Raw genomic sequence first — 72,089 nt, forward strand, 5'->3', positions numbered from 1 at the left:
CTGCTAGTTGAAACAGTTGGTATAGTAGAACTGATAGTAGCAGCTGCTGAGGTGGTAGAACTGTGGGCAGCAGTTGCTGTTGTGGGTGAACTGTTGTGAGTGGGTACACCTGTGGAATATGGGGTAGAAGCTGGCAGATGTGTTGTGGAGCTTCCAGTAATGACCATTGGTGTGATGGAGGTGCCACTAGTGGCTGCTGAGGTGATTGAGCCGCTGCTTGTAGTTCTCGGTGTACTTGAGAGTCTACTCATGGCTTCTGTTGTGGTGGAACTCAGAGTAGTAGCTGGCGGTATTGTTGTGATGGTAGTCACTAGGGGTGTTGTGTCTGTTCTTGCGGTAGTGCTTGTTGACGTTGTAGCAATTAATGTGGTGGAGCTCACCATCATAGAAGCTGGTGTACTGAGGCTGCTGCTGGTGGCTGCAGGTGTGATGGTGGCTCTTGATGTGGGTGTAGTGATTGTGGAAGCTGGTGTTGTGATGGAACTGGTCAGGGTTCCCGCAGTTGTGGTGGTAGTGCTCCTGGTTGTAGATACTACAGGAGTAGATTGTGTCGTCACGCCTGGTGATGTTATAGGAATGCTAGTAGTAGCTGGCACTAATGTAGATGTGGTAGTCGTGGCTTCTGGTGTGCTGGATGTGCTAGTGGGGGCTCCTGGAGTTGGGGAGCTGCTAGTTGAAACAGTTGGTATAGTAGAACTGATAGTAGCCGCTGCTGAGGTGGTAGAACTGTGGGCAGCAGTTGCTGTTGTGGGTGAACTGTTGTGAGTGGGTACAGCTGTGGAATATGGGGTAGAAGTTGGTAGATGTGTTGTGGAGTTTCCAGTAATGACCATTGGTGTGATGGAGGTGCCACTAGTGGCTGCTGAGGTGACTGAGCCGCTGCTTGTAGTTCTTGGCATACTTGAGAGGCTACTCGTGGCTGCTGTTGTAGTAGAATGTGATGTAGTAGTCACTGGGATTGTTGCAATGGTAGTCACTAGAGGTGTTGTGTCTGTTCTTGCGGTAGTGCTTGTTGACGTTGTAGCAATTAATGTGGTGGAGCTCACCATCATAGAAGCTGGTGTACTGAGGCTGCTGCTGGTGGCTGTAGGTGTGATGGTGGCTCTTGATGTGGCTGTAGTGATTGTGGAAGCTGGTGTTGTGATGGAACTGGTCAGGGTTCCTGCTGTTGTGGTGGAAGTGCTCCTGGTTGTAGATACTACAGGAGTGGATTGTGTCGTCAAGCCTGGTGATGTTATAGGAATGCTAGTCGTAGGTTGCACTAATGTAGATGTGGTAGTCGTGGCTTCTGGTGTGCTGGAGGTGTTAGTGGGAGCTCCTGGAGTTGAGGAGATGCGAGTCGAAATAGTTGGTATAGTAGTGCTGATAGTAGCGGCTCCTGAGGTGGTGGAACTATTGGCAGCAGTTGCTGTTGTGGGTAAACTGTTGTGAGTGGGTACGGCTGTGGAATATGGGGTAGAAGTTGGCAGATGTGTTGTGGAGCTTCCAGTAATGACCATTGGTGTGATGGAGGTGCCACTAGTGGCTGCTGAGGTGATTGAGCCGCTGCTTGTAGTTCTTGGCATACTTGAGAGGCTACTCGTGGCTGCTGTTGTAGTAGAATGTGGTGTAGTAGTCACTGGGATGGTTGCAATGGTAGTCACTAGAGGTGTTGTGCCTGTTCTTGCGGTAGTGCTTGTTGACATTGTAGCAATTAATGTGGTGGAGCTCGCCATCATAGAAGCTGGTGTACTGAGGCTGCTGCTGGTGGCTGCAGGTGTGATGGTGGCTCTTGATGTGGGTGTAGTGATTGTGGAAGCTGGTGTTGTGATGGAACTGGTCAGGGTTCCTGCAGTTGTGGTGGAAGTGCTCCTGGTTGTAGATACTGCAGGAGTGGATTGTGTCGTCGCGCCTGGTGATGTTATAGGAATGCTAGTAGTAGGTGGCACTAATGTAGATGTGGTAGTCGTGGCTTCTGGTGTGCTGGATGTGCTAGTGGGGGCTCCTGGAGTTGGGGAGCTGCAAGTTGAAACAGTTGGTACAGTAGAACTGATAGTAGCAGCTGCTGAGGTGGTGGAACTACGGGCAGTGGTTGTTGTTGTGGGTGAACTACTGTGAGTGGGTGCAGATGTGGAATAAGGGGTGGAAATTGGTAGATGTGTTGTGGAATTTCCAGTTATGACCATTGTTGTGGTTGAGGTGTCACTAGTAGTTGCTGAGGTGACTGAGCTGCTAGTGGTGGCTGATGTCTCATTGAAATTCCCAGATGAGAAACCTGGTGTGGTGGAGTTTGCAGTATTATCAGGTGGTTCGGTGTAATTGGTAGTGGTGGTTGGTGTTGCATTGGAATTGTTAGTTTTTGATTCTGTTTCTGTTTCATTGCTTTTGATTGCCGTTATTGTTTCTTTTGTTTCTTGTGACTCTTTAGTTGACAGGATCGATGTGCTTGAGGTTGTGGGATAAGAGTTAGTGAAGGCTGACTTTTGACCATCAGCAATTTCTGCTCTTTTCATATTTTGTGCTATTGCAGTCATCTCAGTGCTCATTTCTGAAAGTGCCATTATGCTTGCCCTCTTAGTCCTTTCTCTGACTTTCTTATCAATTGCACTAGTTTGAGGGTCCCTTTCCTCTGGGTTTCCCTTCCCTTTATTGATGCTGAGGAGGATATTGCTTCCTTTGCTGACTTCTTGACTTGGAAGCTGCCTGGTGTTTGACCTCTGAGCTGTATCCATTTTTCCTCTTTCTCTCCAGGTCCCCATTGCCTTTACCCTCCATCTGACATCTATGGAAAGAAGAGAGGGAGATTCATATTTTCACATATTTTCAATGAGTCTGGAGATTATAAGAGATAAGATTATAAGAGTGGCTGTATACTATAGCCACCGTGGATTTTTCACATTCCGCAATGTTAAATTGAAAATACCCCCTATGCCATTCTGATGCTTCCCATAAGCTCATTTCAAAACATAACCTTACAAAACTTATAGTCCTGAACTCAGAAACACTTGTTTAACAACCCTCTAAATTTTCATGGCGATACACAAAACCGTCAGAGAGAATAGAGAGTTCAAAGTCAAAAAAAGGGGGGGGAAAGACCCCTTTTGGACTTTTTACAGTTGGAGTTCTCATAATCTGTTCAAATTCATTAAAAATCAGCAATGTTCACAGAGTATCTGGAATGCTATTATTGACCTTGCCCCATACTCTGACCTTCATCTTCTGCAGTTTAAAAGTTTAAAAAATGCTGGCTGATTTTCAATTAAAGAAATTTTGCAATAAACTGAATGATAGTGTCAGGCATGCTCAGTAAGAACCAACTGTCAGTGTTCTAAAAGCCAGACTCACAGCTGCTGGGCTTGGCTAATCAGAGGGCCACACCCACACCAGACTTTGATTTCACTTTAGACAGTCATGGCTGAGAGGAGATTCCTATTCCACTGACAGAGCTGCAGTGGCCAGACTGGTTTAACAGTCAGCCACTCTGATTGAAGGTCTGTGAGGGGAACAGGGCATCTAACAACTCACAGTACAGTACCCTTCACTAACTACACTTCCCAGGATTCTTTCGGAGAAGCCACGACTAAAGTGAAATAAAGGCCTGGTGTGGATGTGGCCAGGGAGAGCTTTGGTTTAAATTTAGGTGGGAGACTACATGTACCTGCTGTAGAATAAAAAGGTGAGGGAAACACTGAAAAGCAATGATAGTGTTCACAATGTTTTCCTTTTGGAAAGGAAAGGGGCTACCCCTCTGCCCAGTGCCCACCTACCCAGTCTTTTAGAGATGACCTACTGTCCAACAGAAGAGATGACAGCTGATGCTTTGACCAAACCATTGGGCAAAGTCTGACACCAGAAACTACGAGGCAAGATGCACCTTGTAGAATGAACCAAGTTCTCGTTGAGAAGGGGTGTTGGAATGTATGAGGTTCAACTCCAACTTGGTGGGTTGAGGCTGCATGGGGTTAATAAGGGTAGCTAGAGAGATAGACCTCTTGCTGGTTGAGGCTATACCTATCCCTTTGATCCTGCCGCCTCTTCCCTTCCTGCTAGGCTGATAAGCAAAGGAATGTTAATCTCCATTCCTTCCGCCTTTTATCTGTTCTTCTCTTTCTCTCGAGAGGGGAGCAGACATCTTGTCTTTGTCTCTCCTCTCAACCAGGATGAGGGTGAGTACTGGGACCAGTGCTCACTTCTCCAGCATAGCTAGTTAAGCTAGATATAGAACTCTTTCCTATCAAGCATGTACTTCCAGAATAAAGTAGTTGTTTCTTATTTTAAAACTTAAAGTCTCTGTCTGACTAATTTGCAGGGAAGGTATAATCTTAGCAAAGATTCATACACACACAGTTCGCTCAATACTCTCCATTCCGCAGCGCTACACAACTTTGCTACGCATCTCAATAGAGAGAAATTCCGTCAGGAGTAACAAGCGACGGTCGACTGTGGTGGTCTCAAGTTTATGCCAGAGTTTATTTCTGGAGATAGAATAGGGTTGCCATATTCCAGTTCCACAAATCCGGGCAGGCTAATTTGCATAATATGCAAATCATTTGCATGTTATTTGCATATTATGCAAATATTTGCATATTAATATTTAGATTGTCCAGTTGTTTTGTTTTTGTGCCTAGGAATTACCACCAAAAATGGGGGAAAGATGTGAGAAATCTTTTTTTTAAAAGCAACATTTTCAGCCTTAAATGCCTAGACTCTAGTTTCCAACACTATGGAGTATTTATTGATTGACTAAGAGGATTTATATCCTGCCCTTCTGCTGTTAAAAACAGAGCTCAGCACAGCTTACAAATATAATAAAAAATAAAAATACACAATCAATATAAAAACATAATAAAAACACAAAATAGCAACAAACAAAGTAAGTCAGGGCAGCAGTACGGTTAACCATATACAATATATTTCAAAGATGTGGTGGGTGGAGAAAAACAAGAAGCCAAAATGTTAGGAAAAGGAGTCTTTCACACCACATGCTCAGTTCTAAATACTGTTGCAGCAAGTTTTACAAGCTCCTCCAGTATTCTACTGGTGCAGGCACTCAGACATTCAAAGTATCTGTATGTTTCTTAGGTTTTATAAAAGCAGAGCTTGCTTAACTCAAAATTTCTTCTCCCTTTGATCAACCACATCTACACAGGTTCCACCTCCATACTCAAAATGAAACTGGGCCTGGAAGTGTGCAACAACCCCACACATACCTTGCTAATTAGATTACCAATGCCAGGATGTCTGTCTTATTGACTACTCTCCTGCTCCCCCCCCCCCCCCGGGCATCATGAAAGACCCAGTCCTGAGCTCAGAAAGAAAATAAATATCTGGTCCTCTTCAAAGTATAGATAAGCCTCTTGTTTTAATTGAAATAATAATTATAAATTCTTGCTCTTATCACTAATGGGAGTTAATTATCTTGCATATGCTGCTGTCGCTTCTATGGCTGTAACGGAGTGAGATAAGTGAAATGCAAATAGGGTAAAACAATACAAATGGCAGTATCACTTTCCTAAATGTAATACCATACCAACCACAACAAGATTCCTATGAGTAAGGCAGAAAACTCAGCATCCCACAACCAGTCAGGATTCATAAGCAAAAACCCAAACTAAAAAAATCCTAGCAGCCAGTCAGCCAAGGTCACAGAAATCCCCATGCAGCACAACCTGACCTGGGGACTGCAGTTAATGCAGAATGCTGCAGCACAATTGCTGACATGAGTGAGATCCTATCAGCGCATAATACCTCCGCTCTGAAATCAGCATTGGTTGCTGATTTGCTACCAGGCCAAGTTCAAGCTGTGCTTTCCATGTTATGGGTGCCACATAGTACTTGTTCTGCTCTTGTAAGAAATCAGTCCTGTTAAGTGGCAGCACCTATGCTTTGGAACTCCTTGCCTATTGACATTAGGCAGACGCCTCTTTTCAGCACCTGCTAAAATCAGTTTTCTTGAGGCAAGCCTCTCCAGGCATGTAGAAGCTATTGTTTTTAAATCTGTTTTTAACTCATTGTTCATTTTATTATTTTGAATGTTTTTCAGTATTTGTCCTTAACGCTTTTGCCAATAATTTTATTGTTTTAAATCTTTCTGTAAACCGCTTTGAGATTTTTTACAATAAAGAGGTATATAAATGTTGTAAATAAAAATAAATAAATGTTGGAGTCACTGTGGCCCTTGAGTCTCTTCCCACTTTTAGGAACCAAGGAATCTGCCTTATACTGATTCAGGCCATTTCGCACCATGATTTCTTAAATGCAACACCATACCAACCACAACAAGATTCCTATGAGTAAGGCAGAAAACTAAGCATCTCACAACCAGTCAGGATTCCTAACCAAAAACCAAAAATATGATAAATGAAGAAATATTTATATAAGCATGACTATCAAAAATATTTATTATTTACACAAACTGTAAATATATTTTTAGTGCAATCCTAGGTTTATTTATTCAGAAGCAAGTCCCAGTGTATTCAGTGGGGCTTACTCAAACAGGGACAGAAATGCAACCTCAAGTGATAAGCAACTTCATTCGCACAACCCAAAATTCCGAATCATGCCACTTTACGCTGTTTTGCAACTGTTTATGCTTGTTTTTATGGTTATTGGATTTTAAATGGCTTTATTTCTTGTTGTGAGCTGCCTTGGTTTCTAACCCTACCTCACAGGGTTGTTGGAAACACTCCATACACGCACGCGCACACACACACACTGCAAATGTATAAATACATACAGCCCATATAATAGTTTATTGTCAGACCAGTTGGTCATTGCAGAAAAATCAGTATTAGTTTTAAAAAAATCAGTATTAGTTTCCTACAGAATAAAAACTGCAATACCTAAGTAAGCGCTGCCTACTTGCTTTAAAATAGGACTGGAGGGGAGGGGGACAGAAAGAGTTAGAACACAAACACAATTCTTTTTTGCATTCACTTGAAAGTCCCATTGATGTTCAGCACATTCATACCCATGTCTACTCAAAAGTAAGTCCTATTGAATTCAATGGGATTTACTCTGGACATATGGGATTAGCAATAGGGTTGCCAGATCTCCGATTTTCAGCCGGAGTCTTCGGCATAAGGAGGCCAGTCTCCGGCCATATTTACCATAAATTGGTAGATCTCTGGTTTTCAAGCGCCCCCCCCAGCCACGCATGCGTGATTCACGCATGCATATGCTGAAGGCTCTGGCTGCCCGCCTGCCCTTTCCCAGTCAGCCAGGTGCAGGCGCAGGAGGAGGAAGCAGCGTCTGACTGCAGTTGCCTCAAGAGCCGCCGCACTGCCGCCGCCGCCGTTCCTGCACCTGAGCGAGGCCGCCCTCGTGGCCCGTCTCTGCCGCCTGGGCGCCTTCTACATCCGGACTGCTTCAGCGACAACTTGGAGCAGTTCGCCGCCGAGCACGTCCAGCTGCCGCCCCCGCAGGGACCCCCCCAGCAGCAGCCCCCGCCCGCTGCCAAGCAGACAGCCGCAGCCACAGCAGCAGCCCCGCCGACCACGCAGCCGCAGGTGGGGATCCTGGAGCGGAGCCCGCAGCAACCTGGCCTGGGGGGGGCTCTGGGCAGTGGCATCACTGGGGCGGTGCGGTCCATCAGACCTGGCCCTGCTGGAAGGCACCACGTTGGGGAAGGCGGATGGAACTGTATCCCCCCCTGCAGCAACCTGGGGTTGCAAACAGCCCTCTGAGCTGAGGCCTGGCTCTGCTGTGCAAGCCTGCCGGGTGGTGGATCAGCTGGATTTTCTGTTCCTCTTTGGGTGGAGAAGCAGGGAAACATTTTGCACTTCCCAATTGCTATGGGAACTCCCTGGCTTTCTCTCGCCCTCCGAGAGACACAGAAGCAGAAGAAAAAGAAACGAGTTGCTAGGGGAGGGGAAAAAAACATGCATCCTCTTTTCGTATTCCCCGCCCTTGGAATCTGGAAAAGGCCCAGAAAGCCATTGCCCTGAGTGTTTAAAGAGACAGTGGCCCTTTAGAGGCCTGGCTGACACCATGGATGAAGGGTGCTTTGCACTCTCCCTGCAAGGGCTGCCTGTACCCCAGCGGGAGAGCATCGCTTGGCATGCAAAAGGGCCCAGATTCAATCCCTGGCCTGGGGGATGTAGGAAGCTGCATTATAGTGAACCAGCCTGTTGGTCCATCTAGTTCAGTATTGCCTACACTGACTGGCAGCGGCTCGCCAGGGTTTCAGCCAGGAGTCTCTCCCGGCCATACCTGGAGATTCCATTTGGGAACTGAACCAGGGACCCAAAGTGAACTTTTTGATTAAATCAGCATCAACTTGATGAAACTGCAGCTTTATGTTGCAGCCTCCCTTGAAATCCATTTGTTCTAGGATTTGTTCACCTCAAGACCACACAGAGGAGGGCCAAGATCTCTTCTCGGTTATCCCAGAGTGAAGGACATGGAATAATGGGCTAAAGTTACAGGAACGTAGGAAACCCCTGTTCTCACAGAGCTACAGTTTGCCATAGTGATTCAACAGACAGCCTCTCTTCCCAGAGATTTCTGTGGTTGTAGCTCTGTTAGGGCAACAGGAGTCCTCTAACAGCTTTCAGCACCCTTTGCAAACTATACTTCCCAGGATTTGTTGAGGGAAGCCATGACTGTTTAAAGTGGAATAATAGTGGATTAAATGTCTGGTGTGAATGTGGCCTGAGTCTCAGCAAGTGGAGGAAAGCTGAATGATGCAGAGGAAGCCAAGGTTGGTTGATTCAGTCCCTACTTCCAGATACCATCTTTCACCTTCCTCTTAAAATTTCCTCTTCCTCTGCGGTGCCCAAGATGGCAAGAACCCTCCGTGGGCCAGGAAAGACTGAGACACTTCTTTTCTGAAGGCATCAGAACTGCACCTCCCAAGAAATGTCCCTAATGTCCTAGTAAGAGTTTTACCCACACGTTGAAGGGTTATGCTGGCCCTTTGGTCTGTGTTGCTCTGGTTGAATTCGGGGAACAAATGTTACGCTGTAGTACTGCTGTGGCACCCATAACATGGAAAGCACACTTTGAACTTGGCCTGGTAGCAAATCAGCAACCAATGCAGATTTCAATGCAATACCATACCAATCACAACAAGATTCCTATGAGTAAGGCAGACAACTCAGCATCCCACAACTAGTTAGGATTCATAACCAAAAAACAAAACTAAAAAAATCCTGGCAACCTGTCAGTTAATGTAGAATGCTGCAGCACGATTTCTGACATGAGTGAGATCCTATCAGCGCATGATACCTCTGCTCTGAAATCTTGTTGTGGTTGGTATGGTATTGCATTTAGGAAAGCATCACTGTCTTTTGTTTTTTCATTTTCTGTTTGCATTTCATGTACCTTTGACCCTCCTCCCTTACATCCATAGAAGTAACAGCAGTGGTTGTATGTGCTCAGCTCAACCCCCTCAAACCCACTGCTGATGCGCCTTGTTGGTTGCATGGCAGTTTGTTTCTTGCCCAATAGTGGTAAAAGAGAATTCACTTATTTGGAAGTGTGGCTGCAGTTGTTGTTCCCAAGCTGCTGCCTGTGAAGATAGACCAAACCATGGGTGTTTTCTCTCTGTCAATTATTACTCACTGGAAATGGGTTGTCTTTCAAAGTGAGTTTATAGCTGCCCACAACAGGGTAGCCAAGAAATTGTAGAGAAACTTCTTAACCATTACTCATTCCTGTCTCTGCAGCAAAGGATAGTCTGTGAAGAAGTTTGGAGGATCATTTGATTGACTTGTGAAGCACAGTCAACAGCACTGTGGTGAGTTTTTAAAACTATTATTACTATGATGTTGGAACTCTCACCAGGTAGCCTGATCCTATGCATGCTGCCTTCAGCATATTCTTACTACATTTAGTAACACAACCTGAAAACCACATAGCATCCAATTAATCCAACTACCCAGCTTCAATCCTAAACACATTTACTATGTTACATTAAATGCAATGAGATTTGCAAAGTAATCAAAAGTAACTGTGTAATCCTCTATATGTCTGGTCAGAAGTAAGTCTCATTGACTTGAATGGGGCTTTTTGGCAAGTAAGTGAGAGGGCAGCCTAAGAATGCAAGCCTAACTCCACTTATTTAGGGGTAAGCCCAATTGAATTCAGCAGGACTTACTTCTGAGTTTAGGATTGTGCTGCCAGTCTGTTATCTCCGTCCTGGGCTCCTACTGGGAGAAAGGGCTGGATATAAACCTAATAAATAAAATAAAGAAATAAAATCTCCTCTTCCTACACTCCATCCAGACTGCGACCAGATGTAGACACTGTGGCAACAACAGCAAGCCAGCTTTGCCATACAGCTTGGTAAAGCATTCTGGAGAACTTGAAAGTTTGCTTCCTAGTTTGTGACATTTTGGTTGGTCTTAACAAAGGTATTGCTTGGCTGTGGATTTAGGCATTTTTCTTATGAACACTCTCTTCTTCCTGTACAGGTGCTGTTGTGCTGCACATCTGTTGTTTCAATGCAGCCACAAGGAGAGAAGCCGAAGAAGAAATATGCAGCATCATTTCAGACTAAATGGTTACAGAATGATAATTTCAAAGACTGGATCGTAAAAGTAGATGACTCTCTTGCCAGATGTAAGTGCTGTAATTCTACTTTCACTGTGAAATACGATGGTGTCAAGGCCATTCGGAGACACAAGGAAAATGCTGCACACATTAGAGCCTCAAGAATGGTGAAGCAGACATGCCATGACATCCTTCTTTGCAAAGAAAAGTACACCAGAAATGCTCCGTGTTGCTGCTATAGAGGTTAGCAGCGTGTATCATGCAGTTATGCACCAGCACAGTTACATGAGCACGGATTGTGGAATAAAACTGATTTCTACAACGATCGAGGACTCTGCTCTTGTTAAAAAACTGCACTGTGGAAGAACCAAGGCAGAGTGCATTGTTGAAAACGCACTTGGACCAAAATCAATAGAAAATGTGGTGTGGGCACTGGGTGGACGTTCCACTAAAAAAGTTCCTTTTTCAATTGCCACGGATGCCTCTAATAAAGGCAACCGTAAAATGTTTCCTGTGGCTGTGTGTTATTTTGATGCTGACCTTGGAGTCCAAGAGAAACTGCTGGACTTCTATGAGTTACCAGCAGAGACTGCTGTTGCCATCAGCAATAGCCTTCTGAAGACTGTGACTGATCTGGGATTATCTGCTGAAAATATAGTGGCTTACACAGCAGACAATGCTGCTGTCAGTTACGGTGTAAGGTACTCAGTATTCAAGTTCCTAAAGAAACAGAAAAGTTCCATTGTGAAGGCAAACTGTTTTTGCCATGTTCTACACAATGCTGCCAGGCATGGCTGGTTTAACAAGAAGTACGACGTTGAGTATCTGGTTCATAAGGTATGCACAGAGTTCTCCAGGAGCACCCTTAAAAATGAGAAACTCAGGGAGTGCTTTGATGAGCTAGGCATGCAGTACCATGCACTAATTAGACATGGAAACACACAGTGGCTCTCTCTTTTCCCAGCTGTTGAGCGGCTACTCCAGTTGTGGCCTGCTATAAAATCCTATTTCCTGGAGCTTGGGGAAGAGCTGACAGTGAGATGATATGGAACTTTATTGGAGACCAGGCAGATGAGGCAACTAGTGACACAACTGAAAAGATTTCTGTCCCAGAATGTTACCTCTACTTTGTGCATCACTACATGCAACTGTTTCATGAGACTATTAGTGTTTTGGAAAGAAAGCACTCAGTAAGTCCACACCTCCACACCTGCATGTGCAGCTTGAGGGAGAAGCTGGTAAATTGTGTGGACAACAGATTGCTTTCTGGTCTAAAACACCTCCCTGAATCTCAACGTGCATCTTTCACTACAGATGCTCTCCAGATGTACAATCGGGCAATAGCATACCTTGATAAATGGTATGATTTTGAGAACTCACAATTAAAAGACTTCACAGCCTTTGATCTGGACAGAGAGTCAGAGGAGCTAACAGTGGACCATAGTGGCTTCAAATCTGGGCATTGAAGTCGATGTTGATGAACTTTGCCTGGTTAAAAAGTTTGTGCCTGAGGTCAGAACATCTGATCTTCCTCTGGATGAGAAATGGGTGCAGTTGCTAAAGAGCACCAGATCAAGAATTCTGGTGAAGGTTGTCAGTGCAGTGTTTGCCATCCCCGTAAGCAATGCTTTTGTGGAGAGAGTGTTTTCACTCATGGGCAACGTATGGACTGACAACAGGAACCGTATGTTATCTTCCCTTGTCAAAGCAGACCTTTCTGTCAAATTAAACTTTGGCATGAACTGTGCTGATTTTTTCAAATATGTGAAGGAAGAGCAAAGGTTGCTTAAAGCTTGTGTTTCAAAGGAGAAGGACAAATTCTAAACTCAGCCTTTTTTGTTCTTTAAAACCAGTTCCTACAGTGAAAGCACCTTGTTCATTCTTTCTGTTTTTCTTTTATAAAGAGTAATACTGTTTATAATGTTTGTAATGTTTGAGAACATCCCATGGATATCATCCACTTCTCTTTTGTAAGAGAGATAAATGTCTAAATCCAGCTGCTAGTCCCAACTGGAGTAGACCCATTGAATCGATGGGAACTTGGTTAATTGACACCATGTAAATTCCATTGCTTCAGTGGGTCTACTCTAGTTGGGACTAGCAATTGGATTATGATTAGCAGTTTGATTGGTGATGTAACCTGCCTTTGTTCTCTAAAAGACAGTGTTTGTTAATAAAAAAAATTGTTTGTAACCTGGTGCTATTGGTTTTATTTCTCTCTCACGTTTTTACCTTTACCTTAATACTAGAGGTAATTGTATAATTGTGATTGTCCGATTTCTTTGAATAGAGACTGACACAGTAGCCAACACATGAAGTTGCAGTGCCTTATGGATAACTTTGTGGACGATCCCCAGTCAAGTCTTAGCAACAGCACAATGCTGACAGGCAGTTGCCAACTGCTTGCCTAGAATGCCCTCCCTTGTCCTTAACATGGCTGCAACCATATCTACTCAGAAGTAAGTCCTATTGAGTTCTATGGGGCTTAGTTCCTTAATAAGCATGTTTACAGTTGCTGCCTTCAGGGGCATCCATCTGTGCTCCCATCTAACATCTCTGCAACACTAAGCTCTTTTCTTCCAATAATGGCCTGGCCTGAGGGCACGTAAACCCTTCTTGCCAGAAGCAAGTAAGCTATATTAAATGTTCCCTAAAGGTGTTGAACTGTGACCTGGGAGACCAGGGTTTGAATCCCCACACAGCCATGAAGCTCACTGGGTGACCTTGGGCCAGTCACTGCCTCTCAGAGGAAGGCAATAGTAAACCACCTCTGTCTGAATACTGCTTACCATGAAGACCCTATCTGGGATCAACTTGAAGGCAGTCCATTTCCATCTTGCATCACCCTAAGCTTGTGAGAAAGAATGACCTTGTCACTTCAGATGGACCTAGGAACACCCTATTTTAGGTAAGATTTCTATTTTAATCTCCAAAGAATTTTTTTTGAATGGTATGCTCCAAGCAACTGTGGTTGACACAATGTATCATGTTTAGTGATGTCACTAGGACCCACCCCGTGATGTTACTAGGGCCCGCCCTGTGACATCACTAGGGCCCGCCCCCATTTCCTCAGGTTTTTGAATGGTTCTGACCTGGCAACCCTATTGTGCACCCTTGCCCGCCATTACAACTACGTGTGATTTCCAGCTGCAACCACAGGAATAAGTGCACTACTCAGGCCGTTGTCCTGGGAATCTCTTTCCATGTTTTCCTTTCCTCGTTGCACTAAATCAGTAGTGGCTAGTGAGGCAGCGCAGGCAGGGTGACATTGCTGGCCTGGCTTGCCAATGCTGCCGAGACAAATTCATGGGAGAGCTGGGAAGATGGCGTCAGACGTAGGTTTGTTCGCTCCTTGTTTTCTCCTGACCAAACATTAAGAGCCGCTTTCTTACGGCTGTAATTCATTTTAATTAGTTTTGTTTTATCTATTTTTCTTTTCTTCTCCTATTGTGCCATTTGGTGAGCAAAGCAGGCTCCCCTCCTTAGTGTCTGGGCACATTATCTCCTCGGTGTCCTTGAAGCAACGAACAGGGAGTGTTCACCGACAAGGCCTCGGTTAGTGAGACAGCAGCTTATCTCCCCTATATAAGGGTGTCTAATTACCAACAATAACAGTAGCTGCAGAGCCTGCTTATCTTTACAACAGAGACCAAATTAAAGCACAACGTTTATAATGGTCCTGACAAGAAAGGCTAGAAACGAACAGGGAGAGTCCTTAACCCTTGAGAGCCTCCCTAGCTGGGGAAGAACAGCTAAAAGGAAAGGGAGACCAGCTCAAATCTCCCCCCTTAATTCAAAGCTGGAGGAGCATTCAAAGCTTGACGGGGGCCAATTAAAAATTACACACTTTCCCCCTAACAGCTCGCCAAAGCAGGCAAAAGTGGCCCCCATACAGACCTGCCCCACTCCCACTGACTGGTCCTTTTCTGCCAAGGACAATATACAATGGATTGTGGAGGAAACCCCGGCTTTAAGCCTGGCTGCTGAGATAGCACGGGCCATTAAGCAAGAAGTAAATGAGACAATGCAAGTGCCTGCTGACTTTTATAAATCAGCTTCACCAGGAGTCCAGCAGTCTGTTATTAAGGCATGGTTGGAGGCCACCCCAACCCCTATGGGATCCCCCAGCCTACCACTTCAACCAGGCCCCGATGAAGAGGTGCCACTACTGACAGGCTGGCTGCCTATGATGGCAATGGAGCTGGAGCACATAAAAAACTTTCTGACCGAAAGCAATAATCTACTAACAATTCTTGTGAAACTTCAGCAGAAGCCTGCCGACCCAGCCCCCCCAGCGGCCACACCTCAGGCGTTAAAACAACTTACTCCATCCTTAGCTACAGAAACCAAGCCGGCCACTTTGCAACCTAAGCCTGGCTGAGTAAGGAAGAGACTGTCAGCTCTTCACTAAGACAGCAGTGTCGGTGGGGGTGCAGGCAGCGCTGGAGATTCCTTGGTAATTGCCAGGCTGTAAGTCCTCAGCCGGCAGCTTGGCTATAAATCTGCCAGGCTAGCAAGGAGGAAGCAAGATAAGGGCAGAGGCTGGTCAAAGCTTACGTGCCAAGCCAGCAATCCAGAAGAGACGTCAGTGAAGGTCCGGGTCTAGTCTGCCGAGAGATCAGTCCAAGTCAAGGTTCAGGGGATAGGAAGACACACAGTGGTCACACCTGATGTTGTAGTCAGCAACAAGCTGAACCCAAGGTTTGACTTTTAAGGAGCAGGTTTGTCAGCAGGTGTGAGCCATCAGCGTTTTGGCCTTAAGTGGACAGGCCTGCCCCTCTTCTGCCTGACCTTCTGTTGTCTACGTTCTGCAGGTGAGGGGGGAGTATCCTGTTCACTGCCTGCGTCTGGCTAAAGGGCTTCAGCTGTGTCTGGGGTGCTCTGCAGCTGAGGGGGAGAAGGAGCTGGGTTCTCAGGAGTTTCCTCCATTTCTCCTTCTGGGTCTGCTGCTTCTGGGTCTGCTGCTGTTACTCCCGAGTCATCCTCGTCTGATGAGTCCTCTGACGGGGCCATGACAGAGGCCACTCGTCGTCAAAAAGAAGAGCAAAAATCTCAAAAACCAGAAGCCGACACAGGGGAACAAAATGAATTTCCAGAAATTATTTGATTTGCTGGGTAAGGATCCGCCAGGGGACAGGGAGAAAAGCAAGCCATTGCCCTGCCGTGCTTTGAGAAAGAATGATGCACACATGCAACGGAAACCACATTTAGATCATTGCCCCATGGATCCCATTCTAATACCAACACCTGCTCCCCCATTAAGGGTGACGGACCCACAACCTCTTAAGCAAGATCCGTGGCAGGCGGTCTTATGAAAGGAAAATGCTATACAGAAGCCAGAGGCCAGCAATATAAATCTAAGCTGGAATCTAGTCCTGAATCATTGTAAACTTGCTTTTGTCAATTACCCCAAACCCAAGGGGATAGTAGAGCAATTAGCTAGAAAACAACATCTAGTGGAGGCATTAAAGGACATCCTGTCGCCACGACTAAAGATCCAGGATATAGGCTCAGTAGAGTACCTATACTATAATGGCATTAGAGCAAGAGCGGTGGCTACATTTTATTCACCCCAAGGAGTGACCCAAATATTGTCCCAAAAGGAAAAACTGGCTAAATTGGACATTGTTCCTGGGAGGTTCTTTGAAAATAAGGCAGCGCCAGAGTCTTTACTTCCTAATCCCCGGCCTTGCCCAAAGTTCCATCAAGATTATAAATATGGATGGCTCATTGACCTGGAGGCCACAGAGGAAAGTCCTAAGAAGGAAAAGTCAGCACCCCAAAAAGAGAACATGATCTCTACATCGCAAACTACTCCCCAATCGGTTGGTGGATCCAGTATTCCATACGTGCAGGAAGAGCAGGCACTCTTACAATCGTTTGGAGCTCTTGCCCTAGAAGATCGCGTTGAAATATTACGCAGACTTGAGCAGCTATCAGCGCAGCTGACAAAGATCCACAGCCGCTGCCCGGATTTCCAGGGTGGCGAGATAGATACTGTGGAGGAGTGGGATGCAAAATGCGAGCCCACCCGATAATATGAGCAACGAGGGAGATTGCCATTAACTATTTCATCTACCCTGCGGTCTACCACGAAGTCCCCGGCAGCGCCGCACTGGGACGCCCCAGTTGGCTTTACATGCAATATAGAAGCTTCCTCTGCTTCCCTACTGGTACAGGTGAAGGTAAAGATCTCCAGGTCACGGAATTTGTTCCCTGAAGAGGTGGAGGAGCAGTTAAATCTCCCTACTCGCGCACATAATCCATCGATAGCCGCACTTTGGCCCCTTCCTTAAAGCATCCCCCTCCAAATGGTTGCATATGTTACGCTGAGGAACTGGATGAAATTACTGCTGATTGACAACTACCGCTTTTATCCTGGAACATCATGGGCTGGTCCAATAAGATTCTTTTCTCCGCAAATTCAAGATTGTCTGTTTATAAGAGACGTGGCAAACCCAAGCAAACACTCAGCATATTAATGGGTTTAGATCCTTCTCCTCCCCAGCTATCAAGATAAACACCAAAGGTCGTGGCAGTGGGGGCCTTACTATTTTCATCTCCGTAGACCTCCCAGTTGAGATCCACCCCATTGACTTAACCAATGCCCAACACTTCCAGGCGCTGAGATTAGAGGGGCCCTATACAGGGACCTTATTATCATCAACGTTTATTTACCTCCTAACCTTGCCAAATCGGTGTGCCCTGGCAGTGTATGGGACCTTCTCACTGACATCTTGTTGCAGTTAGAATGTCGATCCCCTCATGCCAGGTTTATTTTGTGTGGCGATTTCAACGCCAGACTGGGGAGTGTTGGGTTGGACATCGGGGCCTCTACAAATCATGGCCCCAGCCCTCTTGGCGATTGGAGTGATAGAGTGACTGCTGATCTAACAACATACAAGCAAGGCGCTAGACTACTAGAACTTCTCCAATTGTTTCACTTAGAATGTCTGCATGGTTCCCCTTTAGATGCATCCAAAGGGGAGTTCACATATCTAACCTCTAGGGGCGCCAGTGTTACTGATTACTTCTTTGTATCTAATGCGTTATACCCAGAAATTACCAACTTTGATCTGATAAATAGAGTTGACAGTGACCACTTTCCCCTGCTAATGGTGTTAAAGTCTCAACATTCCATTCCCAAAGTAGCCCACTCCAGTTTAGAGGGAATTTTGGTAACAGAACGGAGAATTCGTTGGTCTACCTCTGTTCAGTCTGTTGTCTCCCGTTTCCTTACTATTGAATTGCCCCTCTTTATGAGTCGTGTGGCGGCAGACTCAGAGTCAGACGCACTGAAAGAGTACCAATTAATAGCATCCCTCTTTAAACCTATGGTGACTCAAAGTGGACAATTCGTGGCCTCGTGTCGCTCGAGAAACACCTGGTTTGATTGGGAATGCAAAAGCGCCAAAAAGCAGCTGTCAGACTATGCACGGCGCACAATTAGAGACCCCAAAAACTTCAAGCGCACCCACTTGGTGGCCTTACATTCTTCTTATAAGCTTTTGTTAAAAAGGCCCAATATGTCAGACATCAATGGCAGCAATTGGCGCACGCGGCCGCAGAGAAAAATGAGTGCTTATTTTGGGAAACAGTGGCTAAGGGGCTGTGTACGATAAGACCCCTCAGCAACAGCCAGATTGATGCAGATCTTTGGCTTACCTATTTTAGTAAACTTTATGCGTCCTCAAATGCACCTACCAAGGCCCTCTCTCACTCTCTGGAGCTCTCCCTACCTGAGTGGGCCCCAGTTACAGCCAATCAGATTAAAATACTCATATCCACTTTGAAGGCTGGCAAAGCCCCCGGAGAGGACATGCTGCCACCAGCACTCTTTAAAAGCTTCCCTTACTGGTGGGCCTCCATCTTAGCCAGGCTGTTCACGCAACTGAACAAAACTGGCATCTTTCCAGAGGGCTGGAAGCAAAGCATTGTGGTCCCTATATATAAGAAAGGAGACAGACAGGACCCAAACAATTACCGCCCTATTAGCCTCCTGGATATTGCTGCCAAATTATATTCTAAATATCTCCTAATGAAATTGGAAGACTGGGAAACTGCCAACAATGTCATCTTTCCACAGCAAGCAGGTTTCCGTAAAGGGCAAAGTACGGTAGATCATTGCTTAATCCTTTACTTCATTGCAAGGCAATGTATATCAGGCCCTACAAAACACCTATATGCCGCATTTATAGACCTGGCAGCGGCATTTGATTCTATTGATAGGCCCAAGCTATGGGCCAAGCTAGCAAATACTAACATCGATAGACGTCTGCTATTTCTCATTAGGCAATTATATACTGATAACAGCGTAAGAGTGAGGGTGGGCTCTACGGGCTCACTGACAGACCCTATTGTCTCTAACAAGGGAGTAAAGCAAGGATGCCTGCTAGCTCCCTTCCTTTTCAACTTTTACTTAAATGACATAGTCACCACATTGGAGGGCTCAGAATTTCCACCCCCCCAACAGTCAGGAATAGGAAAGTCTCGCTACTTCTGTATGCAGACAATATGCTCTTACTTTCCATCACACGCAATGGACTAAAGAGATTGCTTGCAAGATGCAGTGCCTTCTGCCAAAAAGAAAGCTTGCAGATCAATTACTCTAAAACAAAAGTTGTGGTTTTTGGCAGAAGGCACCGTAACTTTCTCTGGACAATGGATGGCCATCAAATCGAACAATGCCGCTCCTTCAAATACTTGGGCCTATTTTTTCAGGACACCCTCTCATGGAAAAAACATATTGACTACACTAAAGCAGTTGCCATGAGAACTTGTGGCACCGTTTTGAGCTTTCATAGGTCAACAGGAGGCAATCTTATCCCCCCGGCACTGAAAATTTATAACAACAAAGTTGTATTGCAGATCCTCTATGGTGCGCCGGTTTGGGGATGGGAGGGCCCTTTTCTCCATAATCTAGAGGTTGTCCAGAACAGTTTTCTCAAAAAAAACCTATTGTGTCTGCCGACAAATATGCCAGCGGCATTACTTCATGCTGAGCTATGTATCCTCCCCGTCAGTGCTCATATCCATTGTGCATTGTTAAACTTTTGGGAGCAAACTAAAAACTCCCAATCCAAGATCATTTTAAAATCATGCGAAGAGCTGGCCCGCAGAGATAGGCTCTGGGGAGACAAGATCTCTGGCATATATTGTTTATATTTATTTATTTATTTATTTAGTTTAATTTATATACTGCCCTAAGCCCGAAGGCTCTCTGGGCGGTGTACAAAAAGATAAAAACAAGCACAATATATAAATACAATAAATACAATAAATAATAATAATAATAAAAAAACAATAACGAACCAAACAACATCCAAAATACGGAAATGCTGTTTAAAATACACTTTAAAATGCCTGGGAGTATAAAAAGGTTTTCACCTGGCACCGAAAAGATAGTAGCGTCGGCGCCAGGTGTACCTCATCAGGAAGACTGTTCCACAGTTCGGGGACCACCACTGAAAAGGCCCTGGTTCTAGTCATCACCCTCCGAGCCTCTCGATGGGATGGTACTCGGAGGAGGGCCTTAGATGTTGAGCGTAGTGTACGGGTAGGTTCATATTGGGAGAGGCGTTCCACCAGGTATTGCGGTCCCATGCCGTGTAGGGCTTTATAGGTCAAAACCAGCACTTTGAATCTAGCCCGGAAACAAATAGGAAGCCAGTGCAGACGGGCCAGAACAGGTGTTATATGAGCGGACCTTCTGGTCCGCGTCAACAATCTGGCCACTGCATTCTGGACTAGCTGTAGTTTCCAAACAGTCTTCAAGGGCAGCCCCACGTAGAGCGCGTTGCAGTAGTCCAATCTAGAAGTTACCAGAGCATGAACAACTGAAGCGAGGTCGTCACTGTCCAGATAGGGACGTAGCTGGGCTACCAATCGAAGATGGTAAAAAGCATTCCGTGCCATGTTACCACCTGCTTCAGCTCCGTATGATAGATCAGCCCTCAAAGATTCAATTTTCCTCCACTGTCATTGGTTAGACAGGCTGACGATCATCAACTCCAAACCTTTTAGATGTATTGGAGCAGAGCTTGGAAAAGTTACTTTTTTGAACTACAACTCCCATCAGCCCCATCCAGCATGGCCACTGGATTGGGCTGATGGGAGTTGTAGTTCAAAAAAGTAACTTTTCCAAGCTCTGGTTTGGAGCTATAAAACAGGACCATGAAAGGGCATACTATCTGGCCCACCCCATGGCACCCAAGCTTAGGCAAGCACTCACTGCACTCTGGTTCCAGTCAATGCCAAATGCGATTTTGGCGGACCGGTACAACCAGACCCCGTGGAGCCAGCGTTTATGTATTTGCGGGACAGAGGCAGTGGAGGATCTCACGCATTATCTACTAGACTGTCCTCTATACCCTGATCCACGCGCCAAATTTCTGAGCGAACTGATAGGTTCGGGGAGGTCCGGAAGGTCTCGGCAGGAGCTGGTTGTTTCTCTTTTGGAGGATAAAGATCCGGCAATTTCATATAGGGTAGTGCTCTTTGCCTGCGCAGCGCAAAAGATAAGGGCGGCACACGTAGCTCAACTCCCGAGTGTAGTATAGCGGGTTTTAAATTTTAAATTATTTATCTGTTTATTTTATTAAATCTTTTGCCATATGTTTGAATTTGTGTATACATGACCAATTATTGTACGTGTTGCAATGGCCTATGGCTAGGCAAAAAGGATTGATTGATTGATAGAACCTGCCAATGCTGCCTGTTACCGAGAGGGTTGGGGCAAAGCAGCAGGGAGCTTGGCATGGGCACAGCAGTATAGCCAATCCAGCACTCACACCATTCCCCACTGCCCCCTCTTGGTACCTTGCAGTGACCTGTAGCATTGACGTTGGGAAGCTAGGTAAGCCACGTCACCCTGCCCACGCTGCCCTACTGCTGGGATAAACGTGCTGCTCAAGCACTTGTCATGGGAATCCTTCCTTCCCCTCCTACCTCCTTCTATTGAACCACAGCATGGCAGCAAGGGTTAAATACAGAGCCCTTTTTGTGTTGACAGAGAGAAAGCCTTAAGAAGGAGGAACAAATCAAAGGCTTCTTCCGGCAGAGGAGATGGACAGAACGTTTTTCAAAGTCTCAAAGTTGCTGCTTATAAATGTTGCCGCTCTGGCTGACTCTCCCTTTCTTGCTCTCCCTATTATTCAACTTCCTTCTTCCACCCTTTAAAAAAACACACAAAGATTTTACTGCAAGGGTTCCACCGAACTTTTGTTTAAAGTGAAAGTTTCTGCCATTGCAAAAAGTTTGAGAACCACTGGGTTAAGTGGTTAGTGAAGGCTCCCCAAGGGCTCCTTACTACCATCTTGAGCCAAACGTGACCCCTCACCACTCAGAATAGCTCCACTGACCATTTCTTAAAGAATTAGTGCCAGCAAGAAAAGAATATCAAGTTATGATTATGATTATTTCACATGCTGTCAGGCACTGGATGCAGATCCAGAGCTAAATCCTTCTGCCGCTGTCAAAATCAATCCTTCCTTTGTGACTCTTCACCTTCTAAAGCCACGTCAAACATCAGAAGACTCAGCCACCTTTCCAGTTCTTCATGCAGTGAGTGTCCAGCCTTTACTTTAGGCCAACTCAGAAGACTTGGAGGTGGCTCAGTCACAGTAGAGATGGCTCTCCCAGCAGCAGCATTGTCCTCTGAGATCAAAGCAACAGCTATGTTTACTCTCTCAAATAGGGACGGGAGACTTGTAGCCCTCCAGATATTGTTGGACTCCCAGTTCCATCTGCCTCAGCCAGGATGGTGAATGCTCAGAGACTTTGGGAGTTGTAGTCCAACAACATCTGGCAGTCCACATGTTTTCCATACCTGCTGGAAATCAAGAGGTGTTGGAAACCTTCCCCATCAAATCCTAGCTAATGACTGGGGCCAGCTGTGATGATACAGTGACAAAGGAAAGACATTCTGCACATACTCAAAGGCACACTCTTCTTTGTTATTACTTCATACTTGTATCTCTCAAACTCCTGGGGATGCTCGCTTTTTCCACAATACAACTTTCTGCCTTCTCAGCTGAAGACCCTACCACTCACCTGTTACAGCAACAAAGTTAGCAAAACAAGTGACCAACAGTAACACCAGTGCTCCTTTCATCCTTCTCAGCAGCTTGTGATGAGGCAGAGTTCCCCAGATATACAGATCAGAGTGTGAAGAGGCTGCCAGGCTCCGGAGCCAAGCCGGCAGCTTTGGGGCTACAATCCACCAAACGGTGTTGTCACTTTTTCTGTGTGAAAGCTATCTAGTAAACCCAGTGGAGCTCTCATCTCCCAGGACAAAGGGCAAGCACCATTAGTACTCAAATCTTTTTGGAAATGAGCCAGAATTTTATTTGAACAAAACTTGAAGTAGGGAATTAAATAATAATTCTGTTACATAATTTCCTCAGAGTGGTCAAAGGACAACAGGGGCAATGGATTCTTCTTGCATAATAAAATACTTGATTAGCACAGAAAGTATAGCTTTAAGTTTCAACACCCTATATCATCAAGGGGTGGGGAACCTTTTTTGCTACATGGGCCAGATCCTCATCTGCCTCATGGGCCAAATTTGACAGATGATAGGGCTGCCCACCTGTCAATCTCATGCCATAATCATGACATCACATGATTGGCAGACAAGCAGGGGCACCCATCTGTCAAAATCCCATGCACTTCCCTTACGTCTCCGTGATTGGGGACTTAAAGGAGAAGGGGGGAGGCTTGGCAAGACTCTTCCAAATCTCCCCACTCTTCCCTTTTTAACTCTCTGGGATCAAGGGATTAATCCTTTAAGTCCCCGATCATGGAGAATGAAAAGGGAACCATGCACAGATTTGGAAAAGGCTTTAAGACAGTCCCCACTCTCCTGTTTGAGAAAACTAGAGCATAGGAGCTGTTTCAAAGCCTTAACAAAACCCTCTTTGAAGTAGGGATGGGGGAGAAATTCAACTCAGTTCTCATTTAAAGTTGAATATATCAAATTCACATTTTCTGACAAAATAGGATCACTGAAACTCAGTCATCCTTTGAAATTCACACTTATCAGAATTTTGCAATGGAGTTCTCCAACCAAGCAATATTTGTTGTTGTTATGTGCCTTCGTCGATTACGACTTATGGCGACCCTATGAATCAGCGACCTCCAAGAGCATCTGTCATGAACCACTCTGTCCAGATCTTGTAAATTCAGTTCTGTGGCTTCCTTTATGGAATCAATCCATCTCTTGTTTGGCCTTCCTCTTTTTCTACTCCCTTCTGTTTTTCCCAGCATTATTATCTTTTCTAGTGAATCATGTCTTCTCATGATGTGTCCAAAGTATGATAACCTCAGTTTCATCATTTTAGCTTCTAGTGACAGTTCTGGTTTAATCTAACACCCAATTATTTGTCTTTATCGCAGTCCATGGTATGCACAAAGCTCACCTCCATCATCACATTTCAAATGAGTTGATTTTTATCTTATCCGCTCTTTTCACTGTCCAACTTTCACATCCATGCATAGAGATTGGGAATACCATGGTCTGAATGATCCTGACTTTAGTGTTCAGGGATACATCTTTGCATTTGAGAACCTTTGCTAGGTCTCTCATAGCTACCCTCCCCTGTCCTAGCCTTCTTCTGATTTCTTGACTATTGTCTCCATTTTGGTTAATGATTGTGCCCAGGTATTGATAATCCTTGACAAATTCAATGTCCTCACTGTCAACTTTAAAGTTACATAAATCTTCAGTTGTCATTACTTTAGTCTTCTTGACATTCAGCTGTAGTCCTGCTCTTGTGCTTTCCTCTTTAACTTTCATCAGCATTCGTTTCAAATCATTACTCGTTGCTGCTAGTAGTATGGTATCGTCTGCATATCTTAAATCATTGATATTTCTCCCTCTAATTTTCACACCTCCTTCATCTTGGTCCAGTCCCGCTTTCCATATGATATGTTCTGCATATAGATTAAATAAATAGGGTGATAAAATACACCCGTCTCACACCCGTTCCAATGGGGAACCAATCAGTTTCTCCATATTCTGTCCTTACATTAGCCTCTTGTCCAGAGTATAGGTTGCGCATCAAGACAATCAGATGCTGTGGCACCCCCATTTCTTTTAAAGCATTCCATAGTTTTTCATGATCTACACAATCAAAGGCTTTGCTGTAATCTCTAAAGCACAGGGTGATTTCCTTCTGAAATTCTTTGGTCCGTTCCATTATCCAACATATGTTTGTGATATGATCTCTGGTGCCTTAAATCCAGCTTGGACATCTGGCATTTCTCACTCTATATATGGTAAGAGCCTTTGTTGTAGAATCTTAAGCATTACTTTACTGGCATTGGATATTAAGGCAATAGTTTGATAATTACTGCATTCCCTAGGATCCCCTTTCTTTGGAATTGGGATGTATATTGAATGCTTCCAGTCTGTGGGCCATTGTTTAGTTTTCCACATTTGTTGACAAATTTTTGTCAAAATTTGGACAGATTCAGTCAGCTTGTAGCAACTCTATTGGTATGCCATCTGTTCCTGGTGATTTGTTTCTTCCAAGTATTTTAAGAGCAGCTTTCACCTCACATTCTAAAATTTCTGGTTCTTCATCATACGGTTCCTCCATGAACGAATCTGTTATCCTATGTTGCCCTTATGGTCAACAGATTCAGAGCACACAGCGAGACAATGCATTGATTGAAGTGAAACTTTCAATACTGTGTGTGTGTGTATACTGTATTAGGCTATACTTTTGGAAGGAGGCTGTGTTTCTGTTCATGTGTGTGGGGAGGCTGTGTATGTTTGTGTGTGAGAGAGAGATAGCCAGGAGAAGACCATTTGTATATTTGTGTGTGTGTGTGTCAGTAAGTAAAAGAGAGGTAGAGCCCAGGCCCCTTCCATGGCCACCACCAGTCATTGGCTCTGCCCCACAATCCACTGCTTGCCATTGTATGTGGCCCTCAGGGGCAAAAGGTTGGTAACTCCTGATTTATTTATTTATGCTATTTATTTGTCGCCCATCTGGCTGGAGAACCAGCCACTCTGAGTGATGTACAAAGTAAAGGTATATAAACATCACAACATCAAAAAAACAAGCAATAAAACTAAAACAACCAGGTAAAAGCTACTACAGTAAGGTTCAATAAGGCTTCTAGCCTGTATAGTCCAAAAGGTGCGTCATTTGCGAAACCGAAAGTGGCACCTCCTCTCACTCTCAGCATCCAGCGTCCAGTGTAGTAAACAGTGAGGGGGCGGCATAAACAGGCCCCATGAAGACGCGACCAACAGGAAAGTTTTCCTTAAGAAGCCAAAGGCAAAGGTGCTGAGAGGCAAACGCGGCCGATACAAGGTGGAACGAACAAAAGTCAACATGGCAGGACAGCGGGGGCTGCAGGGGCATGCCCCAATCCCAGCAGCCATTGGAAAATTGCCGCAGCCAGCAACGTTGTCTCCCAAAGATAGGCCGCGGTGTCAGGCCTGCCGAAGGGCCGCAGCCCACCCCCAGCTCCGACCCGGCAAACAAGAAATGGCGGCGGCGGTGGCCTAGCGTAGGTGGGAGTCTCACATCGCATTTCTGATAGCTGGCATCCAGGTCGGGTCCGAGGGTGACGGCATAAGAAGGGGGGAGGCTGCCCCGTATTTTCCAATGCATTGTAACCTCCAACAAGGGAGAAATTACCGTATAAAAGCCGTTCGTTGTGCAGCTCCCTCGCCCATAGCTGTTGCTCCTACCACCATGTTTGCTGCTCACTGGATTTACAGTTCATTAAGTTCTGTTGTTGTTGTTCATTAGATTTATAACCCACCCTTCACCAAAAGATCCCAGGCAGGGTACATCCACTTCAAAATAACTATTAAAACAGTTAAATAAAATATCAAATAAAACTTCAAAACCCGTTCAGGAAGAATTTCCCACAAAAATGGCAGTGATGCAGAGAGGAACTAGATGCATTCGGTCCAGAGCCTGGAAAAGTTACTTTTTGGAACTACAACTCCCATCAGCCCCAGACAGCATGGCCACTGGATAGGGCTGATGGGAGTTGTAGTTCAAAAAAGTAACTTTTCCAAGATCTGATTCAGTCATCCTCAAAAGGCCTGAGCAAAGAGGTGTGTCTCAAACTATTGCCAAAATGCATATGGAGATAGCATGTGATGCACCTCAAAAGGAAGAGAGATCCTGGAGGTTTTTATATTTGTTTCAAGGCCTCCCCATCCTCCTTCTTTCAAACCGTATATGGAAATGGCAAAATATTTTTAATTCATAAATTATTGAATTTAAAAGACCAAGGTTGGCCATAAATCTCTATTATGCTTGGTTAGTTATGAAAGCAAATAAAAATTGGATTTGGTTGGGGGAACGGATGCTGAACGCTGGTCAGCTTTGGTTGCTACCTTTTATACCTAGAACTAATTTGTTCCTTCAGTCAATTAAAAATCCCTTTACCAAAACCACTCTCACAATTTGGCAGGCCAAGGTTTCTCCATTTTATTCACCACTAACTCCAATGCAAGCTTACAGAAGGAAAGGCGATGGTATGCTTAAAAAGAGCATTGCCAGATGAAAAGAATATGGTCATTTTTGTATGAGGGATTTTTATCTTCAGGGCTATCCTGTTTTGTTGACATAACTCAGGGTTGCAATCACTAATTTGGGTCTGTGGTGGTTACATGCCCACCAATTGGAACATCTTAAGGATCCCCGTGTTAAGTCTCATGCAAACAGGTTACTCACTGGTTTTGAGAAAATAATGCTTACATGGGCCAAGAGGGCAAGGGTATTGTTTCAGATTTTTATAAGATCTTACACTAGAAAAGACAATAATGCTGGGAAAAACAGAAGGAAGTAGAAAAAGAGGAAGACCAAACAAGAGATGAACAGGGTGGTTTATAACAGATGTTATTGGAGGTTGCTGATTCATAGGGTTGCCATAAGTCATAATCAACTTGAAGGCACATAACAACAACTACATATTCTAACCGAGACGCCTGTTGGACTTAAAAAGCAGTGGGAACAGGACTTTAATTGTGAACTAGATATACCAGATTGGCTGTCAATTTGGTCATTGAAATGTGATAATACAATTTCTGCAACTCAGAAGAAAATGAATCTAAAAATATTACATAGATGGTATTTAAGATGTTTGCTTATTGTATGTCTTCAGTGTCATCTTCGCTCTGTAGGCATGTGGATGCACTAATAGGGGCACGTATTTTCACCTTTGGTGGACTTGCCTTAATGTTGTGCCCTTTTGGGAAATGGTTCATAGAGAATTTAGTAACGTCACAAGAAAAAATATAGAAAACATAGACTTGACTCCTGAACTGTTTATATTGTCTTTATTTAAAGATAACAATGTTGATTTAAAATCTATATACCTGCTTTCCAAATTGTTACTGGCAGCACGCCAAACAATTATGCAGCATTGGAAGTCCCTCAACAGACTGGATTTACATGCTTGGTGTAAAAGTGTATGGAATACTGCTGTATCAGATAGACTTACATGTAACCTCCACTTTTTGCAAGGTAAAGTGAAACTGGAGGCGTTTGCTGCTGTCTGGTGGCCTTTTATTGAACGTGCACCCAAACATGGGCTCTACAAACAACTTCCAGCTGTGGCCAAATCCATATGGTTATCTTCATGACTTTCTTTTTTCCTCTCCAACTTACCTTGTTTGTACTCATTCTTCATATACATCTATGCGTTCTTGGGAGATGTGATCCTAATTTTTTTGAAATTCTGACTTTTATATTGCTATCATTTTCCATGGTTCCTAGAGTGGTTTCCAATTGTGCCTTTTTGTTATATTTCCCTTTTTCTTTTCTACACAATAAAAAATTAATATAAAAAATGTAATGGAGAAGAAAGGATAGCTATGTAGGTAGGAGCCAGATAAGAAACACAACAATTAATTATAATGGCTACCATTAGTACCGAAATAAAACAGAGTTCAAGGGAATACACATTTCAGCAGAAAGAGCTTCCATTTGGTTCATGGTTGCTTTTTGTCTGATGCAAAAATATCTGCACGGCAAATATCGCTATCTCTAACAGACACTTAAATTCTTATCAGGCTCACCTTCAATGGTCTGTTGACTGTACTAAAATCTGATTTGATTTGATCAGGCTCACAAATGTTCAATTCCATCCTTATTCTTAACCTGTCTTCCTCTTGTATCTTTTCAACTCACACAGTAGCAGCACAGCCGTCATTTATACAGTCACAGTGTGTCTATCAGAGATGTCTGCTCAAAAGATGCTTCAAGTATTAGCACAAATTATTTTGTCTCTGTCTCTTTAAATAATATATTCATAGCATCTTTCAGGTGAGCATTTTAATATTCCTCAGAGTCCATCAAGATTACAGTGTTTTTTTTAAAAACTGTGTGTGCATTACTCTGTTAATAAAACAAAATGAGCAGTGATCCAGGTGAGACGTGGGAGAGGGCATGGGGAAGAAGGAAGAAAAATATTTTTTAAAAATGGTCACCATTGCTGTTTGTTAACTGTGATCCAGCAGAATCAGTTTTTGGTTGGTTAGCTTCAAATAGGCTAAATGTAAGGATAAGAACTCAGCAGTGGTTCAGTTTTCAACTTTCAAAATTACATCACATAGCTGAAAATAAATTCAACTGCATAATCCTCATCTGATTGAGGGGGTGGTGGTGGAGGTTAGTTGACTGTCCTCCAGCAGACAGTTAGCCTGATGGGCAATTACCTGCCTCATTTATATTCAAATACAAAAACAAACATTGGTAGAAAGAACAAAACCATTGGTGGAAAGAATGTTTTTCAAAACCGTAAAAGCTGAAGATAATGGAAAGTGAACGAACATGAACCGTAACCGCCTGCCAGTTCTCCAAAAAGAGATTCGAACCAACACCAACAAGGGAACTATATCCCTACCTCCCCGCTTCCTTAAGCACATTCCACCCCACCCCCACTTTGTATGGTTTTAATCCTCAGCAGAGAAAATGAGAAAAACATTCCAAACAGTGGTGGGTGGGCAAGTATAGTACTGGCACTTCTGAATGTGTGTGGGTGGCAAGCTTAGCACCCATGCATGGTAGTGTCCATTTGTGCTCATGCTTGCTCTATGATGATATTAGCCAGCAAGCAATGCCCAGTTGGGGCATTGCAGTTTGGGTGATTTGGTGGTGGTAAGCCACCATGCATGGGAGGTGAGCAGTTCCATTCAAAAGCATAGTTATCACTCTGCCTGCTATCTGTGTCTGATCCATGGGCCTGATGCATGGAGCAGGGCAGCTCGGTGAGTGACTGGCAGCATGTGGTGGCTAGTATAGCAGGGTCAGGCTGGTGAGGGATCTGTCCCGTCCAGAGCCGGAAGGACGAGGCTGAGACGAGGGTGCAAGTAGACCTCATTTTATTAGAGTAATGGATACATCAAAGGCATTGGGCTTCATAGAAAACCCTGTGCTAACTCACTAGAATCCCTAACTACACTCTAGACATGCTCTGCGGCGTATGAAGGAAGTTGACTCAGCAACTCCCCACTGTGAGTGGCAAGCTTAAGTAGGAAACGTTGTTGATTGTAGTCTCTGACTCCTTCGCAAGTCCTGTCTCTGCCCCGTCCATTTCTCGCGGCGGCGGGAGTGAGGTGAAGGGGGGCATGTTTCCAATGGCTCATCGGAACACACCTGCTCCTGAGCAATGGGCTCGAGGTCAGGGGGCTGCGCCATGCTGGTAGCATCCTGGGAACGGCTGGGCAACAGAGGAGTTGGCACTGCCTCTGGAACTTCCCCTAACAGGTCCTCTGCAGGAGCTGGGGGTGGCGCACTCTGTTCCTCAGAGATCGTGCCTTTTGTGGGAACTGCCTGGAGTTCAGACTCACCTCCTCCCCCAAGGTCCTGCTCAGACTCAACAACTTCCAAATCTTCTGCGTCTTCTGGCAGCAGAGGCGCTTGAAACTCATGCCTCCCCCTCCCTGTTCCTTCTGGGATAGCTGAGGCTCAACATCATCCCCCCCTTCATGCATTAACCCTTCCCACCCCCAAGGTCTGGGTTTTGCAGGATAAGCCTCATGGAATTCTCTCACCAAAGTCGGGGCGTGTACATTCTCCTCTGTTTCCCAGGAACGTTCTGAGTGATCGCAACCCTTCCAATGAATCAGGTATTGAAGGTGCCCGCGGCGTTTTCTCGAATCCAAAATCTGTTCTACCTCATATTCCTCCTCCCCCTCTACCAACAACAGCGGTGCGGGCTCGACCCGTGGGCGGTGAGGGTCGGGAGGAATGTCCTTGGTCAATAATGCCCGATGAAAGACCGGGTGCATCTTAAAAGTGGAAGGCAATTTTAGTCTGTAAGCCACAGGGTTAATCTGCGCTCCATCTCAAAGGGCCCTACATGTCGATCCTGCAGCTTACGACACCGGCCAGGCATAGGTAAATAACATGTAGAGACCCACACCTTGTCTCCCACTTGAATAAGGTCTCCCTCTTGCCGATGCTGGTCAGCTGCGGGTTTGTAATCCGCCTTGGCCCGTTCCAGTTGTTCCTGGAGTAGCTGTTGCATAGCATGAAGTTCTTGCAGGAAATCCTCAGTGGCTGGGACAGAGAGGTTGTCCTTTGGGGCAGGGAATGCTCGGGGGTGGTAGCCAAAGTTGGCGAAGAAAGGAGTCTGTTGCATGTGTGAATGTACAGCATTATTATAGGCAAATTCTGCTAATGGCAGGTAGGACATCCAATTGTCCTGCTGGTACCCCACGTAACAAAGTAAATATTGTTCCAAAATTGCGTTTACCCTTTCGGTCTGTCCATCCGTTTGGAGATGATGAGCAGACGACAGTCTTAATTCACTTTGCAGCAACTTCTACAATGCTTGCCAAAAACGTGCGGTAAATTGTGTGCCCTGATTGGAAACCAGGTTGTCTGGCAGTCCGTGCAGCCAATACACGTTTTGCACGTACAACTTGGCGGTGTCTTGAGCGTTTGGGAGCCCTGCACACGGGATAAAGTGAGCCATTTTCGAGAAGGCATCTACTACCACCAAAACTGTGGTTTTCCCCTGCGAAAGGGGAAGGTCTGTGATAAAGTCCATAGTAATCATTCGCCAGGGTCCTGTGGGAGTAGGAAGGGGTTCCAACAGCCCCAACGGCTTCCCAGTGGCATGTTTGGCCCTCATGCAAGTGGGGCAAGAGCGAACGTAATGCTCTATGTCCTTCTTCACCTTGGGCCACCAGAACTCCTGGGTGACAGCTTGAATGGTCTTAAAGACCCCGAAGTGGCCTTCCGTGGGGATGTCATGGCACTGACGCAGTACTCTCACTCTCAGTTCTCCGAGGGGCACATAAATAGCTTCCTGATGGTGCAGTATGCCATCCTTCCATGTAAGATCCTTCTGATCTGCCTTGGGCTGCACGCCCTCTTCGACCCACTGCCCCTGCACAAAAGGGTCCTGTTGTTGTGCCTCACGCACTTCAGTTTCCCAAGAGTCTTGGCAGGCCCCTAACACTCCCCCTCGGGAGGAATAATGTACTGTAACGGTCTTGGGGTGGAATCCCCCAGATATTCAGGTTTGCTTGAGAGGGCGTCAGCCCACTTATTCTGCGCTTGGGAGATATAATGAATTTTGAAGTGGAACCATGTGAAGAACTGAGCCCAGTGCACTTACCTTTGATTAAGTTTGCGGGTGGTGTGAAGACTCTCTAGATTACAATGGTCCGTGCGCACCTCAGTTTCATGCTGCGCCCCTTCCAGATGGTGTCTCCAGGCTTCAAAGGCATCTCTAATGGCTTGCAGCTCCTTTTCCCACACAGTGTAGTTTTGTTCAGAGTCGGTTAATTTTCTGGAAAAGTAGGCACAAGGTTTCAGTCCTCCCCCTTTCTGGGCAGGTTACAAAAGGATGCCTCCAATCGCTACGTCTGATGCGTCTGTCTCTACCACAAAAGGGAGTGCCGGATCTGCAGAATGTTGTAGAATGGGTTCGGTAGCAAACCTTCGTTTCAGGCTCTTGAAAGCCTCCTGGGTGGCTTCTGTCCATTGGAAAGGTCCTGAGCCCTTCAGGCAGTCCGTGAGCGGGGCAGTCTGCTTGGAGTAATTGGCTATGAACCGATGGTAGTAATTGGCAAACCCCAAGAAGCACTGCAAATCCTTCTTGGTCTTGGGGGGTTGCCATGTGAGTACACAATGAACCTTTTCTGGGTCCATCCGTGCCTGAGGACTGGAAAGTGGCAAATGTAACACCAATATTCAAAAAGGGATCCAGAGGGGATCCCGGAAATTACAGGCCAGTTAGTTTAACTTCTGTCCCTGGAAAACTGGTAGAAAGTATTATTAAAGCTAGATTAACTAAGCACATAGAAGAACAACCCTTGCTGAAGCAGAGCCAGCATGGCTTCTGCAAGGGAAAGTCCTGTCTCAGTAACCTATTGGAATTCTTTGAGAGTGTCAACAAGCATATAGATAGAGGTGATCCAGTGGACATAGTGTACTTAGACTTTCAAAAAGCGTTTGACGAGGTACCTCACCAAAGGCTTCTGAGGAAGCTTAGCAGGCATGGAATAAGAGGAGAGGTCCTCTTGTGGATAAGGAATTGGTTAAGAAGCAGAAAGCAGAGAGTAGGAATAAATGGACAGTTCTCCCAATGGAGGGCTGTAGAAAGTGGAGTCCCTCAAGGATCGGTATTGGGACCTGCACTTTTCAACTTGTTCATTAATGACCTAGAATTAGGAGTGAGCAGTGAAGTGGCCAAGTTTGCTGACGACACTAAATTGTTCACGGTTGTTAAAACAAAAAGGGATTGCGAAGAGCTCCAAAAAGACCTCTCCAAACTGAGTGAATGGGCGGAAAAATGGCAAATGCAATTCAATATAAACAAGTGTAAAATTATGCATATTGGAGCAAAAAATCTTAATTTCACATATATGCTCATGGGGTCTGAACTGGCGGTGACCGACCAGGAGAGAGACCTCGGGGTTGTAGTAGACAGCACGATGAAAATGTCGACCCAGTGTGCGGCAGCTGTGAAAAAGGCAAATTCCATGCTAGCGATAACAACCGATATCATAATGCCGTTGTATAAATCTATGGTGCGGCCGCATTTGGAATACTGTGTACAGTTCTGGTCGCCTCATCTCAAAAAGGCTATTATAGAGTTGGAAAAGGTTCAGAAGAGGGCAACCAGAATGATCAAGGGGATGGAGCGACTCCCTTACGAGGAAAGGTTGCAGCATTTGGGGCTTTTTAGTTTAGAGAAAAGGTGGGTCAGAGGAGACATGATAGAAGTGTATAAAATTATGCATGGCATTGAGAAAGTGGATAGAGAAAAGTTTTTCTCCCTCTCTCATAATACTAGAACTCGTGGACATTCAAGAAGCTGAATGTTGGAAGATTCAGGACAGACAAAAGGAAGTACTTCTTTACTCAGCGCACAGTTAAACTATGGAATTTGCTCCCACAAGATGCAGTAATGGCCACCAGCTTGGATGGCTTTAAAAGAAGATTAGACAAATTCATGGAGGACAGGGCTATCAATGGCTACTAGCCGTGATGGCTGTGCTGTGCCACCCTAGTCAGAGGCAGCATGCTTTTGAAAACCAGTTGCCGGAAGCCTCAGGAGGGGAGAGTGTTCTTGCACTCGGGTCCTGCTTGCGGGCTTCCCCCAGGCACCTGGTTGGCCACTGTGAGAACAGAATGCTGGACTAGATGTGCCACTGGCCTGATCCAGCAGGCTCTTCTTATGTTCTTATGTTCTTACGTTCATTTCTACTCTTGCTGGAGAGACCCAATACCCCAGAAAGTCCAAAGTGGTTAGGTCAAACCCACACTTTCCAACTTCACGTAAAGGCGGTATTCCCGTAACTTCTGCAGCACTGTGTGCACATGTGAGTCATGTTCTTCTGGAGTATCCGAGTATATCAAGATATCATCCAAATACACGATCATAAAGCGGTCCACAAAGTCCCGGAAGATGTCATTCATGAAATTCTGGAAGACTCCTAGAGCTCCCGACAATCCGAATGGCATCACTAAATACTCAAACTGACCGTAGCGGGTCTTGAATTCAGTCTTCCACTCATCCCCCTCCTTAATCCACACCAAATTGTAAGCTCCTCTCAAGTCCAGTTTCGTGTAAATTTTGGCGGAATGCAACCGCTCCAGCATTTCCCTGATGAGTGGCAACGGGTAACTATTGGGGATCGTGATCTGGTTGAGGGCTCGGTAATCATTACATGGATGGAGCTCCCCCCCTTTCTTCTTAACAAACAGCAGGGGTGCTTCGGCTGGGGACTGCGAAGGGTGAATGAAGCCCTTTTTCAAATTGGTGTCCAGAAACTCCCTTAGCGCTACCAACTCTGGTTCAGATAAGGAGTAGATCCGCCCGGCGGGGATGCATGCCCCAGGCATCAAGTCAATGGCATAATCATTGGGCTGGTGAGGAGGGAGTTGTTCGCCTTTCTTCTTGTTGAAGATGTCCCGAAAGCTCCCATACTTGGCGGGCAAAGTTATCTCCCTTTGGGAAGGCGCCCTTGCCAACACCTCTGGCTTCTCCTCAGGCTGGCAGTATTGATGGCAGTACTTGGAGGTAAAAACCACCACAGCTTCATCCCAGAAGATTGTGGGGTTGTGCCTAACCAACCAAGGCATTCCCAGCACCACCAGGAAACATGGCAAGGACGCTACATAGAACGACAGGTCTTCCCGATGTCCAGGGACCATCACTTCCAAAGCCTCAGTCACACGGATTACTCCCCCAGACTTCACAGGTCGGCCATCTATAGTTTCCACTGCCAACGGCTGACTCAGTTCTCTGGTGGGTATAGCGTGGTGTAACACCAACTCTCGGTCCATGAAACAAGAAGATGCTCTGCTGTCAATCATAGTCTTGGCTGAGAAACTCTCACCCGAGGATAGGGTGATGCGAATGGGCAACAGGAGGCACCTTGGGATGGAAGGGGTCATGGCGGAGGCTCAGTGTCTGTGGCACCCCCCAACTCTCTGGCCTCTATAAGAGTTGGGATGTGAAGTTTTCCGGTGGCTGGGGTCTTCCGATTTTCACTGCACAGTTTCAGGCGAGGTGACCCGGCTTCCCGCAATACAGGCACAAGCCTTCCCTCCGGCGCCTTTCCCTCTCCTCCTCTGTCAATCGCGGTCTGCCCCCCCAATCTGCATGGGCTCCTCTCCGGAGAGAGTAGGAAAACCTGGATTGGGTACTGGACGTGCGTGGGGCAGCGGAGCAGCAACCTGGCTCTGGGAAGGTTCTATCCTCCACTCCAACTTCCTTCCAGTCAGCTGTCTATCTGCAGACTCAGTTGAATCAAACCCCTCAGGGTGTCGGGGTGTGTGGAGCACGCCAGTTCATCCAAAACTTCTGAATTCAGTCCATTTCTGTAAAAGTACATCAAGGCTGGGTCGTTGTACTCTGTTTCTTGCAACAAGACGCAAAAAACATTGGTGTACGCTCCCACGGACCCCTTCCCCTGCCTCTGGGTCTCTAGTTGGCGGGCTACCGTCTCCTTCCTCTGGGGGTCTCGGAACATATCCCCCATCGTATTCTTGAAGGCATCAAACTGGCGCAGTATCTGGTCATTATGAATCAAATACGGGGTGGCCCATTTTGCTGCTTCCCCTTCCAGTAAACTGATGATGAACGCCACCTTCGCATCATCAGTTGGGAACTCAGCTCTGCGCACCTGAATGTACAACTAACATTGGGCTAGAAACATGGCAAACTGTTCACTCTGGCTCCCGTATTGCATGGGGAGCCCCACTGGAGACTTAACAGGGGCCACTGCCCCAGGGGGCGCAGCCTGAACTTGGGCAGTCAAGGCACAGAGATTCTGGTTATCCACTTGGAAAGCTTGTGGCGTGGCTCTGAGGTTCTGGTTCTTGGTTTGTAGGGCTTGCGTAGTCATTTGGAGGTTCTGGATCTCGGTATACAAGGTTTCCATGGTTATGGGTACTCCCCCACTTGCTCTGTTCTGGTCCATGTCATCCGCCATGGGAACAGCTTCGAGTAGGGATGGTGGCTGAGTCAAACTGTCCCATCCAGATCCGGAAGGACAAGGCTGAGACGAGAGTGCAAGTAAACCTCATTTTATTAGAGTAATGGATACATCAAAGGCATTGCACTTCATAGAAAACCCTGTGCTAACTCACTAGAATCCCTAACTACACTCTAGACATGCTCTGCAGCGTATGAAGGAAGTTGACTCAGCAACTCCCCACTGTGAGCGGCAAGCTTAAGTAGGGAACATTTTTGATCGTACTCTCTGACTCCTTCACAAGTCCTGTCTCTGCCCTGTCCGTTTCTCGTGGCGGCGGGAGTGAGGTGAAGGGGGGCGTGTTTCCAATGACTCATTGGAAGACACCTGCTCTTGAGCAACGGGCTCGAGGTCGGGGGGCTGCGCCATGCTGGTAGCATCCTGGGAATGGCTGGGCAAGAGAGGAGTTGGCACTGCCTCTGGAACTTCCCCTAACAGGTCCTTTGCAGGAGCTGGGGGCGGCGCGCTCTGTTCCTCAGAGATTGCACCTTTTGTGGGAACTGCCTGGAGTTCAGACTCACCCCCTCCCCCAAGGTCCTTCTCAGACTCAACAACCTCCAAATCTTCTGTGTCTTCTGGCAGCAGAGGCGCTTGAAACTCATGCCTCCCCCCTCCCTGTTCCTTCTGGGATAGCTGAGGCTCAACATCATCCTTCTGAGTTCCTGGGACCTCAGGCAGTGCCTGACCTGACTGACAACTGCTGCCAGGTCTCAGCAGGCCATCTCAAGAGGTCCCTCACCCATTCTCACCCACCATTATCATTCCAAACTGTTGTCATGGTCATGAGAACATAGGAATCTGCCTTATACTGAGTCAGACCATTGATCCATTTAAATCAGTATTGCCTACAATGACTGACAGTGGATCTCCAAGGTTTCATGCAGGAGTCTTTCCCAGCCCCAACTGGAGATAGGAAAGATCAAACCTGGGGCCTTCTGCATGCAAACCAGATCCTCTACCACTGAGCTATAGCCCAGCAATGAATGATCCAGCCATGACAATGGGCTTATCACAAGCCCCACCACCAATGGCTGCCCACCAACCTGTTTTGTAACAAAGACCCGATCAAGGATATGTCCAGCCACATGGGTCAGGTCTGTGATCTAAGGAGACAGCCCTATCATGGAGGTCATGAAGTCCTGAGCCATAATCCTGGAAGCCATCTCAGTGTGGATGTTGAAGTCACCCAACACCACAGTGGAGGAATTCTCCAACACCACCTCTAAAATGACTTACACCAGGTCTGCCAGAGAGGCTGCTATGCACTGGAGGGGATGGTGGCACACAAGCAGCATTCCTGTTCTATGTCTTGGGCCCAACACAAAGAACAGACCCTCAAAAGCAGTCATAGTAGAAAGGACAAAGAATTTTTTTATGGATAACAGCACCCTCATCCTCCTGATCTGGGCTGATGCTGAACACAGGGCCGGTGCCTGACTGCCATCAGCCCTTGGACACCAGATGGCTGTGCCTCCTGCGCGTGCAAATGTGTGCACTGTAATATAACCAGTCATACTACCTCTTACATCACTGCATCAGCGTGCATGCCTGCCATCACCGAATATAATGGCGGAAGTGTCAACACGCCTCCACTGCCATCTTGGTGGATGGCAGGCATGTGACAATGCAACAGGAGGTGCGACTCAGAATATTTAAGCGTGTGCCAGCTGTGCATGTGTGAGGTGGTGGTGTCGGCTGGAAGAATGTAGCTTCCGATCCACTGTTCGTGGCACCGTCCAGTCATGCCCCGCGACCCAATGCTGGTGGGTATCACGGAGTGGGAGCTCCACCCTCCCAGATGTAAGAGCCCTCAACCCACCGCAGGGGCCTTGAGCTGCCACAGGGGCCCTCAGCCAGTGCCCAATCTGGCCACCTGCTGGTGCCAAGCCTGGCTGCACCAAGTACCCAAGAGGACAAAGCTGGATGAGTATATTGGCCCCCCACCTCATCCACCTGGATCTTGGTAATACACATAGGGTTGCCAGGTGCCTGGTTTTTATACAGAGACTTTGGTTTTTGAGGGTTCTCTCTGGGTCTCCGGGTGAGTCACCTTAATCTGCTGACTCTTAGCCTTCATTTTTTAAAAAATTGAGTTTCTAGGTGGTCTGGTTCAAAAGATATAAACCAAAATGTCAGCCCTCCCAACGTCTGTTAGCACTAGCTGCTCTGATCCCTGCCCTTTCAGGTTTTAGCCAATAAGTGAAGTCAGGGTTGTGACTGACAAGATTTGTTGATTGCTGGCAATACCTAAACCCCATTTCAAGTTCTGATAACAGTTTCCTTTTCTTGCTTGTCTCACATCAGGAATTCAGTAAATTTATAGCTTTCAACAGCGTAACAGCACTTTCTCTGTACAGGATTGGGACTTGCTTCTGAGTAAACATGCATAGGATTGCACTATAACTATCTTTACAGGTCATGTAAATAATAAACATCTTTGACATTCATGCTTATAAAAATATTTCTTCCTGCTATGTCTTGATATGTATCTGATTTCACATTATGGTTGTAAATTATTATTTACAAATTATTATTTCCTCTACATTTTAAGGGTGCCCTTCTTCCTTGGGATGGTCATGGTCCCCCTCTGTTGTTTTCACCCAGAGGGGAGATTAGGCTGAGAGATGGTGCATAGCCCATGGCCACCCAGCCAACTTTGTCATTTATTTCCATTTTAAAATTTAATTAAAATGATTTATATGCAGGCAAAATTTATGAAGCAATGTAGATCCACAAAATACATTTAAAGCACACCCAACTTGCATTTAAAGTGCATGACCTCCCCCAAAGAATCCTGGGAAGTGTAGCTTCCCCCTCACAGTTATAGTTCCCAAGATTCATTATTTGCATCTAACCTTTGGGGGGGTGAGGACACAGACCATTATTCTTCTTTTTACGAAAGGACCTCTAAGGATTCCAGGATAAACTATGGAGGTATCTGCCTAACCCGTTTGATTGGCAGCCGAAATCTCATAATGCTGAACGGCCTTAAACAGGTCGACCCCTGTGCGGAGTACACTTACAGCTCCAGCCAAGGGAGTAGTGTTATCGACTACGCCCTAATTTCGCAGCTTCTACTCAATTCCATTCTGAAATTCACAGTGGGTATTAGACAGGAAAGTGATCACCTCCCTCTAACTCTTTCCATATGTCTACCAGAAAGAGGACGCGTGAATCTGACTCATAACCCAGTAGCCAATTCATCACATTATACCCACAAAAGGATTCACTGGTACCCCCAAGTAGCTTCGAACACGGCCCTATTCCTCACATCCCATCTCGGGCTGGCCTTACAGGAGCAGATCATGTATCATATCAATCCCCAATCCGTTTTAATAGACTACGACATTCTAATCTCAAAATTAAAAACGACCTTACAGCCTTCATTCCCCTCCTGTAGGGAAAAAATCAGATCTGGCCTCCCCAGATGGTTTGATAAGGACTGTCTTGACACTAAGCGACATCTAAGGCAGATTTATCTCCAATATCGTCGACTTAATGCTAATACCCTTTCCTCTGAATACTTCATCATTAAAAAGGAATATAAGTCAAAGATAGCCACCAAAAAAAGGCAGATGGTGTACGAAGGCTGGAAAGCACTGATTCAAGCGTCTAGAACCAAAAATTCAAAATGTTTCTGGGAGCTTGTCTCTGGATCCATGAGACCATTAAACCTCGCCCCATGCCATATTCCCTCCCACACATGGGAAAAATTATTTACTGATAACTATGAGACCACATGCCTTAGCTTCCCTTCCCAAAACATAACAAATCTTCCTGATTGGCCACCAGTCACCCAAATTGAAATAATTGACCTGATCGACAGTCTGAAACCAGGCAAAGCTCCTGGTTTTGACTACATACCCCCTGAAATGCTGAAAGCTCACCAAGCTTGGTGGGGTCCCCTGCTGGCCAACCTTTTCACATTGATTAACAATTCTGGATGCATACCCGAGTCTTGGCATGAAGCCATAGTCATCCCAATATTTAAGAAAGGGATCAGAGAGGATCCTGCGAATTATAGACCTATCAGCCTCCTCTCCGTTATTGGCAAACTTTACGCTCGTTATTTGAAAGGGAGATTTTCTGCATGGCTAGAAGAGGAAAATATTATTGGGTGGGAGCAGGCAGCCTTTAGGAAAGGCAGGTCTGTGATTGACCAGTGTGTAATTCTAAATCACCTAGCCGAAAAATATAAGAACCGATGGGGAAATGGTCTATTTGTTGCCTTTGTCGACTTAAGATCTGCTTTCGACTCAATCCCTAGAGAGCTATTATGGGCAAAACTTATAAACACCACAATTGATAAGAGACTTCTCCACCTAATCATTCGACTGCACCATCACACATCATTCCGTGTCAGATGCGGCCGTGAGGGGGGTCTCTCAAACCCTATTATTACAACAAAAGGAGTTAGACAAGGATGTATACTAGCTCCTCTTCTTTTTAACTTTTTCTTGAATGACCTGTCCTCTTCGTGCCATTCTCCAGATTTTCATCCTCCCAAACTAGCGAATCAGCGCTGTCCTTTTATCCCTATCTAAAGTCGGTTTAAAACGTCTACTCCGAGCTTTTATGCGTTATTGCCATGAAAATCAATTGTCTATAAACTTTCCTAAAACCAAAATTTTAGTTTTTGCTAAGCATTCCTCTATTTCTGAATGGACAATTAATGCCCACAAAATTGCTCAGGTAACTCAATTTAAATATCTCGGCATATTATTTCATTCATCACTGTCCTGGATTCCCCATATCCGAGCTGCCATTTCAACCGCACGGAACTCCGCCAGGGGCATCCTCAGGTTTTTCCTTACGAAAGGAGGGCAATACATCCCGGCGGCTCTAAAAGTCTTTAGGTCCAAAATAATTTCCCAACTTCTATATGGAGCTCCGCTATGGATCGGTGCATATAACCCTTCCATAGAGGCAGTACTCTCCATCTTTCTAAGACAAATCTATGGTGTCCCCAGGTGCGTCCCATCGGCGGCCCTTAGATTAGAATCTGGCCTAGTCTCGCTCGAATCCCAAGCGTGGACCATAGCCTTAAACTACTGGCTTAAAGTGTCATATGATCATACACCTGGATATCTCCCACTTCTGTGGGAAGATCCCTTCTCCTTGCTATGGGCCCAAACTTTTATTACTCATCTAGTGAGTATTGGCCTTTCACTTGAACACCTAGCATCCCAAGATCGTGATATTGCTAAACACTCTGTTAGGTCCCGTCTCAGGGATATAGATTTCCAACGTGCAATCTCAGCAGCTACCTCAACATGCTCTCCAATCCACTTAGGCCTGACCTACGAGCCACTGATCTGCTCTACCTATTTGGCATTCCTCACAGTTCCCAAATATCGTCTAGCCTTTACCAAGGCTAGACTTAACTGTATAACCTCTGCATTACTAGAAGGGAGATTCCAGGGCATACCGTATGTAAACCGTCTATGCCCCTGTAAAGCTCACGCCATCGAAACTCTCTTCCAGTGCTCACTATATGGTAACGAACGCTCTAAATTTATATCTCCCATTGTAAATAAATTTCCACACAAGTCTCCTGATTGCTTACTTCTCTACCTATTGTCAGCTTCCAACAAAGATATTACCCTTTCCGTAGCCAAATATATATTCGCCGCTCAATCAAGACGTGGGGAAATCCTCCCTCCAGACGGACCTGCTGTTTTATTGTAACATGTTTTACCATTTTATTGTTTTATTACAGAAAGCTGCTCTGCAACCATTCTGTGTTACAAACGCTTTCGCCCTTGCTTTGCTTTTATGAATGTACTGGTCTATGACTGCAACAATAAATAAATAAATAAATAAATAAATAAATAAATAAATAAATAAATAAATAAAATAAAATAGTTATAGTTCCCAGGATTCTGTAGTGGGATTCAGGGCTGGTTCTAAAGGGTGGCCAGGTTGGGCACTGGCCCGAGGGCCCCGGAGCTACAGGAGCCCCTGAGGGACCCTCCACTCCCCTTCCGCAATCCGCATCCCCCCACACCCCCAACGTACCTGTCAGCCAGCTTTTTAGCATTGCCGTTAATGAAGATGGCGGCCGCAGCTTCCCTAAGGTACTGAAGCCGCTGCCACCATCTTAGTTGATGGCAGAGATGTGCATGCGTAGCATGCACGTGTGCCATCAACAAAGATGGCGGCGGAGGCTTCATTCCCCTTAGGGAAACCGCGGCCACCACCATCTTCATTAGGGCAATGGTAAAGACTAGACAGGTAGTGGGGCCGTGGGGCGGCACGTGCGTACACATATGCACACATGCACACACACACACACCAACCGGGGAGCCAGGGCAAGCTGATGCCCAAGGGCCCCCGCATGCCTGGAGCCAGACCTGATGTGATTCATGTGCTTCAAATGTATGTTGAATGTGGTTTAAATGCATGGTGTGGATCTGCCCTAGTATGCTGTGCATTCATTAGTGAACGAAAAAGAACAATTTTAAAAGATACTTTTTAAAACAGGCCTATAGCTTAGTGGTAGGGCACATGCTTTCATGCAAAGGTCCAAAATTCAATATCTGGAAGAGACTATTGTCACAGTGACTCTGACATTTATTTATGTATTTTATTTACATTTATATACTGCTTTATTGTAAAAAATCTCAAAGCGGTTTATAGAAGGAATTAAAACAATAAAATTATTGGCAAAAACAGTTAAAGACAGGTATTTAAAAATATTCAGAAATGTTCAAAAAAGAATTCTGCACTAACAGCAGCGTCCAGGTCAGGTTGTGCTGCATGGGGATTTCTGTGACCTTGGCTGACTAGCTGTCAGGATTTTTTTAGTATTGGTTTTTGGTTAGGAATCCTGACTGGTTGTGGGATGTGGAGTTTTCTGCCTTAGTCATAGGAATCTTGCTGTTGGTATGGTATTGCATTTAGGAAATCAACACTGTCTTATTTTTATTTTTCTGTTTGCATTTCATTTACCTTTAACCTTACATCCATAGAAACAACAGTGGTTCCATGCGCTCAGCTCAACCCCCTTAAACCCACTGATAAACATCTTTGACATTCATGCTTATAAAAATATTTCTTCCTACTATGTCTAGGGTTGCCATATTGCCCATTTAGCTGGGTTTTACCCGGATTCTTTGCATGCCACCCGGCGCCCGGCTAGCCCCTTAGGTGGCCCGGATTCTCAGCCTTAATTTAAAAAAAACCCTTAAGTTTCTAGGAGGTCCGGTTCTCGAGATATACATAAAAACATCAGCTGCCCCCGACTGTTAAATCTTTCTTTAAACAGTACTGCATACAGTACTATAGCACTTCGTAGCTTTAACGCTGCCCATTCAGGATTGCAGCCAATCAGTGAAGCCAGGATTGTTTCAGTTTTATTGACCTGAGGCAGTGTCTAGAAAACAAAATGGTGGTTTCCCCCCATTTATCTGAAAATCTCATAAATTGGGTAAGTATATACATTTCAGTTTCTTTTCCTCTTGTGTGCAGGAGTCAGATCTTGGGCAGCGTTTTGAAAACCTTCCCAATACTTGCTTTTTGTAAAAGCAATGCTAATCCCATATGCCCAGAGTAAATCCCATTGAATTCAATAGGACTTACTTTTGAGTAGACATGGTTATGAATGTGCTCAAAATCAATGGGACTTTGGAGTGAATGTAAAAAAGAATTGTGTTTTTGTTCTCTTTCTGTCCCCCCCTTCCCCAGTCCTATTTTAAACCAAGTAGGCAGCGCTTACTTAGTTATTACAGTTTTTATTCTGTAGGAAAGTAATACTGATTTTTTTTAAACTAATACTGATTTTTCTGCAATGACCAACTGGTTTGACAATAAACTATTATATGGGCTGTATGTATTTATACATCTGCAGTGTGTGCGTGTGCATGTATGGAGTCTTTCCAACAACCCTGTGAGGTAGGGTTAGAAACCAAAGCAGCTCACAACAAGAAATAAAGCCATTTAAAATCCAATGACCATAAAAACAAGTATAAACAGTTGCAAAACAGCGTAAAGTGGCATGATTCGGAATTTTGGGTTGTGTGAATGAAGTTGCTTATCACTTGAGGTTGCATGTCTGTCCCTGTTTGAGTAAGCTCCACTGAATACACTGGGACTTGCTTCTGAATAAATAAACGTAGGATTGCATTATTAATATATTTACAGTTTGTGTAAATAAATATATTTGATATTCATGCTTATATAAATATTTCTTCATTTATCCTATTTTTGGTTTTTGGTTAGGAATCCTGACTGGTTGTGAGATGCTTAGTTTTCTGCCTTACTCATAGGAATCTTATTGTGGTTGGTATGGTATTGCATTTAAGAAATCATGGTACGAAATGGCCTGAATCAGTATAAGGCAGATTCCTTGGTTCCTAAAAGTGGGAAGAGACTCAAGGGCCACAGTGACTCCAACATTTATTTATTTTTATTTACAACATTTATATACCACTTTATTGTAAAAAATCTCAAAGCGGTTTACAGAAAGAATTAAAACAATAAAATTATTGGCAAAAGCGTTAAGGACAAATACTTAAAAACATTCAAAATAATAAAATGAACAATGAGTTAAAAACAGATTTAAAAACACAATAGCTTCCACATGCCTGGAGAGGCTTGCCTCAAGAAAACTGATTTTAGCAGGTGCTGAAAAGAGGCGTCTGCCTAATGTCAATAGGCAAGGAGTTCCACAATGTAGGTGCTGCCACTTTACAGGACTGATTTCTTACAAGAGCAGAACAAGTACTATGTGGCACCCATAACATGGAAAGCACAGCTTGAACTTAGCCTGGTAGCAAATCAGCAACCAACACAGATTTCAGAGTGGAGGTATTATGTGCTGATAGGATCTCACTCATGTCAGCAATTGTGCTGCAGCATTCTGCATTAACTGCAGTCCCCAGGTCAGGTTGTGCTGCATGGGGATTTCTGTGACCTTGGCTGACTGGCTGCTAGGATTTTTTTAGTTTGGGTTTTTGCTTATGAATCCTGACTGGTTGTGGGATGCTGAGTTTTCTGCCTTACTCATAGGAATCTTGTTGTGGTTGGTATGGTATTACATTTAGGAAAGTGATACTGCCTTTTGTATTGTTTTACCCTATTTGCATTTCACTTATCTCACTCCGTTACAGCCATAGAAGCGACAGCAGCATATGCAAGATAATTAACTCCCATTAGTGATAAGAGCAAGAATTTATAATTATTATTTCAATTAAAACAAGAGCCTTATCTATACTTTGAAGAGGACCAGATATTTATTTTCTTTCTGAGCTCAGGACTGGGTCTTTCATGATGCCCGGTGGGGGGGGGGGAGAGTAGTCGATAAGACAGACATCCTGGCATTGGTAATCTAATTAGCAAGGTATGTGTGCGGTTGTTGCACACTTCCAGGCCCAGTTTCATTTTGAGTATGGAGGTGGAACCTGTGTAGATGTGGTTGATCAAAGGGAGAAGAAATTTTGAGTTAAGCAAAGCTCTGCTTTTATAAAACCTAAGAAACATACAGATACTTTGAATGTCTGAGTGCCTGCACCAGTGGAATACTGGAGGAACTTGTAAAACTTGCTGCAACAGTATTTAGAACTGAGCATGTGGTGTGAAAGACTCCTTTTCCTAACATTTTGGCTTCTTGTTTTAATCCACCCACCACATCTCTGAAATATATCGTATATGTAATGGTTAACCATACTAAAAAATGTAAATAAGTTTATTTCGGTCAATGACCAGCAAAGGTTAACCATACTGCTGCCCTGACTTACTTTATGTTTGTTGCTATTTTGTGTTTTTATTATGTTTTTATATTGATTGTGTATTTTCATTGTTTTTATTATTAAAGTGCTCTTGTACAACAAACCCACTTAAAACTGGATTTTTTTGCAGGAAGGAAAGTGATGGGGAATGCACTAGAAATGTGGGATGACAATCGATTGATGGGAAGTTGTACAATCTCTGCACAATCAAATCAAGATGAATGTTCAATAAACAGGCCATCTGGAAGCAACCCAAGTTTCTAAACTTGAAAGAAGAGAAATAAAAGCATTGGCCAAAGTTTGAGAAAAGGAAAGAGGTACAGATCCGGAAGAAGATCAGATTGAAGAGGAGATTTCTGCACAGTGGGAGAAATAACAGCAGACAGGCAGTGAAGAATGCTAGAGTGAAAAAGAGCAAAACATAAACCTAAGTTGAATAAGGTCAAAAAGTGTGCAGGACCTGTGCCATACATGTTGCACAAGACTAGGAGGAAAGAGAGCTGAGAAAAGGAGTTGAGAAGGTTGAGGAGGGGAGGTTGAAAAGAGTGCAAAAGAGGCAACATATGTATGCTGCATGTAGGGGATGGGGCAGAAATTTGATTCAGTTTGCATTTAAAGGTGAACCTACCTACTTTGCACTTTCCAAAACATAACATGGACCATAACACAGCCATCCTTCAAAATTTGCACTTCTCTGAATTTTGCAATGCAGTTCTCCAGCCAAGTGATGTGTACAAAAATGCATACACGAAAGTGTGTATATATAAGTGTGTGTGTTCACATAAAAGACATTATATTACGGAAAGCTGCTTTGGAAAAGTGTGAATATTAGGCAAAATTGCATACAAACGTGTGTAGTAGGAGAAATTCGCTGATGAATTTTCATGAAAACTTTTTTTAAAATTGCAAACTGATGTGGAAATGTGGAGGACTGAATTTAAGATTGAAAAAATGGGAAATGGTGAGAAATTGAAATGGACAGATTCACCTATCTCTAGTTACATGTAGGTAATCCTGAATGCTATTGATTTGGTTCCCATGCTGACAATCCATTTTTCTTGTGAAGAGACCAATAGTAAGCTTCCTCCAAGAAACAGATCCTGAAGAATCTAATAAGACTGCTGAGATGAACGCTACCACCATCATCCAATGGCCCAGCCTGCCTGTTGGTGGATTTTCAGCCTGACATCAGGGTCCTTATGTCCTTCTGCCATCAGGAGGACGTTTTCAGGATGGTTTCCGGACTGGGATCAACTGTAGTCACAGTTGGTTTCTGGAATTGCAACTGCAAAGAGAAGGGTGAGATACTCTCTGAGGTCCACAAAAAATCAGGGTACATTTGAAACCAGAAGAAACCAGCAATTCCAATTTTACCCTTTGGATCTGGGTGGAATGTTATAGAGCCATATTAAAGTAATGTATCAACGGGTTCTTTTTATAGTTTTAAATGTTTTTATGCTGCTGTTCATTGCCCAGATGTTTTCTGAAAGGGTGGTATATAACTACTTTTATAAATAAATAGTTGATTAATCATCTTTTATGCAGCTGGTTAAATAAGGAAGTGGTGAACTGTTTGGACCTAAGTTCTACAGTGGCATCACTCTGTCTGATAGAAAACTCAGGTGGAGTGAGTGACAGCATTGCAGTCCAAATAAGGCCAGTGAGAAAAAAAAAGGCAACTCCCCTCCCCCAAACAACCAAACCTATTGGGGATAGAGCAGGCTTAGCAGACACAGAATGCTGGGTGTCATTTGGAAAAGAAAAACAGAAAGCAAGAGAAGGAAGAGTGGAATGACCTGTTGAGCACCCCACCCCACCCTCACAGCTTATAATATCCTGGGGGAGGGCATGGCTGACTGGTTGGAACCCTGAATAGGTACACTTCTTCTATGAGGTGAGGCTGCACTACAACATTTTGTTGCAGATCCCACTTTCCTCCTCCAATAGCAAACTCAGCTGGATGAGTGCCAACATGACTGGATCCAAAATGGAGCAACTGAGAACAAGAGAAAGAAATCAGCAGGCTTGGATGAACCCTAATTTTTGCAGAAAGATAATTTAAATCAAACACCAAAAGGGGGAACCCCCCCAATAAAACAACAACCCAAAGAGGACAGAACATGCTCAGTGGCCTCTAGGAGCCTCAAAATGTTGAATGTCAGTTGGACAAGAAAACGGAAGGTGGGAGGTAACTGGTCTGCTTGATCCCCTTTCCGCTTATATGTAGCCAATGTGGGGCTCTCCAGATGTTGGTAGACTCCCATCAGCCCGAGTTTGCATGGTCAATGGTCAGGGATGATGGGAGCTGAAGTCCCACAACACGTGGAGGGCACCCCACTGGCCAACTATGCTATCTGGAGGAAGGCATGGCTGGAATCCTACATAGGCACACTCCTGTTAGGGAGTGATAACACACGGCAACATTTTGCTGCAACTCCCACTTGTCTCTATCCAGTTTATATTGCTGGAGCTGTTTCAGTTATATTTTCCTCTGCTTAGCTTCTTCTGTTTTGTTTGGGGAAATCTTTCTGAATGCCGTATCTTAATCAAGAGGAAGGAACACCCTCCAGGGGCTTTGGAAGACTAGTGCCCAAGGCTGATTCTCAGGAAATTTTCTAAGATCAAGCATTAAAGAATAAAAATAATAATGCTCATGCTTAGGCTAAAAAAACCTGGTGTGCGTTGTGCTCTTCAAAAAAAAGGAGGACAGGGAAATGTGTGCAGAGACAGAATGCTCAGAGCTGGTTCCCAGCAGCCTGAGGCTGCCAAAACCTTTGCTGAATTTACCTCTGAACACCACTAGGATGCACACCTTAACGTGGTGAGGAGGAATGGAATATTGCTGGATGGAATTCAAAGAACAGAGATGACTACCTAAATTTGATATTTTGATGCTACAAGAGACCTGGGCCTTATATCAGATAGAATTAAAGAGTTTTACTGCTCATCAACTATATGACTCCCCTAGCAACAACCCCCTTTTAGGATGCACACTTTAACGTGGTGAGGGCGTTTGAGAGTGTTGAAGAAGCTGAGAGCGATGCTGTCAGGAGTCTAGACCAAGAGGCTAGACTCCTAGCAGGGGCACCCATGGCGGAATGGTCAAAGCTGAGACACCAGACTAAGATGCATCCAAACTCAGAGGAAGGCAATGGCAAACCACCTCTGAATACCTCTTACCACGAAAACCCTATGAACAGAGTATCCAAAATGCAACACGAGATAGTGCTGGAAGATCAGAAGGCACTCACCGAGCTACTGGGAAAGAACAAAGGACAAGTACAGGTAGCGCTGTGACTAATGACGCAGCTGGGTCAAAGCTGAAAGGAAGCCCAGAGGCTGATGTGCACAGGTGCGAAAGGAGAGTCCGGAGTTGTATGATGCACACAATAGGAACATGGAATGTGAGAAGCATGAACCAGAAAAAGTTAGAAATTGTCAAGCAAGAAATGGAACGCATCAACATTACAGTACTTTGTGTGAGCAAACTAAAATGGACGGGAATGGGACATTTCCAATCAGGCAACTACAAAATATTTTATGCAGGAAATGAGAAATTAAGAAGAAACAGGGCTGTTTAATAGTGAGAAGTGATGTAGCAAAAGCAATTAGGAGTTACAACGCAAGGTCTGAATGAGTGATATCAATGAGATTAAATGGGAAACCTATTAACATAACCATAACCATATGCTCCAACAGCAAATGCAGAAGAAGAAGGAGAGATTTTACACAGAAGTACAGGTAGAAATTGATCACACACCAAAACAAGATGTGCTGATAATCATGGGAGACTGGAATGCAAAAGTAGGGAACAGAGAAGAACTAGGAATTGTGGGGAAATGGGGCTTAGGAGACAGAAATGAAGCAGGAGAAGACTTATTGAATACTGTGAAGCCAATAATTTGTTTCTTGCGAACACATTTTTCGAGCAACTGAAAAGACGACTGTACACGTGGACATCACCAAATGGTCAATATAGGAATCAAATTGATTATATAATTGGTAGCAGAAGATGGAGAAGTTCCATACTTTCTGCGAAAACAAGACTAGGAGCAGACTGCGGTACAGATCATGAACTGGTCGTATCGAAAATCAGAGTAAAGCTAAAGAAGAACATCAAAGCAATCATAATGCCAAAATACAATTTAAATGACATCCCAGAAGAATATAAAGATCAAATAAGGAACAGATTTGAGGCTTTAAACTTAGTTGACAGAGAACCAGAAGAACTATGGAGTGAAGTCAGAGACTACTTAAAAAGGGAGAAAGACCTCAATGGATGACTGAAGAAACTTAAAAGGGTTAAAAAGAGAAGGAAAGCAAAAGCAAAAGGAGATAGAAACACGGTCAGAACCCTAAATGCAACAATACAGTGACTAGTATGTAGGGACAAAGAGAACTATTACAATAGTTATTGTATAGAAATAGAAGACAACAAAAAGTGTAGAACAAGAGCCCTATTCCAAAAGATTAGAGAAATTAAAGGGAAATTTAAATGAAGAGTAGGGATGTTGAATAATCAACAGGGGAACACACTGACTGACCGAGATGAAATAAAAGGAAGATGGAAGCAATACAACAAAGAACTCTATAAAAGAGATGCCAGGATGACAGATTCATTCACGGAGGAACCGTATGATGAAGAACCAGAAATTTTAGAATTATTATTTTATTATTTATTATTATTATTTATTAAATTTATATACCGCCCGACTAGCAATAGCTCTCTGGGCGGTGAATGTGAGGTGAAAGATGCTCTTAAAATACTTGGAAGAAACAGATCACCGGGAACAGATGGCATACCAATAGAGTTGCTACAAGCTACTGTGAATCTGTCCAAATTTTGACAAAAATCTGTCAAGAAATATGGAAAACTAAACAATGGCCCACAGACTGGAAGCATTCAATATACATCCCAATTCCAAAGAAAGGAGATCCCAGGGAATGCAGTAATTATCGAACTATTGCCTTAATATCCCATGCCAGTAAAGTAATGCTCAAGAGTGTACAACAAAGGCTCTTACCATATATGGAGCGAGAAATGCCAGATGTCCAAGCTGGATTCAGAAAGGGAAGAGGCACCAGAGATCATATCGCAAACATACGTTGGATAATGGAACGGAGCAAGGAATTTCAGAAGAAAATCACCCTGTGCTTTAGAGATTACAGCAAAGCCTTTGTGTAGATCATGAAAAATTATGGAATGCTTTAAAAGAAATGGGGGTGTCACAGCATCTGATTGTCCTGATGCACAACCTATATTCTGCAGAAGAGGCTACTGTAAGGACAGAATATGGAGAAACCGATTGGTTCCCCATCGGAAAGGGTGTGAGACAGGGGTGTATTTTATCACCCTATTTATTTAATCTATATGCAGAACATATCATATGGAAAGCGGGATTGGACCAAGATGAAGGAGATGTGAAAACTGGAGGGAGAAATATAAATAATTTAAGATATGCAGATGATACCGTACTACTAGCAGAAACCAGTAAAGATTTAAAATGAATGGTGATGAAAGTTAAAGAGGAAAGCCCAAAAATAGGACTACAGCTGAATGTCAAGAAGACTAAAGTAATGACAACAGAAGATTTATATAACTTTAAAGTTGACAGTAAGGACATTGAACTTGTCAAGGATTATCAATACCTTGGCACAGTCATTAACTAAAATGGAGACAATAGTCAAGAAATCAGAAGAAGGCTAGGACTGGGGAGGGCAGCTGTGAGAGAACTAGAAAAGGTCCTCAAATGCAAAGATGTATCCCTGAACACTAAAGTCAGGATCATTCAGACCATGGTATTCTCAATCTCTATGTATGGATGTGAAGGTTGGACAATGAAAAAAGTGGGTAAGGGAAAAATAAACTCATTTGAAATGTGGTGTTGGAGGAGAGCTTTGCACATACCATGGACTGCGAAAAAGACAAATAATTGGGTATTAGAACAAATTAAACCAGAACTATCACTAGAAGCTAAAATGATGAAACTGAGGTTATCATACTTTGGACACATAATGAGAAGACATGATTCATTAGAAAAGATAACAATGCTGGGAAAAACAGAAGGGAGTAGAAAAAAGGAAGGCCAAACAAGAGATGGATTGATTCCATAAAGGAAGCCACAGACCTGAACTTACAAGATCTGAACAGGGTGGTTTATAACAGATGCTCTTGGAGGTCACTGATTCATAGGGTCGCCATAAGTCGTAATCGACTTGAAGGCACATAACAGCAACAACAACGAAAACCTCTGAAAGTCTCATGAAGCTGGGAAACTCATCCTGGCACCTCCAGCACCAGATAAGCTCCTCCCATGTGTTTCCTCACAGATCTCTGTACACCGTCTTCCTTAGTTTACCAGATCAGCATCAGCTGCTGATCCCAGAGGATAAGCAAGAAACTCTGCATTGGAGCTGGCCGTACATACCTGTAATGAGGTGTCAACTGAGTCAAGGGAAAGCTGGAAAGTCTTGCTTCTGTCTTGGCTTCCTGAGAAAGAAAGAGACCCCAAAAGAGTCAGAATGAATTTTTGGCCATAACAGAGATAGAGATGGGGGAGAATATCCGACAAAATTGAACCTGGTACCGGATCCCAACTGAATTTGCTAGTTCGCTATCCCTTCACAGCAGCACTGATCTCTTGTGGCAGTCTGCGGCTGTAATCGGCATGGATTTTGCGGCCGCGTCTGCAATCGGCAAGAATTTTTTTTAAAAATCCTCACACTATTTTACGTATCTTTTTTGTAATTAAGATGCTGTGTCAACCACAGAATTTCCATTTGTCCATTACATGTTATGAAAAAAAATCATTATTATCACATGTAGGCTGTGTATAGGCAAATATAATGTATAGCAAAAGGCCAATGTAGAAAGTATATTTGCTCTTAACCTGAAAGTCCGTATCCTCTTCAGGGGCCCAGCATTTCTTAGGTATTTTAGCTGGCAAGTGTTCCTGGCCAAGGGATGGGTCAGAGTACGGTCAATGTAAGAAGTGCAAGTGTCTTATCAGTTGTTTTTCTAGCACATTTTGAGATAAGCGTAAGGTAAGCGCACAGCTTGCCAAGAGAAGGTGCCAGGATGCTTCAGTTACCTGTATCAAGATGATGTAGCTTTTTCTAGCAAGTAGTGCCTATTTGAAGTTGTCTTATTAAATCAAAGATCAATAGAATAATATGCTGAAGATGCGATGATTTAATGCTTTGCAGTAATCAATCATTCATGTAACCTCATCATTGAGTTGGTAAACATGTATGCTATAAAAGTGTCCCTTGTGCCCGGTATGAGTGTTCAGTCCGACACCCGCTTCTGCAGGGCGGTGTCACTGATCCACTTTTATTGAGAGGCACCTGCTGTGTGCTTTGTAAGTAAACTCAATAAATTTTAACTCTTTGTAAGCAAACCTCGTGTCGGCATCTCATCTCTGGTATTCCAGCAACCTGAAGTGTTACATCACAATATAATACAAAAAATTGGCTATATATGTCTTTAATGTTAATTGTGAAATCAACCTGCAATGTCATGTTTTTCAAACAAGATATTTCAGAGCATTCTGAATCTCTTGCGTGGGAAACATTACGATCATGAGACTGACCCATGCTACCCACCTCGCCCTGCCCCACCCCTGTTTCGTTCCTGCTGTCCTGAGCTAACCAATGGCTGTCTCTCACTCCCTCTGTGCTTAATGTGTGTGAGTGTGTCACTATGTGACTGAAAAAATGCAAAAAACCACGTGGAACACTATGATCTGATCATTCATTCATGGCAGCTACCTAAAAATTACACAATGTTTTCCCACCGCCAAAAAACCACGTGGAACGCTGAGATCATTCACCTAAGTGACCTAAAAATTACTCAATGTTTTTCTCCACCGCCAAGAACCTACATGGAATGCTATTATTTACGTAAGTATCTACGAAAACAATTACGTAATTTTTGCAACCTGGAAAGAAAACAAACCTGTGGATCGAATCACCCAAAAACATGCACAGGAGATCAAATCGGCAAGCACCAGAGAAAGCGGAAACAAAATAAGGACGGACCGGTAAAGAAACAACGGACTACCAAAATGCATGAGGATTAGCACCATGCAGCGAACACCATCCCTAAACAGAGAGCCCATTTTGTCCAGTGCAAAGCCTCGCTTAGGGGCACACACAGGCACGGGGGCTTCCTCCTTCTGAAAAGCAGCTCCTTTCATTGCAGCAGAGTACTGAGACTCCCTTGTACTTCAAGAGCAGCTTGTCAACAAAGAAAACGCAGGACCGTTGCTAAGAGCAAGGATGGGATGGATGGGAGAAACTACAAACACACACACAGAGAAAGAGAGAGAATAAGTACTGTAGAGAGCAGCCTTGTTTTTCATTGGCTGAGGGCACATCAATTTACAAATCCTGAAGAAAAAGCAGAATTAGGAGCTGAACAGGGCAATGGGCAGCAGAGACCACTTAAATGTTCCAATAGGAGAGGATGATGGAGCAAGAATGTTCAGGCTGATCACTATGCAAAACTTTCCAGCTTGGTCCTTGACCCTACCACTGAGGTATTCCATAGAAAGTAACACACACCGTTTGTTGCACGGTTCTGGTCTGCCGGGGCTGAGGCTCGTTGCGGTTACTCTGTGAGAAGCAGAGGCATTCTGCACAGGTTCTAGATTCACTGCCCTTTTATAATGATATCCCAGTGCTGAAGCCGGGCACTATAAAGAGGTACCTAAGATCTGAAGAGCTGCGAGCCCTGGTCCATGGTCGGCAAGGTTTCCTGCTGCCATGCCATGTGCCCCATGCACGCATTCTACCTTGTTTATGATGTAATGTGTCCTTACCGTCCCTGGAGGTTGTTCCTTCATTCCTGAAGCTCAGACCCTTTGAGGGATGCCACTCTTCCTCATCCTCCCCATACCAGAGCTCAGCATCATCAGACCAGCTGCAAGAACAACACACAAGGGTCATTACCAGGACCCAAAAAGTCCAACAGAGGGATTCCTCCGTTCCCCAGTATGGGCTGCCCCTCTTTGCCACGTCTCAGGAGACCAATTCTTTGATTCTGTGAGAACCACAAGCCTCTCCTCATCTCTTAAGGAATGTTGAAAACAGCCCTCTTATCACCCTATACACACATGTCCCTCTAAAAGATCCCAGGAAATCACCATCTCATTAGGTTAGTCCCAAAGGTTAAGAAATTTAGGTTATCCTCCAGCTTCCATCTTACCCTTGGACTTACAGTGCTTCTTACCTAGCTCCAGACTTCCTCCGTTTGGCCCTGATGAGGAAGATGGCCAGGATGGCACTGGCCACCAAGAGGACAGCCAGCGCAAGACCAAAGCCAACATAGCCCTTCTGGAAGCGTGTCTGGCAGTGATTGTCCACGTACCAAAATGTCTCTATATCATCGCAGCTATGGGAAATAATGTAGTAGTCGTTTAGGAGAGCACTCCCCCTTCCAACACCATGCCATACACCCCTCATGCAGCCACGAACTTCTTTGCACTTTAGGCTTTGTACACATTACTGGCTTAGGACGCAGCGAGGTAAGGGTTTTTTTTAGCTGCATTTCAATTAGAGATGTGAAGGCCTGGGGAAAAAACCCAGAAAATCTTTTTGGAGAAATCTCTCTTTTTCCCGTGAAAAATGTGTGTGTGTGGGAAAAACATTTTTCCTAATTCTTCCAATTTCCCCCCCGTACTTTCACATTTCTAGGGTAGAGATGCACTTACTGTTGTGCTAGTTCCAGTGCATCTCTACCTCTCTTTTCTGAAAATGGGACCACACAACACTAGTCAGACTCCGCCCTGTTTACTATAAAACACGGCAGGATCGGCTTGAGTGCATGTTTTTTAAATAAAAATTCAGCTTCAGTCAGATTTTGCAAATGATTGGCAGACCAACCCATTGCCCCCCAGGTATAGCCAACGGAAATGCTTTGTTGTAGGCAAACAGTGCGCCCACAGCCCTTGTTTCAATTCAAACTTGCACAGCATTGTACACATCACTGCGCTTTGCTGTACCTTCACTCTGCCCGCTGTCTGTCCACACCAGGGGCTGAGAGGGGTCTGGGATGTCTTCACCCAATGCATATTATTGCCTGGTTGGTTCCCCCCTCCCCCCTCCCCCAATGAGGCAACTCTGTGCAAATTCAAATTGAAATACAGGAGGACAAAAAGACCACCTCCGAGTTTTAAGCCAGTAATGTGCACACACAGCCGAAAGGTACATACCTGAGTTTCACTTGAAATTAAATAATGCTAGTTTTCAAATCTAATCAAAGCTAACTTAGAGGAAAATGCACTAAACCATAGTATTTCACAAGAAAACTACAGGATAGCTTTGACTCCTTGGTAACATGTACAAGGATTAAGAAACCAGCTGTGGGACCACATTGGAGCCAGAATAAATGGTAATATGTACACAGCTTTAGGCTGTGAGCACACCAGTCGCCTACAGCAAAATGCTTCCATTGGCCACACCTGGAGGGAAAATGGGTTGATCTGCCAATCAGTTGCAAAATTTCTTTAAAGTGACTTTTTAAAAACAACAACACACTTAAGTTGTTCCAACCAGGTTTTACAATAAAAAGGGGCGGAGTTTAACTAGGAGGTGTGTGTCCCTGTTTTCAGAAATACTCTAGATGAGGCCTAACCAGTGCCAAATAGAGGGGAACCAATACTTCACGCTATTTGGAAACTATACTTCTGCTAATGCAGCCTAAAACAACATTTGCCTTTTATGCAGCCACATCACGCTCTTGGCTCATATTCAGCTTGTGTTCAACAACAATCCCAAGATCCTTCGTGCATGTAGTATTGCTGAGCCAAGTATTCCCCATCTTATAATTCTGCATTTGGTTTCTTTTTCCTAGGTGTAGAATGTTGCACTTATCCCTGTTAAATTTCATTCTGTTGTTTTCAGCCCAATGTTCCGGCCTATCAAGATCCCTTTGAATTTTTTTTCTGTCTTCCAAGATATTAGCTATTCCTCCCAATTTTGTATCATCTGCAAATTTGATAAGCATTCCCTGCACCTCCTTATCCAAGTCATTAATAAAAATGTTGAAGAGCACTGGGCCAGGACTGAGCCCTGTGGTACCCCGTTCATTACCTCCCCCCAGCTTGAGAAGGAACCATTGATAAGTACTCTTTGAGTACAATTTTGTAGTCAACTGTGGATCCACTTGATAGTTGTTCCATCTAGCCCACATTCAGCTAGCTTGCTAATCAGAATATCATGGGGCACTTTGTCAAAAGATTTAGATCTACTCTTTGCCTGACTCCCTGCTGCTTCCTTGAATATTATCTGGAGACTCTTGTTTGTTTTTGTATTTAATGCCTTAAGTGGTTGTTTTATTGTGTTATTGATTGCTCAGACACAAGCTATGTTGGGTACTGCATTTGGCACAGAAAGGCATCATCCAAATGTTTTAAACAAACAAATAATACAATTGAAATGGTAGTTTCAAGCTTTAAGTGAGGGATGCATTAAGGAGCCTAGGTACTCTTCTGCTGCTACCCTCCCCCCTTTGTTCACTTACTTGCACTGGGGACCTCTTTCAGAGATGCGACACACTCCATGGTTGCAGTTTATGGAGCTTAAGGTGTCCTTGGTGCAGTTGGAGATACAGCGCAGGGTGCCTGTTGTCGTATTGGGGTAATAGTAATCTACATATTTAGGATTAATTATTTTTCTGCAAAATTCTGGGAAAGAAAAAGAAATGACCATCCAGTGTAATGTGGACGAGTAGATGCAGGACAACCAACTGAAGCCAGCCATGGGCTTCAACAACCACCCCACTGGAAGCACCAAAATGTAATCTGGTCCCCCAAATAAGAGCTGCCCAGACATTTTAGTTAAACACAGATGGTGGCCACTAATCATACAGCCACCAGGGTTCCATGTGACAGCTCTCTCAGTGCCCAGGCTGCTTGGACTCTGCAGGGTCCAGAAACATGGTGTGGCAAACCATCCCACCATGAAAGGGAAGCAAGGAGGGCTGGCTATGCTGAGCACACCGTGACGTAGCCGAGGCAGGCAGACCACCAACTCCCCTTGAGTCACCATTCAGGACATTTCCAGACAGTAAATGGCTGGCTGTTTTTGCTCTCATTATAATCTGGCAAGGTTTGAATAGTGATTTAGAAGAGTCTTCTCAGTGGCTAACACACTCCCCTTTCATGTTGATTGGCTCATAGGACACTGGAGACATTGGGGCCCTGCTGGGACCTGTTTCCCAAACAAATAAAGGGTTTAAGAGCCCCTGAACCCCTGAACAGCTACACCCTGAACAGTCCCTCCCTACCTCCCTTCCCACCCAAGTCTGGGACTCACCTTCAGCTGAAAAATGTGTGGTTGTGTTCAGAATAGGGTTAGTTGGAGCTGAAAAGCAAATTGCTGGAAAAAGAAAGAGTTGTTGCATTGAATGATTTTACTGATATTTCCCTTTTTATATATTTTTCTGCACCCTTCAAAATGCCAGCGTTTAACTGGTCCTGATGGCCCCACAAAAGAAGTTTTTTTTAAAGATATATTAATTATACTGTACTATTTTGAATTGCAAACATTCACTTTAGTTTAACGTGAGAAAGCATATGGCTTAATGTCATCCTGAACTTCAGAACAGACTAATGATTGTCTTATTTCAGTACAAATTTGTTTTGTGATGTATGTCATGGGAACTGTAGTTTGTTAAGGGTGCTGGGAATTTGGAGTTTTGTGAAGGGAAAATCACAGTTCCCACAGTTCCCAGAATTCTTTGGGGGACGTCATGTGCTTTAAATGTGTATTGCTTTAAATGTATGGTTGCAACAGCTGCAATAGATTAAAACAGCTCTGAAATTCACTGAGGGTGCTTCCAGACGGAAAGTCAATAATGTAAACAAGATGTTCAGATATTGCAAACAGGTCATTGGTAACAGTTTTTTTTAACTTATTGGGTTTTTCCTGGAATGGATAAATCCGGATTAAATGGAGGCAGGGGAATTTTGATGGCAAAGATGTTTGTGTGCTGTGAAAAATGTGAATGTGTGATGATCCCCATCTCATAATAATTATAAAACACCCATCTGGAAGATATGTGACTCTCCATCTAGTATCTCTCTAAGGATAGTGCAGAGATTGTGGATCACACTGAAAGAAGTTCTTGTTAGAAATAAGTAGATGGAGTCAGAGGTAATCAGGCACACAAATCCTACTGGCTCCCTGAAGCATTAGATGAAGCAGAAGGTAGTCCATGAAAGCTTATGCCATAATAAAATTTATTTAAGGAACCAAAAGCCTTTTATGTTTTTGCTGCAACAGACCAACATGACTCCCCCCTTTGGATACTGGCTCCTGTTTTCTGCAGGGATTCTTAGCAGTAGAACTTTTTGTGTACCCTTCTCTAAACAGGACATGATAACACTGAATTATAACACTGAACTGGCGCACTTTTGTCCAGAACTTACTTGAGTTGTCTGTACAGTTGTTCATGGTGGAATTCATGATAACCAGTTGCTCCCGCACTGTCTCTGTCAAGTTCTGGACAACTGCTTCAATGTTGTTCACGTTATTGTTTATCATAGCTTCAATGATGACTTCGTGGTCCACAATGATGCTGCCATTCCTAACACAACAATGAAGGCAGCACAATAACTCAGTTGCTGAGCCACCATTTTGTTGTTAAAAATCACATGGCGGGGAGGAGGTTGTTGATAAGGAGAAAGCAGAAACTGGGAACACAGGTGTTTCTTATAGATGACCAGTGCAGGCTAAATTGTGTTCTCTTGGAAAGCCCGTTCTGGTTTGTCAGTATGAATGTATAAAATGCACAAGCTCTGTCTACTTATGGAAATATTCTTGAGCTGGAATCTGGACTGATCTATTTCAAAAAATGCTTTCAGAAAATGGGCTATTCCTTAGTCCATAGATGAACTTTAGACTCCAGAACAAGGGAGAATATGAGAATCACAACCGCTCTGAAGCAGACCTTTGGGGCTTGCTTTGGTAAGCTTACAACAGGGAACCAGGGCTGTAAACACACTAGCTGCCAGATCAAAGCATTTTCATTAGCCACACATGGAGGGGGAACAGGTTTATCTGCCAATCAGTTGCAAAATCTCTTGGGGGGGGGGAAATCACACCAAGTGGCTCCCACCAGGTTTTACAGGGAAAAGGGGTGGGATTTGAGTAGTGTCATATGCCCCAGTTTTCAGATGAGTGGTAGAGATGCACTAGAACTGGCAAAACAGTAAGTGTGTTTCTACCCCAGGATTCATTCACTGCTTGGATCACTATCCCCATCTTTGAGACATGAATAGGCCATTGGGGAATTATGTGGCATCACAAGCTGGTCTCTGTCTCAGACACCCACCGAAGGCTCAGGATCGCCACATCACGATATCTGGGGACGTTTTCATAAACACTGTTCATCTACATAGTGGGGAAAAACACACAGAATGTCTTCATAAACCAGGCTGAAGCCATTTAGATGGAGAGGGTAAACAGACAGACAGAAAACTCTGTATAACCAAAGAGGGGAATGCTGGACGGTGATCCAATAACTCATTGTTACCTTATTCTTAAAGGTGCTTTCCAAGGTCTTATATTCTTCTGAGCTTTTGTTTTGGAGCTGATCCTTGTACTCCATGTTGGTGATCCTCACCTGGACTTCAACTGTCATAGGCACAGTATTTAAAACAGGTTCTAAGGAGACAAACCAATGATCAAGGGATTGCACCATGCTCCCTCTGAGGGAAGTCTAAAGCATTTGCAGCATTTTAGTTAAGAGAAAAGGGCCCATGAAGAAGGGCATGATAGAAGCTTAATGCATAATGCAGAGGAACCGAAATTTTTCTTCCCCTCATGCTATTAGAACTCAGCATCAGCCAATGAAAGAAAGCACTTCTTCACATAGACATAATGAACTAATAAAGTTCAGTACCACAAAATGTGCTGATAGCTCCAGATTTTGATGGCTTTTAAATAGGACTGGGCAAATGTATAAAATGCCAATCTAGTAATGCCTATTAGTTACGATACTTAAATTGAACCTCATGGTTCAGAGGAGATGTCCTTCATATCTGGCTGATCCTGTTGGTAAAAAGATGCTGGTCTAAATGGATCATTGGTCTGATATAGCATGGCGTTTGTTTGTTGATTTAATGCAAATGTAACAATATCAGGTAAATGAAAAATGAAATACACAGGTGAACATTATCACTGAACTGTGTGCCAGTGTGATATAAATAAAATCCATCTTTGTACAAACATAGCAACTGATGTTCCTTCTTTAGCACATTTATAATAGGCAAGCTTGTCATAATTGCATTAGTCCAAATTCTTTTATAGCGGTTACACATAGGTGGTGATTATGATTATTTCCATGATGAAGCAATAAAACAGTCTTCCCCAACCTGATGCCCTCCAGACTGTAGCTCTTATCAGCTTCAGCCAGCTCAGTCATCCTGGATGGGGCTGATGGAAACTGTAGTATAAAACTCTGGAAGGCACCATCAGGTTAGGGAAGGCTTCAGTGCTGATCCTGGCAGAGATCAATAAGCAAATTAATGAACTCTGAAATCTCCTTCCAAAATATCCCCTTAAAGATATCTTAGCAGTACAGTATTAAGTATTTCATAACATATTTTAATTCTTTCCATGTTTCCTTACCAAAGTCTGTTTATGATTGGACAAGTCTGTTGTTGTTATATGCCTTCAAGTCGATTACGACTTATGGCGACCCTATGAATCAGCAACCTCCAAGAGCATCTGTCATGAACCACCCTGTTCAGATCTTGTAAGTTCAGGTCTGTGGCTTCCTTTATGGAATCAATCCATCTCTTGTTTGGCCTTCCTCTTTTTCTACTCTCTTCTGTTTTTCCCAGCATTACTGTCTTTTCTAGTGAATCATGTCTTCTCATTATGTGTCCAAAGTATGAAAAATACCAGTATTTGAAGTGTAGCATGTCCAGTAAAAAACATTTTGCAAATTATATGTATATATGTTTCAGTTATGCAGATATATACTATCAAAACTGGAGTACTGTAATACATTAATAACTTTTGTTGTTTTTTGTCAGCAATGTTATCTCATAGCCTGATCAGGAAAAATAGCTTCTCTATGATGACTTTCCCATTTCTACTCAAAATTAAATTTATGCTTATCCATTGACAAATCATATACCATTTTCTCACTCACACTTTCACCCTAAAGGACTATTAATTCCTTGGCAAATGTTTTTCCATGTATAATCTGGATTTATTGGATCAAACGCACTGTAACCTTTTTAATATGAAAATACTGAAACCAAACTGGCTTCTATCCTGTTTCAGGCTGGGAGGATGACCAGGCTGGGGTCAAGCCCAAATGAAGATTCAGGCAGCAGGACACCTTAGGGCCCAAGCAAAAGGTCCAGTACGAGAAAAACTCCAGACACCAGTAATGGCTCTGCTCTAAGAAGAAATAATAAGAGGAAAATATAGCATCCTTATCAAGATTGCATATTACTTTTATGAAGTTATGGCTTTGATTATGTGTTATATTGTGGCCATGGTCCTTTTTTAAAGTGTTCTCAATTCCACTTACCCACTTCCTCTACAGGGAATTCACACTTTGGTCCATAGAATAAACTCAGACACAAACATTTAATGCCATCATGTGTTCCTCCATTTTCACATTTTTCTAGAAGAGAGAAGTCCCCAGCCCGCCCCATGATATGTGGTTAGCAGCAGTCTTTGTACAGAGCAATTATTTATTTATTTGTTTGTTTATTAGATGTATATCCCGCCCCTCCTCCCAGTAGGAGCCCAGGGCGGCAAACAAAAACATCTTAAAAAAAATTTTTTTTTTAACTTTAAAAATCTTTTTTTAAAAAAGGTTTAAAAACAGATTAAAAAGTAATTCCAACAGAAAGAAAGACTGGGATAAGGTCTCAACTTAAAGGGCTTGTTGAAAGAGGAAGGTCTTCAGTAGGTGCTGAAAAGATAACAGAGATGACGCCTGCCTAATATTTAAGGGGAGGGAATTCCAAAGGGTAGGTGGCATTACACTAAAGTTCTGTTTCCTATGTTGATCATGTTGTGATAGTAGTGATTATTAAATTTAACCACTCTAATGTGTTATTTATACATGTGTACACTCCCCCAACTTCTTCATTCCCAGATAAAATATGGCAAACTCTAGAAACTTAGATTGTAGCCCTACAATTAATCATCTCTGTTAAACAAATAATCATGGGAGGCAATTTCAACACCATACTGGGGCCATATGACATTGTCCTTTATGCTTACCATAATACCTGCCCTCCAGAAAGCCCTACTTTTCCCTTGTTAAATGCCTGCTACTCTAAGGACAACACATGTAATTATGTAGGGTTCTGCCTGGCTTAAACGCAGCATCAATTGGACTTATGTATTATAAATGACAACCGAACTGGTGACACTTGAGGAGAATTTAGGTGTTAGGATGACTGTCATAGATTGTCATCTCCAGTTGCAATTTGCTACATTCTGTGATGGAACTGGAGATAGACTTTAAGCCTCTAGTCCTGACTTTAAACCTCTAGAACTGCATATCTATGCATATGACGCTTTTTAGACAAATCTCAAGGCACAAAATGTGCTGATAGCTCCAGATTTTGATGGCTTTTAAATAGGACTGGGCAAATGTATAAAATGCCAATCTAGTAATGCCTATTAGTTACGATACTTAAATTGAACCTCATGGTTCAGAGGAGATGTCCTTCATATCTGGCTGATCCTGTTGGTAAAAAGATGCTGGTCTAAATGGATCATTGGTCTGATATAGCATGGCGTTTGTTTGTTGATTTAATGCAAATGTAACAATATCAGGTAAATGAAAAATGAAATATACAGGTGAACATTATCACTGAACTGTGTGCCAGTGTGATATAAATAAAATCCATCTTTGTACAAACATAGCAACTGATGTTCCTTCTTTAGCACATTTATAATAGGCAAGCTTGTCATAATTGCATTAGTCCAAATTCTTTTATAGCGGTTACACATAGGTGGTGATTATGATTATTTCCATGATGAAGCAATAAAACAGTCTTCCCCAACCTGATGCCCTCCAGACTGTAGCTCTTATCAGCTTCAGCCAGCTCAGTCATCCTGGATGGGGCTGATGGAAACTGTAGTATAAAACTCTGGAAGGCACCATCAGGTTAGGGAAGGCTTCAGTGCTGATCCTGGCAGAGATCAATAAGCAAATTAATGAACTCTGAAATCTCCTTCCAAAATATCCCCTTAAAGATATCTTAGCAGTACAGTATTAAGTATTTCATAACATATTTTAATTCTTTCCATGTTTCCTTACCAAAGTCTGTTTATGATTGGACAAGTCTGTTGTTGTTATGTGCCTTCAAGTCGATTACGACTTATGGCGACCCTATGAATCAGCAACCTCCAAGAGCATCTGTCATGAACCACCCTGTTCAGATCTTGTAAGTTCAGGTCTGTGGCTTCCTTTATGGAATCAATCCATCTCTTGTTTGGCCTTCCTCTTTTTCTACTCTCTTCTGTTTTTCCCAGCATTACTGTCTTTTCTAGTGAATCATGTCTTCTCATTATGTGTCCAAAGTATGAAAAATACCAGTATTTGAAGTGTAGCATGTCCAGTAAAAAACATTTTGCAAATTATATGTATATATGTTTCAGTTATGCAGATATATACTATCAAAACTGGAGTATTGTAATACATTAATAACTTTTGTTGTTTTTTGTCAGCAATGTTATCTCATAGCCTCATCAGGAAAAATAGCTTCTCTATGATGACTTTCCCATTTCTACTCAAAATTAAATTTATGCTTATCCATTGACAAATCATATACCATTTTCTCACTCACACTTTCACCCTAAAGGACTATTAATTCCTTGGCAAATGTTTTTCCATGTATAATCTGGATTTATTGGATCAAACGCACTGTAACCTTTTTAATATGAAAATACTGAAACCAAACTGGCTTCTATCCTGTTTCAGGCTGGGAGGATGACCAGGCTGGGGTCAAGCCCAGATGAAGATTCAGGCAGCAGGACACCTTAGGGCCCAAGCAAAAGGTCCAGCACAAGAAAAACTCCAGACACCAATAAGACTTTGGGTAGCTCCAAATGGAGCTTAGGGAGCTCATACACAAACAGGATAAGCTCAGATGTTCCTTCACTGAGGATTTAAACAGGCTGCAGCTCAGGGCACTTGCAGACTGTTACTGGTTTGGAGTGGGTTTCAATCACATACCAGGAAATTCAATCTGCACAAATATAGGGTAGAGACACACTTGTGGTTGTGCTGGCTTCGTTGTGTCTCCACCTCTGTTTTCTGAACACAAAGTCATAAAACACCAGGCACACTCTGCCCCCTTTTACTCTGAAACCTCAGAAGTCAGCTTCACACAGACTTCAGAAATGATTGGTCATCAACTCTGTTGCTGCTCCAAGCGGTCCAATGAAAACACTTTGCTGTGGACTCAGGCAGGCACAGTGATTGGCCCAATGCTTTGTTGTGGGTGGTTCTAGTAAGCAGCGGGGAAAGGAGATGTGTCCAGCCATGGGCAGAGCCATTTCACAACGCAGCCAGAGAAAACAGTCTGGCTGCTTTTGAAGCAACTAGTGTGTCTGCAGCCATAGTTGCGCAACAAACCGGCTTCTCACAAATATTGGATTTTTTGGGATACGTAAAATGATAGGGAAGTGCACTGGAAAGTGTGGGATAAATCTTGGTTTGGTGCTAATTTAAACAAATCAGAATGAATGCTCATTAAATAGCCAATGGGCTTATCCAAACGCAGCGGGATAATCCACGGTTTCCATATTCGGTTTGTCATCTGATAGTCCTCACTTTGCCTTTTAGTTCGCTCTTTCCCAATTAAAAAAAACGCTTTTTTGCACCCGCACCCGCAGCGGTAAGACCCCTACATTATTTTCGCTTTTTCCAAGCTCCGCCTCTAAAACCTCCCCCTATCAACCAATTGGTCAGCAAAAAAATTACGTATGCTCCTCTCCCCCTTTGCAACGAAGCACAATATGGCTGTAAAGGAGTTCTCGCTTGGGAAGGAAAGGCGGCTGGTCAATTTCACGCCTGCCTTCCCAGGAGAATGAGATTGACAAAGCTTTCTGGAGCAGGCTTAAAACCTACCAGAAGCCCTTTTCTTGTTTGCATTTTATTTATTTATTTATTTATTTATTAAATTTATATACCGCCCGACTAGCAATAGCTCTCTGGGCGGTGAACATAAAATTTGCAATATTACACTTAAATGAATGTATGCTTTTCTGCCTTTATTGATATTTAAGGAGATACACACGCTGGCAATGCACTTATTTCTCCAAAAAAGCAAGAAATGTGTCCCCCCCCTTCTCCCTTTCCTTCCCAGGGAGAATGAAATTGACAAAGCTTTCCGGAGCAGGCTTGAAACCGACCAGAAGCCCTGTTAAGAACATAAGAACATAAGAAGAGCCTGCTGGATCAGGCCAGTGGCCCATCTAGTCCAGCATCCTGTTCTCACAGTGGCCAACCAGGTGCCTGGGGGAAGCCCGCAAGTAGGACCCGAGTGCAAGAACACTCTCCCCTCCTGAGGCTTCCGGCAACTGGTTTTCAGAACAACTGTTCTTGTTTGCATTTGCGATATTACACTTAAACCAATGCAAAAACCCCAGCAAGTAGAATGAAATTGACAAGGCTTTCGGAGGCAGGCTGAAACCGACCACCCCTCCTTTCTCGCTTGCTGTGCATTGCAGATCTCACCCAGAGCAGCCGCCCAGTTTGCAGGCTGGCAAAAAATAAAATACATCTGTGCAGTAGTTGCAGACCCCCCCCAACACCCCACCATTGCGATGATTGGTTCAATTTTCCCAGGCTTATTGTCGCACATGCGCAAAAGTGCAGATACGTGATTGGCTGGAATGAGGAGAAGGGGCAAGGGGAAACACCCAAGAACTGCCCATCAGCTGTAAAGTCCGCAGTATTGCATCCTAACTCCTGAAGGCACAGCGGATGATTCCCAATTTTAAACAGCAAATCGCATTTTTGCCGGTATTGCAAGGAGAGGATTTAACCTGCGAAAATGCATAACAGCACGAGACGTCATTTGGATGACTGAAAAATAATGAACACACATAGTGGGCGTGTCACACATTTTGCAGTTGTCTGGATGAGCCCAATGTCCTCCAACCTCCCTGCACACAGATCAGGATGAATGCTCAACAAACAGGTTGTCTGGAAGCGCCCTCAGTCTAGGTGGGTAACTGCGCCTGGCTGCCCCTGCTAGGAAAAGTTTCCTGCAAATGAAGAAGCCTTGCCCCATTCTATAAGCACTGATTCAGAGGGAGTTGGAGGGATTGCCTCCACTCCGTGGCTGATATTTACCCCCAAAGGTGCAGTAAATACTCCCTTCAGGGACAAAGATCAGCTAGAGTGGAAAATTGGTGCTGGGCTCCAATCCAGATTTTGCAGTGCAAATTGGGAATTAGTGGTGGGAATGCTGCTTTTCCTTCAAAATAAAAATGGCCACCTTAAGCATTTTTTAAAAGCTTGTTTCGCACAACGTGTAGTTTGGTCCAAAGTTCAAAGATTTCCGTATAATTTCATATAGCTATTGTAAATGGCTCTACTCCAAGAAGAAATAATAAGAGGAAAAAATAGCATCCTTATCAAGATTGTATATTATGAAGTTATGGCTTTGATTATGTGTTATATTGTGGCCATGGTCCTTTTTTAAAATATTCACAATTCCACTTACCCACTTCCGAAGGGTTATCTACAGGGAATTCACACTTTGGTCCATAGAATAAACTCAGACACAAACATTTAATGCCATCGTGTGTTCCTCCATTTTCACATTTTTCTAGAAGAGAAAAGTCCCCACAACGCCCCATGAAATGTGGTTAGCAGCAGTCTTTGTGCAGAGCAACAATTATTTATTTATTTATTTATTAGATTTATATCCTGCTCCTCCTCCCAGTAGGAGCCGGGGCGGCAAACAAAGATACTAAAAATACTTTAAAATATCATAAAAACAGGTTTTTAAAATATATTAAAACAAAACATCTTTAAAAATTTTTTTAAAAAGCTTTAAATATCTTTTTTTTAAAAAAGGTTTAAAAACAGATTAAAAAGTAATTCCAACACAAAGAAAGACTGGGATAAGGTCTCAACTTAAAGGGCTTATTGAAAGAGGAAGGTCTTCAGTAGGTGCTGAAAAGATAACAGAGATGACGCCTGCCTAATATTTAAGCGGAGGGAATTCCAAAGGGTAGGTGCTGCCACACTAAAGTTCTGTTTCCTATGTTCTGCGGAATGGACCTCCTGATAAGATGGTATCTGCAGGAGGCCCTCACTTGCAGACCACAGTGATTGGCTGGGTATATAAGGGATAAGACAGTCTTTCAGGTATCCCGGACCTAAGCTGTATAGGGCTTTGTACACCAAAACTAGAACCTTGAACTTAGCCCGGTAGCTAACGGGTAGTCAATGCAATTCTTTCAGCAGCAGATGACATGTTGGCGATACCCTGCCAGTGAACCCCCTGCATGTTCAGATGATGGAGAGTGATGAAAATCTGGTCTTGTATTGCCCTCAAACTTCACATCTGCAGAAGGCAACAACTTGCATTCACGCTCAGAGGAGCTCTGAGCCAAATGAACTACTTCTGGCCAAATATGATATTATAGCAACCCCTTGGAGCATTGAGTCCACAAAAGAGCTCTCTTTAGAGAACCTTGATTAACACTCTGAAAACAAAACTGTCCATCCTTTCATGGAATATTGCTGGATGGAATTCAAAGAACAGAGATGATTTCCTAAATTTGATATTTTGATGCTACAAGAGACCTGGGCCTTATATCAGACAGAATTAAATAGTTTTACTGCTCATCAACTATATGCCTCCCCTAGCAACAAGAAGGGCAGGCCAAGTGGTAGTTTAGGGGTAGTATATTTGTTTCCACTAGGCTTCACATGTCACTGACTAATCTCCTCTTGATCATGTTGTGATAGTACTGATTATTAAATTTTATCACTCTAATGTGTTATTTATACATGTATACCCTCCCCCAACTTCTTCATTCCCAGATAAAATATGGCAAAGTCTAGAAATTTAGATTATAGCCCTACAATTAATCATCTCTGTTAAACAAATAATCATGGGAGGCAATTTCAACACCATACTGGGGCCAAATGGCATTGTCCTTTATGCTTACCATAATACCTGCCCTCCGGAAAGCCCTACTTTCCCCTTGTTAAATGCCTGCTACTCTAAAGACAACACATATAATTATGTAGGGTTCTGCCTGGCTTAAATGCAGCATCGATTGGACTTATGTATTATAAATGACAACCGAACTGGTGACACTTGAGGAGAATTTAGGTGTTAGGATGACTGTCATAGATTGTCATCTCCAGTTGCAATTTGCTACCTTCTGTGATGGAACTGGAGATAGACTTTAAGCCTCTAGTCCTGACTTTAGAACTGCATATCTATGCATATGACGCTTTTTAGCCAAATCTCAAGGCTGTTGTTAGCGTGTAGTTGTTCAGGGTCTTGGGAGGTCTTAGACCTCTTAGTTTTTTGGGAGCCAGGTCCTAGCAGGGTCCCTATGTCTTCAGTATCCTACTAGCCAATCAGCATGACAGGAGAGTGTGTTGTAGGAGAAGGCATTAACCAGGATTTCATTCTCACCCCAGCAGCAAAAAGAAAAGGGGGGGGGAGGGAAGGAAGATGTATGGTTTTGTTCCAGCCCAAATCCAGGAGTAGGGGAGGAGTAGGAAAAGAAAGAAAAAACACATTCAAGGGGGAGGGGGAGAAAGTGTGTGTGTGTGTGCTGCAGCCAACACCAGAAATTAGGATGAGGAATTTCCATGCTTAAATTTCCTCCTGAAACTCATAAGCTCTGCCCAAATGCAGTTACTCTGAGTCTTAGTATGGCATCCAAGAAGGGAAATTCAGCAATGGAAATTCCTTACCTTACAGCATAAAAATAATGATGATGAAAAACTGTCTGAATGGGCTAAAACCTCTTTCCTTTTCTTACATTCTATGTTTATGTGGAAGGAGGAGAGGGTGACACAGGGAGATAGGAGAAAGGGGTGGAAAAATCCCTTCTTACCTTCTAGAAGATGGCAAAGTTCAAACAGTGACAAATTCCTATGCAAAATTAGTGCATGCCCTGCTTAGAGAGTGTGAATTCCTTCATTGAGGAAAAACAGGCTTTGTCTTAATCCAGCAGCAAAAAAACCACCCTGAGAAGAGAGTGAGAGGGGGGAAGCCGATGTATACAGCAGGTTCTTTAAAAGTTTTTTTCTTCATTGCTGTAGGACCTTCTGAGTTAGTTATGCAGGCCCCAGTGGGATCAATTGCAAGCAAGCTTTTATTCCTTCTTCAAAAAGCCAAGTCAAACTGTAGAAAGTGGGAATTCTGCAACTGCAGCAGAATAGGCAGTGAATCCTGATAATAACATCCCATCTATGTTGTCAAGCAGTTTGATAGGAGCAGTTGATAAATGTGTAGATACTCAATACAGTAATTCAAGCAATATCACTGACAGTGAGAAAGGAAAGTCAAATGGTGGCAGTGATAGAGAAGCAGAAAGCAGTATCCAAGCTTGGCCAGATTACTCTATAATATTAAAAGGTTGTATAATCTTAGAAGGGGGTGTGGCTTTGAGAGTGTGTGGCTGTGACTTTTACGAAGGGGCCCTGCACTTCTGAATTTGCCACTACGCTACTGGTTATTAGGAACACCAGGATTAGATGGTCCGAGAGGTTAGATACAGGTCCGTCACAGAGCTGCTAGATATTGACCACCTTTACATGATTTGCTCTTCTATTCTTACAGTGGGTCCAAAACATGGAATTTTAGATCTCTACAATACACTGATCAAAGAGTTAAAGGATTCCCCCCCAAACCTTGGAAACTACAGGCCAACAAATTCAGGGGCTGGTTCGACAGTGAGTACGTTGCTGCTGCTAAAAAAAAATCTGTCTGCCAAATTTAGATCATATAAGGAAAACCCTTGAACGGTTCCATTGGGCAATCTAATTCCTTTATATATATTTTTAAAAGGTACAAAACCCTGCTTAAAGTGAAAAAGAAGAGTGTCCAAAGAGCAGTATGGCAACAGCTCAATCTACACAGTTAGATCCAAAAAGAGGCCATGTCCTCACTGCAGTCTCCTCTAGCTGTGGCTCGTCACATCTGGATTGCCATATACCTCCTGGCAGAACTTAGAAAAGTTACTTTTTTAAAACTACAACTCCCATCAGCCCCAGCCAGCATGGCCACTGGATTGGGCTGATGGGAGTTGTAGTTCAAAAAGGTAACTTTCCCAAGCTCTGAAGAGGAGATACCTACTTTTTGGCTGGAGTGTATTTCTGGATCCTTACTTTAATGGCCCCTTGTTTCAGCTTCTGAGGTAGAAGACCTGGTAAATGAACTAAAAGCTGGCAAGGCCCTAGGTTGTGATTACATTCCTCCAGAGTCAATAAAGAGAAACATCAATTGGTGGGCACCAAATGTGGCAAACCTCTTGACTTATGTAGATCGAAATGCTCATATTCTACCTGATTGAGGCACAGCCGTTATCATTCCCATCTTCAAAAAGGGAAGGACAATCCAACAAATTAATGCCCAATCAGTCTGTTCACCTTAATCAGCAAGCTTTACTCGAGCCATCCCTTCTGGAAACTTCAGGATTGGATGGAACAAGAAAATATTCTGGCTGATGGACAAGCTGGCTTTAGAGCAGGCTGATCCACTATGGATCAGGCAGTAAAATTGCAGCGTCTGGTAGAGAAATATACCAGCAGACCCAAAATGTCTATATTTGCAGCCTTTATTGATTTCAAATCAGCCTTTGATTCCTTCTCTAGCGATAAACTTTGGCATAAATTATAGGACTCTATGGTTGATCACTGCTTGTTACTCCTTATGTAC

At 43.8% G+C, this 72,089-nt stretch overlaps 2 protein-coding genes across 2 annotated transcripts; both read right to left on the minus strand.

Moving 5' to 3' along the window:
- Positions 1-243: 243 nt before the first annotated feature.
- Positions 244-6,953, minus strand: LOC133368043 (histidine-rich glycoprotein-like). The gene is made up of 4 exons (XM_061592125.1): positions 6,916-6,953; positions 1,580-1,864; positions 914-1,198; positions 244-532 (listed from the first exon to the last, which is right to left on the minus strand). Exons 1-4 carry the CDS (start codon positions 6,951-6,953, stop codon positions 244-246), a joined length of 897 nt encoding a protein of 298 aa, XP_061448109.1.
- A 40,436-nt stretch (positions 6,954-47,389) lies between these two features.
- LOC133368044 (mucin-3A-like) lies at positions 47,390-60,573 on the minus strand. The gene is made up of 8 exons (XM_061592127.1): positions 60,515-60,573; positions 59,610-59,767; positions 58,495-58,557; positions 57,701-57,863; positions 55,409-55,570; positions 54,999-55,099; positions 52,605-52,666; positions 47,390-47,461 (listed from the first exon to the last, which is right to left on the minus strand). The coding sequence occupies exons 1-8, from the start codon at positions 60,571-60,573 to the stop codon at positions 47,390-47,392; spliced, it is 840 nt and encodes a 279-aa protein (XP_061448111.1).
- Between the last annotated feature and the right edge of the window lie 11,516 nt (positions 60,574-72,089).

The sequence above is a fragment of the Rhineura floridana genome, chromosome 11 (assembly GCF_030035675.1).
Source record: "Rhineura floridana isolate rRhiFlo1 chromosome 11, rRhiFlo1.hap2, whole genome shotgun sequence".
NCBI lineage: Eukaryota > Metazoa > Chordata > Lepidosauria > Squamata > Rhineuridae > Rhineura > Rhineura floridana.

Bases quoted from the DNA above. Each gene is read 5' to 3' on its own strand.
- LOC133368043 (XM_061592125.1), bottom strand. From the start codon at position 6,953: ATGGGTATGAATGTGCTGAACATCAATGGGACTTTCAA. The intron at 1,865-6,915 runs GTGAATGCAAAA...CCACTCCTGCAG, and splicing joins AACATCAATGGGACTTTCAA to TATCTACAACCAGGAGCACT. The intron at 1,199-1,579 runs GTAGCCTCTCAA...CCACTCCTGTAG, and splicing joins TACTACAACAGCAGCCACGA to TATCTACAACCAGGAGCACT.
- LOC133368044 (XM_061592127.1), bottom strand. From the start codon at position 60,573: ATGAACAGTGTTTATGAAAACGTCCCCAGATATCGTGATGTGGCGATC. The intron at 55,100-55,408 runs GTAAGAAGCACT...TTGTTCTTGCAG, and splicing joins CGGAGGAAGTCTGGAGCTAG to CTGGTCTGATGATGCTGAGC. The intron at 47,462-52,604 runs GTATGTACGGCC...TTCTCTTTGCAG, and splicing joins CAGTTGACACCTCATTACAG to TTGCAATTCCAGAAACCAAC.